General features: G+C 38.5%; 1 protein-coding gene and 1 long non-coding RNA gene across 8 annotated transcripts; one reads left to right on the top strand and one right to left on the bottom strand.

The window, feature by feature from the left end:
• Positions 1 to 18,249: 18,249 nt before the first annotated feature.
• Positions 18,250 to 38,082, bottom strand: LOC310893559. Its single transcript, XR_014579089.1, has 3 exons — positions 37,516 to 38,082; positions 36,258 to 36,395; positions 18,250 to 20,302 (listed from the first exon to the last, which is right to left on the bottom strand). It is a non-coding gene; the product is annotated as an uncharacterized lncRNA (long non-coding RNA).
• Positions 38,083 to 38,958: 876 nt separating this feature from the next.
• Positions 38,959 to 55,127, top strand: MC2R (melanocortin 2 receptor). Of its 7 annotated transcripts, XM_083822711.1 has the most exons (4): positions 38,959 to 41,847; positions 42,626 to 42,735; positions 47,005 to 47,095; positions 53,706 to 53,860. In XM_083822711.1, the coding sequence occupies exons 1-4, from the start codon at positions 41,670 to 41,672 to the stop codon at positions 53,810 to 53,812; spliced, it is 486 nt and encodes a 161-aa protein (XP_083678837.1). In that variant the 5' UTR covers positions 38,959 to 41,669; the 3' UTR covers positions 53,813 to 53,860. The 7 variants fall into 7 exon arrangements, 5 of the variants coding, with proteins under 5 accessions (XP_083678837.1, XP_083678835.1, XP_083678833.1 ...); XR_014579087.1 differs by lacking the exon at positions 53,706 to 53,860 and adding an exon at positions 49,072 to 49,330 and having other exon boundaries at positions 38,959 to 42,735; XM_083822709.1 differs by having other exon boundaries at positions 42,626 to 47,095; positions 53,706 to 55,127.
• The last annotated feature ends 16,962 nt before the right edge of the window (positions 55,128 to 72,089 follow it).

Here is a 72,089-nt window from a genome sequence, read left to right as displayed (position 1 = left end):
AGTTATAACAAACTCATATCTGCCTGTGTTAAACCTTTCCAAAAGAAGTCTAAAGCTCCTCTTAACCACCTGAGGATAAATGATGTGGATCAGAGATGACTCATTGTGAAAATAGGCTCAAGACCCAGGCTTTCTTCAGAGTGTAGACGTGCCCTTGTATTTATTTCAATGCACCTTTGTGACCATAGGTGTACCCTTTTTTCTTCATTTCTTCAGATAACTATTGATCCTCAGCAAGCATGCGCACTGCTCTCTTTCCAAGCAATTTACGCAGTTCTTCTGCCATTCACAAACACCCACTCATCCCTGTAGGATGCCAGTCTTTTTACCTTCTGCTGGTTTAAATTCAAAACCTCAGCTGATTAAACTGCATATGTTCCTCCTACTATAAGATTTACCAGCAGGATTCATTTTGTTTCCTTCTTTCTTTCATCAACTCTCTCATTTTTTCTGAGTTGAAAAATGCTAATAATATTTTATCAGCCAGGCAATACCTACCCATCTAGATAGCATTCTTTAGCACAGCAGCTACTGAAATAACCCATACTGTACTGGAAATAGTCTACCTGATATTTTTTTTCCAGACAGTATATTTTTCTGTGAGTTATGGGACTAAAAGTTACTCACAGATAGAATCATTAATATTTTTATGTTTATGGGCCATGAAGGTTACAAACAACAGGCCAAATCCCTACCTCTTCTACTTTGTTTCGCTTTGGCAATATTCTCAGTTTGATTAGTCATTTTTGCAACAGAAGGTCAGATCTTGAGATCCTTATTCTGTCCTTTTCAGGTGAATGCTAGCTGAACTCCACCAATAAAATAGAGACCAAAGGATTACATCTGATCCTGAGTGCAGTCTCCAGTTTGATGTGTTTCATCTTTAGCACTGACAGGTTTGCTCTTCAAGCAAAGATATTTGAGCTGATATTCTGAAAAAAAATTGTGGAGCCCGTGTCTTCTTTCCACAGAGCCCAGGCTTGGTGGTGTCCTATCATCTTCATATTACTCCTGAATCTGAGTTGGGTCCTTGAGTGAATATAAGCAGGTTATAGGGCTAGAAGTTTTCAAATATCAAATACAATCCCTTGATACTGTGTGTGATAACAATAAAATCCCTTTCATAAGTATAATGACTGTTTATTGTCTTTGTGTTCTTGTGATCCTTAACAGTACGATCGACCCAATGAGTCCAAACAGAAAAGGTGCATGCTTGGCTTTTTCTAGTGGATGCATTACCCATAGGCAGAAAAGATTCCATTTTTTGATCAGGCAAAATTCATTTATTATTCCTTGATCTTTTTTCAGTTTTAGCATTTGAGATTTTGAGGTCAGAAAACAGAGCCAAAACAGTCACACACACAAGAATTTTCATATTCTCCTCTATATACCAGAGATTAGATCCATGGTTTCCTCTACTCTCCTGCTTCTCCACATCTTCACCAGATGATGGTCTTGTAATACCTGCAGATTGCCCATACAGGCTGGGTTTGTGGCTCCCATAAATAAGGTAAACAGATAATTTTGTGGAAGGTAAAATGGACTAACAGCGTGACAGTGGTCTGTGCAAAGGTTTACAGAACTAAGGTTTGAAAGAAGGACCATTACTGATAGATAATATTGATGGGATATTTATAATTACTTGATAGTTATTTATCAAGTAAGCATAAATAAATAGAACCCACTTTTTTCTTTGGGGGGGGGGGGGGGGTAAATACCTGGTGGATAAAAATGCAGTCCTACTGAATTGTTTAATTTATTTATATAAAATATCTGAGAAAGTAGCTCTCTATTCTTAAAATCCATTGAATCTGAAAAACCTATTTTAGCTACTCAAAATGTTGAATTAATTCATCAAGCATAAATACCTGTTAGTTAAGTTCACCTTGCTTTAATTCTACCTCCAACAAAGGTTCTGTTAATGAGAATTTTCTATTTAGTAACGTGTTTCCCCACAGGATCTCTAATTAGACTGTACATATATTTTCTCCTACTGAGTAAACTGCAGTATATAGCTACTCTTGCCACACAGATACATCTAACAAACATGCCAAAAAACAATGTGTTTTTCAAAACAACAAATTCTACCCAGGCAGCAGCTAATTGGAATTTAGGAAAAGATTATCAGCTTGTGAAGACTAATTCATAAAAATGAATACAACAAGGATGATACAAAGCCATTTGGAGTTCAGAGGTAAACAGCTGAGAGAGACAGTACCCTTTGGGTACAATATGTAAATTTTAATCTTACATTCTGGTGGAAGGGGATGGGGAGCAGGATGTGGCCTTCGCTATCCATGAGGAAATGGTTGACGACCTGCTACGGAGCTTGGATGTTCGCAAGTCGATGGGGCCGGATGGGATGCACCCGAGGGTACTGAAAGAACTGGCGGAGGAGCTGGCCGAGCCGCTTTCCATCATTTATCAGCAGTCCTGGCTATTGGGGGAGGTCCCAGTCGACTGGCGGCTAGCCAATGTGACGCCCATCTATAAGAAGGGCCGCAGGGCAAATCCGGGGAACTATAGGCCTGTCAGTTTGACCTCAGTGCCAGGGAAGCTCGTGGAGCAGATTATCTTGAGGGTCATCACGCGGCACTTGCAGGGCAAGCAGGCGATCAGGCCCAGTCAGCATGGGTTTATGAAAGGCAGGTCCTGCTTGACGAACCTGATCTCCTTCTATGACAAAGTGACGCGCTTGGTGGATGAGGGGAAGGCTGTGGATGTGGTTTACCTTGACCTCAGTAAGGCTTTTGACACCGTTCCCCACAACATTCTCCTCAAGAAACTGGCTGCTCGGGGCTTGGACTGGCGTACGCTTCGCTGGGTTAGAAACTGGCTGGATGGCCGGGCCCAGAGAGTTGTGGTGAATGGAGTCAAATCTGGTTGGAGGCTGGTCACTAGTGGTATCCCCCAGGGCTCGATACTGGTGCCGGTCCTCTTTAATATCTTTATCAATGATCTGGATGAGGGCGTCCAGTGCACCCTCAGTAAGTTTGCAGATGACACCAGCCTAAGTGGGTGTGGCGATCTGCTCGAGGGCAGGAAGGCTCTGCAGGAGGATCTGGATAGGCTGGAGCGATGGGCTGAGGTCAACTGTATGAAGTTCAACAAGGCCAAGTGCCGGGTCCTGCACCTGGGGCGCAACAACCCCAAGCAGAGCTACAGGCTGGGAGATGAGTGGCTGGAAAGCTGCCTGGCCGAGAAGGACCTGGGAGTATTGGTTGATAGTCGGCTGAATATGAGCCAGCAGTGTGCCCAGGTGGCCAAGAAGGCCAACAGCATCCTGGCCTGTATAAGAAGCAGTGTGGCCAGCAGGTCTAGGGAAGTGATTGTGCCCCTGTACTCGGCTCTGGTGAGGCCGCACCTCGAGTACTGTGTTCAGTTTTGGGCCCCTCGCTACAGGAAGGACATGGACGTGCTCGAGCGAGTCCAGAGAAGGGCGACCAAGCTGGTGAGGGGTCTGGAGAACAAGTCTTACGAGGAGCGGCTGAGGGAGCTGGGATTGTTCAGCCTGGAGAAGAGGAGGCTCAGGGGCGACCTTATCGCTCTCTACAGTTACCTTAAAGGAGGCCGTAGAGAGGTGGGGGTTGGTCTGTTCTCCCACGTGCCTGGTGACAGGACGAGGGGGAATGGGCGAAAGTTGCGACAGGGGAGTTTTAGGTTGGATGTTAGGAAGTACTTCTTTACTGAAAGGGTTATTAAGCATTGGAACGGGCTGCCCAGGGAGGTGGTGGAGTCACCATCCCTGGAGGTCTTTAAAAGACGTTTAGATGTAGAGCTTAGCGATATGGTTTAGTGGAGTACTTAGTGTTAGGTCGGAGGTTGGACTCTATGATCTTGAGGTCTCTTCCAACCTAGAAATCTGTGATACTGTGTGATACTGTGATTCTTTTTGTGCCAAGAGATATGCAGACTTTTGCTAGATACATGGAATGTATTAAATGGGAAGAACTAGATTCCAGTTTTCAGCAGTTTCCATTATCACCTTCATGAAGGAAAGCATGGTTTGTGAACAACATAGATTTCTTTCTTCTTACTCTGTGCATCTTCCCTTGTTTGAGAAATATCCAAGGCCAAATTACCCAGCAGCACAGACTAGCTGTTGTGGCAACCATAGCCTGTGCCCAGCTGTCTGTGTCCAACAGTTTGTGGCCATATGTATGTATCCAACAGAATGACTATACAAGTTTCTGGTGGTTGTTTCTTTTCCTCTCCATTGCTGTTGACAGGTAGTATGTAAGAGTTATGGGTTTTACTGGAGACCAAAGTATGCCCTAAACAGAAGTAGAACAGTATTTATATAATACTTGTGTGCTATCCTTAAAAGAAGCAAGGAAAGTACTCTGGCCCTGCTCATGAAGTACTGTCTAAGGGATCTAATCAGTGAAGACTGAGGGAAGAAGTGCAGGCTATTACCCAGAAAAAGGTTTATCTCCAAGTCGTACTTCTCCAATAGTATGCTGAGTTTGGAAAGGTTCTTCCAAAACTTATTAAACCTGTAAAAGGTTATTCCTTTTTGCTGAATATATCATGAAGGTTTTTTCTAAATAACAGTAAGTGATTCTTTTTTCAAATTTGACAGCTAAGAAAAGCATATGATTTTAAAGCATTGAATCTCTTTTCTGCAACTCAGGGGGTTCTGGTACAGTGCGAACAGTTTTGAATACAAATGTGCAATAAACTGCCAATTATGAAAAGAATCCAATTAGCTTGTTCTTGAACACTGAATATTTGCTTTGCATACACATTCTTTATTATGCATTTGAAGAATAAGAAAAAGGTAATTGTGGAGATCACAGGAGGGAGGATTTTTTTCTTGCTTTCAAAAGCAAAGGAGATCCAAAAGCTTTGGGATATATTTGGTTCACAGTGATGGGGGTGGGGGAAAGAATGAAAAAGAGAAAGATAGCAGGAAAGCAATGCTATTATTAGAAATGTCTGAAAGGGCTGCTGGTTTTGATTTAGGTTTAGGATTAAGTTTATATTAGAATCCAAGTTATTTCTGCTCCTTGGTGGACCTGCAGAATTGGGAACAGAGCTAGGGTCCTTATTCAGATGTTGAAATTAATGTTTGTTTGTTCTTTGCTAGATGTGATCCTTGTTAGATGAAAATTACGATATTATGAAAAGCTAGTTTGAATATTCCCTTTTATTGATGCATGGTTTTGCACAAGAACATTATAAAACTTTTCCTCTTATAGTTTACCTGCAACATTTCTGTTCTCATCAGTTTCTTACCTAAGACCCACTTCTTTTTTAACACAGTGCATTGAATAACTTTCTATCAATGTTGCCTATTTCATTTCTTCTTTTATTTAGGTTTGTTTGAGAGGTCTTTCAGTAAAGCTGGACTTAATGTACATTCTGAAATCTACTGTAGGTATTTGGAGTAGCTTATGAGTAGTTTATGAAAAAGAGAGAGCAAAATTAAGCAGTCACATTACTTATTTGCATGCCTGGACCATTGATACTACTGTATCTGTCAATGCTCTTGCTTACTTTGTTGGGGAAATAGGAACCATTTACTTTATTTACCAGTGCTACTAAGCAAGCAACCACTAAAAACTCAATAGTGCTTGCACAAAAAAAAAAAAAAATAGAGAAAAACCACTGCTCTTAATGTCTTAATGTCTGACAACTTCAGTGGGAGAAAAGGGATATGTTGTTTATCCCAACTTTATATATACCTGTGTATTTTTTCTCTAAGCGAAGCCACAAATATTCTATCATCTCTGTTTTCAGTAAGACTTCTATGCCAAAACAACCTGTTTTTCTGCCTCCAGAGGGACTAGCTAAGCTCACTAAATTCTTTTAAGAGGTAATTAAGTTAGCATTAGGAGCATTAGGAGCTGCATGTAATACTGCGTTTACTCAGCTTCTATAAAATATTCATAGCAAGGAACTGACCGTTTTTGATTTAATGATATAGGGGCCAAACTTTCAAACTGAGCTCTAAAATTAGTGGCGGTAAATTTTAGTGCCTGCCTGCCTCTCTTTCCCAAACAGGAAAAAGCACACATGGTAGGAGAACTAAGCTGAATTCTGCTCTACACCTGGATAAATCCGTTTAACTCTGAATGATTCATTGTGATGCATGTCAATGTAGCTTTTGACCTGTGAAGCCGAGGAGTGAAAGGGAAGCATGCCCTGCTGTTAAAAGCAAGCTGTATCTGCCAGAGACAGACTCCCTTTCCTTGTTGCTTACCATCCTTGCGTGCAAATTAGGATGGTCATTTCTAACACAGTCCACACAGCCTGCAGAGCTGCAAGGCAGTTGAGATTCAAAACTACAATGATATAGTGTTTTAGAATGTGGCAAAAGGCAACAAGATCAAAACTCACAAACAAAAGCCACAGCGAATGAATTATACTCCTAAAAAATAAACTTAACTTGTTGCTTGACAGGTGAGTATGAAAATAAAACTGCCTCGTAGATCTGCCCAGTAACAGGACAGATAGGAATTCCATGCTGGTGTGTTCTCCAGATCCTGCTGGATTACTCAAAACTAGACCAGATATGCAGATTGAAGCATCTCTTGTATTATTTTGTAGGTGAATTAATAAATGCAGAGGGACAGGATTCCTCATTAGAGGTTAAGTTAGTGCCAGTGCAAATGGATGAACTGATAATAACAGCCATGAAAGCGATGAAAGAGTGATACAGGAATATCCATATCATTAGAGTGATACAGGAAATTAAAGGAAATGAGTGATATATGAAATTATATAGGAATAGGAAATGAACAGAAAAGAAAAAGATCTGATTGAAATCAAATATATTTTTCAAAATGTATTCTGTACATGCAATCTGTATGTAAAAATACAAAATTTATTTTTAATGTTGTAACATGATAGAATAAGATAACAAAGATAGATAAAGTTTTATAAATTCATTCATTTTTTAAGTACCTCATAGCAATGAAAAACAGAGGAAGGCAGCACAGTTATATACAGCAGTGTCAATATGATGTTAAGCATTATAAAGGAGATAAATAAGAGTCTTAAATGCAAATAAATATCCCCTTAAAAATAGTAAAGAGTTGTCAAATTCTTGCCTGAATTCTTCAAATTCTGCATGACAGTCAAAGCAGAAAGGTTTCTGGTTTACCAGAAACCATACTCTCATCTTTTTATTCTGCCTTCTACCTACTTGGTCACCGTGCTGATTTTTCTTTTTTCAACACACTTTATCATGGTTATTAAAGTCTGCCTTTAGCAGTTCTCTGCTGAATCTCAGTTCCCTCACCAGGGCCAGCGTTCAGTGTAGGCAGCACACAGGCAGCACCTAGAAGTATGGTCCCCAGCCACTAGGCAGTACAAGCACCAATCAAGTATTTCCTTGCATTATTTTTCTGACCATAAGTTCTTAAATTCCATTTCCATCAGTTGTCTGTTTATTTAGCAATATAAGCTCAGTTAAAGGATTTGGTCCATTGTTTTTCCTTGGAAATTAAACCATTAGAAATTTTACCTGTAAAGGCTTTCTGTCCTCTTTGGTATATCTTTTATAAGCAAGTTCCATAAGGCTAAAAACAAAACAGTATAATTGCTTAAGTACTTTTCACCCATACAAGTTTCATACAAAAGTTCTGTAGAGAGCTTCTACCCCTCTCCCTGCGTCTTTTATTTTACTGTTAAAACTGTGAAATCTGTTGTTGTCTGTTACAGGTGCACTTTCTAAAAAGGAGATCCTCTATAATCTCAATCATTTTTACCTAATGGCGTTTCACAATGTCAGGAGAATGTCTGACCCATTATTATAAAATCAGACATTCAAAAAATGTAATAATCAGTCAATTTCTTCCAGGGAAAAATAGGATTTCTGTGGATAACAGCAGGATTTCTGTGGAGTATAAAATAACAATGAATAAATAAATAAAATATTTAAATATTAAAAAAAAAAGCTTACAATTGTTTAGATTACAGAGGAGGCATACAAAGAAATGATACAGTCATACAGAATAAGCACTAGAAATAGAAAGGTAGATCAGAGCCTTCTTCAGAGATCAAAAAAAAAAAAGATACATAGGTAGGTATATGTTTTTATGTACTATGCAGTTTAAACAGTAGAGCATTAAACATATATATGCAAAATAAGAATGTGAAAATGCACAGAGTTCGTGTGTTTGATTCAAATTCCCACTGAAAGTGATTAAAAATCTCTGAGTTTGAGTCATCAGTCACATTTAAGACCTTGCCTCCCTTCTCCTCTTCTTATTTCACCTATGTCAAAAAGCAAGCAAAAATTGCTACCTTTTCAAAGCTAATGATAAAGCCTCTTGAGAGCAAGTTTTTATCTAATTGCCATTTGGAGAAGATTTGTGTTTCTTATGCTTAGATCTCTAGCATCAGCCTCTGTCATGGACAGAATACAGGACTGGTCTGATATAAGAGACAATTTTTTCCTAAAAATGCCTCTCTGGACCTGCTATCTACACATCTTTTGATGCAGCCCAGGATACAGTTGGCTTTCTGAGCTGCAAGTGCACACTGCTGATTCCTGTCCAGTTTTTCATTCACCAAAACCCCCAAGTTTTTCTCCACAGGGCTGCTGAGAAAATTCTTTTCTCAGCTTGCATTCGTGTTTGGGACTGCCCCAAGCCAAATGCAGGACCTTGCACTGGTCTTGTAGAACTTCATGAGATTCACATGGGCCCACCTCCTGAGCCTGTTCGTGTCCCTCTGGATGGCATCCTTTCTTTCCAGTGTGTCAACTGCACCACTCAGCTTGTGTCATCTGCAAACTTGCTGAGGGAATATATCATACAAGAACATAAAACGTCACTCCATAGACAGGACTGGATCATGGAGATGAAGAAGTGCTTACCCTCAGGCTGAGGAAGATTACAGCAGTAATGACAATGGGGTACTGCTTTAACAAGGCACCCAATAAAATATTCAGTTCTTATTCATTGTCTAGGCATTTTTACGGCCATCACCGTAAAGATAGACACCATCTCTGTCTCTAAGGAGTAGACAAAACTTTAAAAAAATGCATTCCTTCTGAACAGGAATGAATTCTACAGGACTGCAGAGCTCCTTTTGATGTCCGAGTAGCAACACTGGATTCATTTCTCACTAAAAGGAAAATGCTAGAAGAGGGAAAACCTCCCATGTCAAGGAAACTAGGAGATCTACTCCAAACCTATATCTCCAAAATGCTTTTCCTGCTTCTGTCACCAGGACATTCAGAATACTGCAGAGTAGCCCAAGACCTCCAGTTTCTGAGTTAACGCTAAATCCTTTTGAGATGTCTGTTTTATCATGCTCATGCTACTTCCCTTCAGCTGTTTTTAGGGGTGGGTTTCCAAATTGAAACCCTTAAAGCTTGCAGAAGATTAAACCTTTAAAGGTTTCCGTTTGTCCAGGATACAGTTGATACAGTTAATCACTACTGAAGAAAAAATTACCATATAAAAAAATTTCCCTGCTCAAATGAAAGATTGCACCAAAGATTCATAGTAGCCTTTCTTGTCCCACGTTCTTTGAAATGTGGGGGGAGGACAGAAGCATGTGAAAGCAGCCTTAGGACTAGCAGCTTCAAAACAAAGACTTTCAGCAAAGATGTATACTGAATACAATTGCTATTATCTATGTATATTTCACCTTTACACACTTCTAATCTTTTGGGTGTTTTTTAGGCAGAACTGAATTCCATTCCATACTGCAACTTAAATACCCCCCACGTAATGACATTCAATTCCTAGCAGTTTTCTTATTTGATTGCAATTAGCACAGACAAATGAATGTAAACAGGAGTGCTTTTAACAATAAAAGTAGGCTTTGCATAATACACCACCTGAGAAGCTAGTAATGTGCAATTACACACAGAGAAAAATGTAATTTATTTGGAATAAATATCTGAGGTGTAAGATTAATCCTGTCAAAAAAAAAAAAATTGTCAACTAAATTGCACCTTTTTATGTGCTGCTGCCTTGAGACTGATATTTTATATTAAAAAAAAAAAAAGTAACAAAAAAAAAAACAATGTTGCTCAAATGACAAGAACTGCAAAATCCAGAGGGCCACAATTTCAGTGCTCACAACTGAGACTGTTCTTGAAATCTTGACTCTTGAAATCTGGCACTTAAACCGTAAAGGCTTGGGAAGATTTGTGGACTTTAGACCTGGACCAGAAGATGTAAAAATACATGGTACTACAGAAAGTTTAAACGGGAGTGTCAGTGATTGCACTGCCTTTAAGTACTTACATAAAATAGAAGCAAAACAAAGTTACTTCTATATGCATAAACAAAGAGAGGCAAGAAACTCAGATGCAACTGAATCATCTACACCATTATTAATATTACTATAGTCTTTGGTAGACTTTGGACTGTGCAAATTAGTACTGTCCCAAATAGTTCTTAGGCATGATTTGGGTCAAAACTGCTTGCCAGGCATTGACCCTTGTTACAGGGTTAAAAATCTTAATTAATTATGTTAATTAGTGAAGGGGCATACTCTGTCAATCGATGTTAGAACCAGAGGACAGTTCTGCAACTACTTCATTTACTTGTGTACACACAGACTGACAGAGAAGACAGAAGAATGAAGCACTTCGGGAAGGGACTTAATTGACACCATGTGGTAAATCCTGAATGGGGATTCAAGCCACAACATATTCTGAGTTCAAATCAATCAGGGTCTAATCAGGGTCCTGTATCAGCCCCCAACACAGAGCACAAAACCTTCCAGCTTGCGTTAGTCAGGGCAGGAGGCAGCCTTGCCCGGCTGCCAGACCACACACAGCCACCCTCTCACTCCCGTTCCTCAAAAGGATAAGGCTCCCTCCACATCTCCTCCTCTGGCCTTGCTATCTGCAGGGCTGTTTCTCCCATTTTTTCCCCTTTTCATCTTTTTTTTCATCTTTTTGCTTAGGCTTTCCAGTGGCAGCGTAGGGTGCAACAGGTGTTAACATCAGTACAATCTATTAGTGCACAGTGGTTGATTTAAAAGGCTAATTTTCTTACCTTGTTTTCTCGTAGTACAACAAATCATTCCCAAGATGTATAATTATTATTAATAATGCCATTAGTATTAGGAATCTCCTGGGCTAGCTGCCACTGTTTGAGCAAACACTGAATAAACATTAGCGTGTCCTATCCAGAGTTTCCTACCAGCCCAGAGAGTTCAAATCTGTTAGCAGAAAATACAAAGCTTGAGTCAGTCCAGATTACCTTTAATCCATGCAAAAAATCTCACTGTGAAATACTGAGCATCTGTAACATTTTTAATGAGAGAAAATGGGATAACTTGGTCTGTCATTGAAATTAGATGGAAAAGTAAAATACATGTTTGCTTTCGATGCAATGAAAAAACATTTCACTTCAAGCTTCTTTACTGAAATATTCCAATACTGTACAGACATAAAAACTTCGGACTAAATAAGGTTTAATCTTTATTAAAGCTTTATCTTTATTTCAGTTTTTAAATGAAATAATCTCGTAGAAATAAAGCTATGAAAAAAATTATATTTAGCAAACGTTTTCAGAGAAATAGGAATAGCATTTGGTATTATCTGTAGATAAAAATGAATGCTGAGTTTAAAAGTAGCCTTTGAAGAAAGAAAAGAAAGAATGAGAATGATGATTTAGGCTTTTCTATTACACTGTTTTAAATTGATTTATGAAAAAATGGGCAAGAGAAATTAGTAAACCTTTTTTTCCTAAAAAAGAGATTTTCTTTTAAAAGTATGTCTTGAAACAGCAGGATATTACACAAACTGATCATCAGACTCACGCTTAACATTATAGCCTGGTAAATATGATTTTGCCATTGCTAATAAAGACCTACATGTCTCTTAGTGACTTGATGCTTGCAAGGTCTTAGGACTTGTTTGGGCTAGTTTTGGACCTGAGAAAGTTAAACTTGTTTAGATGTGATAGCGATTGTCTATCAGACAAGTAACCCTTGCCTGAATTTGTTTTAGTTTAGGTTTAATCTACAGCAATAAAAAACAGAGATTCTGTGTGATTGTAACTAAGATTATAGAAGACAAGGTGGTGGGGAAGGGTGCAGATAGATGGCAGGAGGTACCAGACAGCAAACACTAATCACAGTGGTCACACCACAGTCATTACAGGAGGGCAGCCTTGTGAATTAGCTGCAACTGGTTTTAGAGAAAAGGAGATCAGAAAACAGATTAACTGGGAAACAGTGAAAATAGACAGCATGTAGGTGCCAGTGTTAAGAAAAAATAATAATAAAAAAAAAATTAAAAAGTAGAGTTGAGACTGAGAAGAAAGAAAATCAATCCAGGAATATCATATTTATCCCTTAGACGTCAGGATGCTGCTAGCTCTTGGTAAAACATCCCTCCTGATCTTCCTGGGGAAGGCTGAAGCATCAGCCTTGGGACCCAGAGCAATGTTGGAAGGCAAGCATGACTTCAGCCAAATTGAAGGGTATGATGTTAGGAAATTTTGGAATAACATTTTATGGTGTATTACTAATGATACCTTTCTGGTTTAATTTGGATTTTAAGTATTAGAAACATTATAACTGTTTTAATGATAACTCTGCATTCTATCTTGATTACGCTGCTAGGATTGTAGTTACACTAACATAATATCTCAGCTCCACATAATAGTTTTATTCATTTTTTCCCCTGCCCTGTTTGGAAATGGGGAGATCATTGTGCTGATGTGATTTCTGTTCCTGTTCCTGCTACATGTTGGTGTGACTTTTTTGTACAAATTGTATGAATATATGAAGATTTTCAGTGTAACAGTATCAAGATGGACTTGATATTGAATATATAAGATTGCTGAAAACTACTTTTGGAAAGTTACACGGGCTGTGAAACTGACAGAGAAACATGAGAAATATATACACTAAAAAGATCTCAAAAAAGAGAGAATTTAGCTTCCACCATTTTCCAATGAAGTAGTAGGAGACATAACTGGAAAATTATGTCCAACCTCAATCACTTGGTGATTCTGTAATATGCATAAACATCGAAGTGATAATCAGATCATGTTCATTAAAAGAAACAATGATGGAAATTCTTTATCACTGTTAATTGTGTATTTCTAGAGACAAAGACCAGTGGATATGTGATTGACAGGGCAAACTGTTCTTATATAAAATACCTGAAATAATATAACACAACAGCCACAATTTACCTATTTTATAACAGAGCTGATGACTGAGCTTGGCCCACAGTATCTCAAAACCAGTAAACAATGACACATATTGACTCACTCTATCTAAAAACATTATATTTATATTGCTCTTCTACAAGACCTGCCAAATGGACTGAACTGTAGTTCAGAACTGCAAACATATACTGATGCTTCAGTAAATCAGTGAATCATTTAACTGGAAATGCCTCAGGGACTACAGGTAAACTGAGTTTGATTTAACATTATAACCAGTGAAAAAAGGGGGAAACAGCAAATTAAATGAAAAATAAATAAATAGATAAATAAATAAATAAGAATTGAAACCTGTGCTTACATTCAGCTTATTTCAGTTTGAAACCACGAAGGGAAAACAAACGAGTACAAGAAGCTTTCCTCTACCTCATCATATTACGCAAAGATCACATGTGGTCATAATCTTTGCACTTCTACGGCCAATTCAGAAATTTCTGAAGTTAGGTGGAGTCCCTGCAGCGGACAGAGCCAGTCTCTGCAGAATAATGAGGCTACAAAGGCACTAGCTACCCAGTCCCAGGCTTCTGTGTCGAGATCTTCCTCAGATTTCTCTGTACGGTCCTAGAATGTTGCTTTTGGACATACCTGAAAAATGTCTTATTTTCCTAGTAAATGCATATACTTCTCTGAAAATCTGTTTTTCATTAGAAAGCATGTTATGAATCTCTTAGTTGTCCTTTGTAAGACAATGCAGCAGGTAAAGGTTATTCTGAATTTTATCCAAGCTCAACTAAGAAAAATCATTATGATGTCACTCAACAGTGTTGAATAAGCAAGTAAAAAGGCTCTATATATTTTCATTTTATTTAAGTGAATACTTTTCAGGCATCACTTGAATCTCTGAAGTATTCTAGGACATACCGGAAAAGACTCTATACTCAATCAATTGCAAACACAAAAACATTGCCTGTGTTCTACCTTGTTCTACCTCTCATGATTTCTAACTTTTCAGTGGATTTCTGTCTTTTGGGTTCTGCACTCCTTTTGAGCTAACTTTGTGCTACACTGTTCCTGTTAAAAAGCTTGGGAAATTTTGCAATAATTTAAGAGGTTATTTTAAATTTCTGTAGAGTATCCCCAACCAGCAACAATGGAAGAGTCATTTTCATCCCAAGATTGGGGGCTATGACCAGGGGTTCTGCTCACAGCTTAGCCACAAATCTGTTGAGAAATACTGTGCTCCTTTGCAGTACTTTTCTTCCCCTACAGTCCCTCCAAGAGAAATGTCTTCCCTTATTTTGTGATACATGACATTGGACTTATCACAAAACTTTACACTTAGGAGACTTAAAACATATGTTCAGCTGGTGCAAATAAATTAAACTAAATCTGGGAAGTTTTGAGATTTTACATGAACTTAAAATTTAGTTGAAAATTAAACTTTAAGATGCCCACTACAGCTAAAGTCAGAAAGTGAGTCCATTGTGAGGCGAGTTCAGAATCAAAGACACCTAGGCCTGACATCAGTGTAGTTTGCAAGGATACCCTGCAGACACAAATATTCTCAGTGTGATAGCGACACATCAGTCAACTGAAATGGTAAGAAATCAAATAACAAACTACAGAGTTTTTCAGCTCCAACTGCTCAGCAGCTGCCTTAATGAAACCTCCAACTTGCAGTTCTCTTCAGAATGCAGAGAAATAACTAACTAACTAAATAATAAATAAATAATAAAAAATAAAAGGTAAAAAATAAAAAATAAAGAATAAAAAATAAAAGAGAGAGAGTATTTCACATAAATTTCCCAATTGAGTTGATATTACACTTGGGAAATAATATATATTAACATTATGTTACGAATATTGAATGTTTATAGCAACATGGTATATGCAGGAATGATATACAGGAAAATAATGCCTTTCAAGAATATTATTAAGGCTTTACCTAGGGACTCGGCACTTTTGAAAGATACTATAAAACTATAACTTCACATACAAGGACATGATCCCTGCCCCAAGCAACAGTTTACATTGAAAGAGAATTGATATGCAAAATGTGAGTGGAGGTAGAAAAAATCAGCATTAAACAAAAGATGAGCTAGTTGTGGGTGCTGTTATTCTAGTTCTTGAGAGGTCCTTACTGTCCCTTCTTTTTATCCTTAAACCATAAATATTGTTGGATAACTTTGTGCAGCAATGTGAAGTCCTGAGAAGAAAGCCTTAAAGAGAGGGTAGCATTAGTCTTCTGTATGGATTGCTATCTAATGAATCAAGATTAAGCTGGAAGAAGATGCTAAGATTTTTATCTGAAAGGCAATGGGTAGATAAGAAAGGAGTTTGGAGCCAAAATAGAAAGTTAGCATATTAAAGAAAGTAAATGCTCAGACAGAAACAGAGTAAAGAAAGTTCTTGAAAATTCACTTGACTTTGTTCTGCTGAAACAAAATGAAACAACTGTAGGATTCACAGTGGCTGTAGGACAGAAATAAGCTGGTTAAAATAATGCATAAGAAAATGTGCCTGGTGTCAGTGAAAGTTAGAGCCAGAAAGGTAATGAAAATAAAAAGGTCTTGAGACCTGGTAATGAGGGTTAGACTGTTTGGCTCACAGTACAGAAAGAAAATGATGAAGGCTAGTAATAGGGAACAAATGTGCAGCTAGCACTCGTTACATGGTAGAAGGCATAGAGGAACTGTCAGCCCTTGTTTAGATCCAGTAACAAGAACTACATTGTTGACAATGGCAAAGAATTAATGTAGAATGAAAAGTATAGTTTCAAACTAGAAATAGATTAGGAAAGATATGGTCAGCTCATGGACTTCATTGAATGGAATAGGAAAATTCATCCTACCAACGATGCATCCCATGCTTGCAGCATTCAAGTTATTGTTCACCTTAGTTCTTAATCCATTTGTAGTATTATAGCATTCATTCAAAGGTGTATTTTCAAAAGTTTTGTTCACTTCTTCATTTCTCTGAAAACTTAGATAGAAACTTTGTTTATCAGTAAAAGAAAATAACATAAATGTGTTTTGTGATCTAATGTATTAAATCAGATGGCAAACTGTTAATCTTTCTTCTTTCATTGCTTTTTTACACTTGAAATCTACTTTAGGTTTTTAGAATTAATAACTTTAATAATTCAACGCCATTCACATAATATGTCAATGAATTCAAATATATATTTTGTCATCAGCTGGGGTAGGGGTTAAATTAGAGACCTAGTCTAAGTAATTAAATTAGTTCTCTACATCAGGAAGAAATTCCTCCAAACAAATATTTATCCACCATTAAAAAAGTGGTTGCGAACCAGTTATTTTAACAAAGGGCATATTATCAACTGTGCAAGTCTTCATAATTAGGAGACTACAATGCTTCTTTTTTAGAAACAATTGCCAAATTCAACAAAAAAAAAAGGAAGAGTTTAAATATTTCTCAGCCAAAAAAATCTTTATGAAAAAGTTCGTGACTAAGATCATTCCAAAATATACATCTCAGGTAGCAAAGATAAGACGTTAGAGAAGGTAAACACTATGAAAAAGAAGCATGAAGATGTTCATTCACCCACAATGAAGCTTGAAGAATGAATCTCTGAAGGCAATATTTCTCATGTCACTGAAAAACAGAATAAGCGAGGTCATGTTTTTCTCCAGTCTGTGGTCTGTAGCTCAAGAAGAAAGTCTCCTGCAGGAAATAATTGCAGCTGAATCACCAGTTTACCAAGCTGTTACCATCTTGACAGTGTTAATAATAAATTCCAAAATTTCTTATTCTTTCAAAGCACAAATTTGTATACATTAGTTGTTCTGTAAATTCCTGTTTTATGGGCTAGTTGTCTACCCATACTCTATACCTTTTGAAATACATATTTTTTAATAAATTTTGTCTGGATATAAACAATTTTTTTTTACTACCACTATTCAGCAAATGTAACTTTACCTGTTTTAGCAGGGCAACCATTTTAGAGTACTTAATGCCATGAGTGATATTATAAAAAAATCCTTGGAATTTAAGAGTGTAGGAGTAAACTTTTCTCTATAATCCATTAACTTTTAGTGAGAATTTAGAAAACTCATTTAATAATGATATATTACTCTGGATGTGGGTGTGAGTACATATGACAACTTGGAATTGGGGGGATTCAGATGTGCAATTCTACATGAAGAAAAGGAAAAACTGCTATGACGAATCACAGCGCGTTATGTCAGAGTGCTTTGAAGGCTTGATAAGTTGTTTTGTTCCTTATAGGCTTCAGCTCACTAATGACTGTGTTCCATAGATTACAGAAAGAGTAGTTCTACTTGTAGGGTTAAGATTTTGTGTCAGTTAATACTGTGTTAGGCTTTTTTGGAAGACGTATTCCCTGAATTTTCTCTTGAACTGAAATTTTCTAATAAATACAGGAGTGAAGATATTTGATGTCATAATTTCTATGGTAGCTCTAAAACTCCTAAGAATTTTTCTACAGAAGGGAAGAAAGTGATCATTTTCATATTACTGAAATGTGGTTGAGGTTGCTGCTTATCTTAGCACATAATATGTGCCCCACTTTGGAACATGATTACCTCATGAATAATGTTCAGATACCTTGGGATGTGTCACCAGAACAAAAATGCTAGTTCATTTGTCCAGCTGATGTAGCTTAGATGGGGTAAAAATGCAGGATGTTTGATGCTGGTGAAATTAAAGTCCTATAATTTCAAATGAGAGCTATGTAATGACATATTACTTGAACAATTGATCTGAAAAACAGTAACAGGAAGGTTCACACCTGAGCCTTCACCACATTAGCCAATTGATGCACCCTTTCTTCTCATGACTATATTAAACAAAAGAGAGAAAAAAAAAAGTATTTCTGTAAATAAAGCAACAACATTTAAATCCTGTCAGCTTGTAATATTGCACAATACAACTTTGGGGAAGATAAAATTCCCAGTGGTATTGAACGTAGTAATACCATATTCAAATTAGCTAGACATAATTCTTACACGGATTAATAGGTAGGTAGGTAGATGAATAGATTTACTTTAGCTCAAGTTTGCTGTCATTTCAAAAGATAAAAGAGTCAAACTGACTTGAGCAAATACTTACAGCTATTTTGGAGTTACATAGGCTTTTTTTTCTTTTCTCTTTTTTAAGTAAAAGTGCTTTAATGATTGGCTTTCCCCTCATGTTTGAATTAATCAGTATACAATTGAGCCTATTCATGCAGATGAAGCTTGTGAAAGCTTCATAGTTACTAGGTGGATGAAAGTAGTATTTTCATGTTTTAATATTTATAAGTACTAAATGCACTACCAAGAAGACAAATTATAATACCCGATGAAAATACCTGATTTACATTCTATCGTATATTTCACAATACCTTCGTGCTGTCTATTTTGAAGATGTTATTGTTGTTGCGAGAGTATCTAAGAACTAAGTTCAAAACTTGGCACTCCATTAGACTGCGTATTGTGTATTTCTGTCACTCAGAGTTGCAATTTAGCACCTAATTTCTGCATTTATGTTATGTGACTGATAACAAAAAACAAGATAAGAAAAGGTAAATTTTCTTCACTGTAATCACAATTTGTAGACTTATATCTATTTTTCTAATGTTTTGTTATACCCTGAAAGGGAAATCTAGTAAAGCCAAGCCTTAAAATTTGTTCCTAAAGTGAGCAAGGAGCATTACCCTATGTTCATCCAATTTCTTAGCAGAACCAGAGCTAAGTGACTTTTAGTAATAAATAATCTATAAGAGCCCTGAGACATTGAAAAAGATTTGTCTTTCTCAATTTATGTCTCAGTTGACAAAAATCCCAGAATGTCCCACATTGAATATCCCTCCACATTGAATATCTCACCAGAATATCCCTCTTGCCCAGGGAAAATACAGAGCGCCACACAGGGAAACACTCCCAATGATCTTCCCATGTCAAAGGATTCTTCTGGCTGCTGATGTGGTTTTCAGTCCATGTTGCAAAAGTGCAAGCACTACTATTAATAGGAATGTATATAGAGTTGATAATGAATCGTTTTAAAAAAAAAAAATCTCTAATAACTACAGATAACATATTACGTAGCAAAGTCACAGCCTAAAAACACCATGCTTGTCATACTTTCTTTACAGAGGCATAATTTCTAAGCATGTAAATAGTGTCTCTTAAAACAGCATATAAGTATTTTGAGGGACGGCTTGACAATGAGGCAACGGGCTGAGTATTAAATGATTTTTGGTGCTATCAGGTTGGATAGTTGCATCTAAAAGAACAGGCCTGAGTGATGATTGCATTGCCTGAAAAACACAACTGAGATTCAAGCAAGATGAAGTGAATTGCCCATAACACTTCTACTAAAAGAAGCCAGCCAGGCATCTTGTAAAAAGATATCCGATGCTCCAGACTTACAAGAAGAACCACAACAACAAAGTTATCTTCTGCTGACCTTTCCTCCATAGAAGCATTAAAATTGCCACACTGCACAGGAAAGGAATCCAAAATTTCCTGGTTCTGATCTTCGTTCTCTCTCTAACATTGTCTCTTCATTCTCTCTCCTCATTTTCTCTCTGTTACCACTACAATACATCTACTTTTGTTGTTAGTATGTATATATATATATATATATATATATGGTATTAGAGGCAGCTTCTGAATTCATTCAGAGCCAAACCATTAATTTACAGTAACCCCTGAGCAGCCTTAGGACAAAAGAGGCTTACTACCATGCGATGTACTGAAATGTCTTTTTTTTTTTTTTATCTTCCTTGATTCTGTATCTCTACTTCTGCAGAAATCAGGCCTTAAACAGGTGTTTTCTTCAGAGTAAGAAAATGTAAATTGCCCATAAATTGCCATATTAATTAGCCTGGACAAATAAAGAAAGCGGAGTGGTGAAAGATGGTCCATCTTTAATCCTTTAATTTACAGCTAAATCCCTGATTTCCAGTTCAAGCAAAAAAATGCAAGAAACAGATGGCATAATCAGCAATAATATGGAGTATTAGTTGCAGCAAAGGAGCTAGGCAGTCTTAATCTTCATGGTCAGTGTTGTGTTCTGTGTTCTAGTTGTGTTCTCAGTGAATGAGTAGTATCTCCAAGCTACTGACGTGAAATTTGCTTTGCTTCCACATGCCATTATTTATGTATTGGCTGTATCATATACGTATAAAAATGTTTCTTTTCTCATGAGCAGAGAGAGAAGTAGGCACTGGTAAGGGGAACCTGGAGCAAAATATAGAGAAGAGAAAAAGAAGAGAGAAAAATAATTAGCAGAACGTTTGGAGCTAAACAGAGTGCTGGAATGATAAATTCATTGGAGAAGGGCTAGGCTTGATCATCTCAAGGTGAATGCACATTCACTCAATGTCAGCAGTCAACAGCAGAAGCTCTGGGAGAGCTTTGCGCCAAGGCAATACAAACTGAATAAAGGAATGGAAACTGTATCTGAGATTTAATCCGTGGCATAACAGTAAAAATGAGCTTGCTTCCCACGTCTGTTTCTGTTCTGTTATTTAGAAATATTGCTACAGTATTTCTAAATATATATAAATAAATAAATAAAATTTGAATGGAATGTGATTCACTTGGAAACTTCCGTATGCTTGTTGCAGATATTCATGAAATCAAAATATGCATCAACTAAAACATAGGAGTTAGTAAAATTGGCTATGTATTTATTTCAATTGTATCATATAATTAAAATAGCAAGATGCTGTTTGGAGAAAATCACTAACGTAAATCCCAGAAAGGCTAGAAATACTTTGCTTGGCTGATACTCCAAATATACTTACAGATGTACTTCACGACCCTGAAAACAAACAACTGCATTTGAACAGTTTCATTACATGACAGATAGATAACGGGATCTTTCCTTGAACAGATAAACTTTATAAAATTTATTCTTGAGGTGATCACAGTAAAAATTAAAAGCATCTTTAGAACTCATAAAATAACATCTCATGGAAATTGGCTTGCCTGAGACAAAATCCTGTGGGATCCAACAAATTCTTGTTTATTTGTTTTACAGAAAATGATGTCTTATCACATTTTCAGCAGTTTTCATTTAATTTTGTGAAGAGCCTCCCAGCCACAAGCTGTGAGGTAGTATACTCAGATAATTAGAGAAGCACTTTTACATCCATTTGATTTAAATGAAGTGACAGAAACTCTTTAAGATTGATGTGTTTGTCAACAAAAACAAATGAAGTGGGAAAGAGAGAGAGAGAGAGAGAGAGAGAGAGAATCTTGGCGGGGCTCAAGTGAAAACATGATTTGAGAGTACCTGTAGGATAATATTTCACTGTACATGTTAGGTTGCAAAGACTTGTTAAGTCTACATTTGCCCAGAGCAGAAGTGCCCAACACCCTCAAGAACAAGCTGGAGATACAGAATTAGCACTGCACAGTACTGCCATCACGGCAGGGATAACATTAGTAGGTCCTGCTGTTCACACAGAAATAACTTGGCCAGGCTGTAAAGCTTTGTTCTCCCATATTCCAGCATGCATTTCCATGTTTGTGTTCCAATGAGATTAATCAAATTATCACAATTCCATTATTTTTCTGAAAAAGAAAAAAAAAAAAAAAACAGATTTTTCAGCTTTTGCTTTTTCTCCATTGCTGTACTTGCACTTATTTTTGCCAGCAGCTGTACATCTGCAATTGTTATTGATGTTAATGCTGGACGTCTGCAACATAAATGAGAAAGAGTTTCTCAGAAGACCTAAGACGCCTTTGTGAAATACTAATCCACTATATTTTATACCTGTTTCATTTAAACTTGCTGGAAGGATAAATATTGCCCAGAGACATAGCCTGGTTTCTTCTCCTGCTAGTACAGCATTTCTAGCTATATCTTTGAAAAATATTCACAGAGAAGATTAATAGAATTTCCTGCCAGTCCTAGCTAAAGAAAGTATACCCCAAAATATATTGCATCCAAGATGCTGATTTCCATTTCTGTCACAGCAAAAGTACAGAATAGATCTGGATTTCCAGGGGATTTTTTCTTTTTTCTCTTTTTTTTTTATTTTTATTTTATTTTTATTTTTTTAATAATGACAGATTTCCTCTTCTGTGTGTGAAATTAGTTCAGCTGTAGATGTCATTTTAGTGGAAGTCCTGCAGAGAGTGTTAATGTGATGTTAAATCACAGAGAATCTTTGTATGGAAAGGATGTGTTCATTTTATGTTGCTGAGCAGAACAGAAGTTTTTGATGAACGTTTGATTCAATATTAATAAGAGCAGTCTGTGTCTTTGTCCCTTGAAGAGTAAGAAACTGGTCTTATTGTTGTACTGTGTGAAAAATTTTACTCATACCAATACCCTACACTCAAGATTTCTGATTGAGTAAGGCATTGTTCCTTTGAATAGGGCCAATCAGTTTTGCTGTTAAAGCTATATGAATGTACCTCAGGGGGAAACTACCCTCTGTAGACTCAATTTGTACCTGACATGTTCTCTCGTTCTGTGAGATAATTTAATTATTCCGTAGAAAGGATTCCTTTAATGGGTACAAGCAGCTGCTCTATTAAACATATAACAATTCTAGTGTAACTATAAATCAGAGACTTTAAAGCATAAGTAAGCACTGTGTTCTTAAACAATAATATTTGAAATAATAAATATATAGATCAAAGAGAGAGCATAGACACTAATGGAAAATAATTTTCCTTTTTAAAAAAATAATTCCATGCTTGCAATTTTTAACAAAATTAAAAGCTTTTTTTGTTTCACAACACCACTCCTGAATATTTTTAGTTAACATTTTCATATTTATTATTTAGTTAATTTATTAAATATAGCTCCGAAATTGTTTTCCTATGGAATAAAAACACTACATCTGCAGATGAACCTCCCTAATTTCTACGGAAAGTAGGGTCTTTCTTCTTTTTTTTGGGGGGGGGGAGGATGGGGAGAGGAAGGTGGGGGGGCAATATGCATACTGGGAAGGCTTTTCACTCCATTTTTTGTTCACATTTTAAATAAGCAACTTTGGCATCATTTTATTCCCACTTACAAAGAAATTAACTTCTTATTGTGTTCTTACATATATTTCCTGCACATAAAGATAATACCTTTTCCCACCATACAGATAACCTCTGTCATATCACCTTACCCTCTTAACATGAAATGTCATTTACTATGACATTTATAATATCAGCATTTCATTTCTCTGTCACTTCCAGTAAGTGCACGCAAACAGGGACAGCATCATAGCAGAGGGAGTCATAACAGGAACCTTGGTACTGAGATAAAGAATAAGTAACTTTAACTAGAAAAAATGCACGTTAGCTATTCTAATTAGCAACCAGCTAAAATTAACTAGAATAAAACGAATCCAGTGGAGTCCCTGGGGAGAGGTAGGACACAACAGCCCATCTGCCTCCTATTTCATCCCAAACCCCTGGCCCTTCCTCGTAGCCATATAGGGGGCCCACTCACCTCCTCGCACAGCACTGGCTCTGGTGCTGAGTGCGAGTTTTCTCAGTAGAGTCAGCCCCATAATGTGGCATAAATATATGCATTTTTAATCATCAAGTTTGTCTTCTGACAGCATGGTTAGCTGAAGCACTTTGGCACAGCAGAGGAGCGTCAGGACCAGTAGAAGGCATAAGGAGGCACTGAGGCCAGATGAGGGATTAATTAGCTCAGACTGCCAGGTATTATTTCACCGCTAAGTGCACTGCCTGCAGAACACACTCATACAGAGTTACCATCATTTCAGATGAATCATTCCCTGAAAATGAGCCACTGATAATCTGCTATGAACATGGAAAGTAAGTGCATTGTTAAGGGTACTGCTCTGGCTTCTGGCTGAGAAAACCTAAGCTTAATCCTTACATCTTCTCTCTCTGCCTCTGCTCTGTCTTAGGTCCTCCTGATGAGATCGATGACAGCAATGTTAAGGTTGGTATCAATGAAATATGAATGGAATGAGTGGCATATAGGCACCAAAATTAATAGCAGAAAAAAAGAAATACAAAACAACACTGTGAGGATGATACAGATCCTCGGGCCCAGAGCGTTAGTACCAGCAGCAAACTGAGGGCCTATCTTTTCTTGACAGCCCATATGGCTTCACTCTGACAAGACCCTGTTACAAACTACCCTTAGTGGAAGACCCTAAGGCCAGCAGCAGGAGGGTGGCAGCAAGTTTGCAGCATGTCACACACCCTTCTTTTCCCTGTGCAATAGGAAAAGCAGCTGTGAGCTTACACTTGAAACTCACATTCCAAACAAGGAAACTAAAGAGGAAATGGGTAGTAACATAGCTTCAGATTTTTGGAAACCAAGACAAGCAATATTCTGAAGCAAAAGACCACCCTATAATAGCTAATGATTTCTGCAGGGTATATATAATAAATAAATAAATAATAATAATAATAATAAATCTGTTCAAAAACTAGCTTGTCATCACCAATCAAAAGGAGCCCAAGGAACATAGTGAGGATTTAACAGCCAGTATCCCATCTTCCACAACTGATCCAGGCCAGAGTGCTTCAACACAAATGTCTTGGGCCATGCAAGTATGCAGGTGCAAGGGTGTGCAGGTTCAAAATTGTCATGGAGAGTTTATATATTCTGGCAATCCCCTTCTACAAGGTCTCACACCAAATCTTATTATATTAAAATCCCCAAAGATCCCAATTTCACAAAGAGGTAGGGAAGGTTCAGTGTGTTGAAAATGCTCTTGCTACACAGAGCCCTGCTATGGATTTACTGGTTGCCATGCCTAAGCTAGTCAATTTTAATTTCCAAAAGGATTGCTACAAGCAATATCTAACTCTGATATAATTGAGAAGACTCAGATGGCCTTAAAGGCTTTTGTGAAAAAAAGTTAGTAAATGAAATATGTCTTCAGTTTGGTTACGTATAAAACCCAGAAGTGTTACTCTATTTTTAGCAACACCCACCAATTCACTCACATTGTTGGAACTACATTGCTTCACTAGACTTTGCTCAAGCCATTTCTTCTGTTAATACTAGTACAACAGGCTCTTCATGTCACAAATGCCAACATAAGTTATCTCAGGAATAATAGCAGGGGGGTCCAATTCTCAGCTGTTGAGCCAGCAAGACTGGAAGTGTTAGACTAAGTCACGCATAGAATGCTGAGGGTCTGTGCGTGCAGCACATTGACACGGCCAGCACTGAAAGCAGAAGATGTGTGCTGTCCTTTCCAAGGGATGGTTGAAAGGCAACCCAGCCAAAGTGATTGCAACAGGAGACAGGAAGGGACCCTGTCTGTGTACTCACCATAGCTGGGCTTCAGCTCCATTAGGCAGACTTCAGTTGCAGAGTCAGACATTTCAGTTTCAGCATTTGCAACACCAGTATTCATATAAGTGTCTCCATTTTCACTACAGTCAGTGGCTAGCCTAGTGTATCCTAGCATGCTGTTCAGCAGTCCACTGGCAGCTATGTTTGTTACTGTGAGCTAAATACCTCTTTAGGTCCCATTGTGAGGACTTAAGAGCCTTAGGGCAGGACCTAGCTGCCTCAACATGGGTGCTTGTACCGTCAGGTATGCTTATCATCCATGTAGAACTGATGGATGTGACACAGGGCCTGCAGCATTCTGCTTTCTCCTGGACTCATAATGGGGGACTTGAAATAATGCTTTACACCACCACCTGGAGTAACACTAGGCACCTTTGTTTAGGTGATTGTTTCCCTTTTTCCCTTTCCCAAGCCTGAGATTGATCCTGATTCTTACCATACCTGCTCTATCTTATATTTCAAGGGCTATTCTGAAAAGAGATACCAGTGGAATGAATAGTTTGTAGAGTTAGGATACATGCTACTGGTTCATAACTATTGATTGCTCACTAGGAACATCTTCAAAACAGTAAGGCACAGCAGCCAGTGTCGAACATGTTTTCCCTCTCTCTTACAGCTACCTCTGCCTGGTAAGAGAATACTGAACAATGCCAAGTTGTCTTTCAGACTTGAAGCAGAGTAACAGGTCTCGAACTTCAAAAAACTGCCTAGTCAGTTGACAGCTTCTGCCTCCTTAAGCCAGGAACAGCTGGAGAATGACAACCAGCAAGACCTTGCAATAAAGCAGTGATATCAAAGCTCAGCTTTTTTCCTAGGGGAAGGAAAAAGGCATCTAGGGACTTGGGCTAGCAGTTAATTTATTCTATCCCTCTTTTTTTTTTTTTTTTTCCACCTGATGGGTCAAATGGATAACATTCTTATGTAAAACAAAAGCCAAAACAATGCATTATAAATCATACTGAAAGTTCTTGCTTAGTTAGTAATTTCTGGCCAGGCAGTTGACATTGCAATAATTCCACAAGCATTTAATCATCAATTTGGATGGAATTAACAATATATTTAGAAATGATTGTAAGGTTTTCAGGATCAAGACCCAATGCAATTAGATTCAGCACTGCCTTGTGTAACTTCTGCCTGACACAGCCTTCAGTGCAGTGATAATAACTTATAGCAGGCATCTTCAGCAACCAGTGGAGCAGGATTTAGCAGTTCAGCTAACCAGCAGTAAAGTTCACAGGAAATGACAGGGATTAATTGGCACAACAAAGCTAGATATTTTTCAGGTGGGATATATGAGAGCTGCTTCCACATATCAACAGCAGTTTGACAACCAGTGGTGCTTCCCAGGGAAAATTATTCCCCAATTCAGTCATAGCATATTTGGAAAAGGGAGATGGATATTTGCTGGATTCCCTTCTGTTTTTCTTCAGCTTCTTTAGTTCTTTCTGTTTTTATTTACTTATATTTTTCTTCATTTTTCTCTGGAACAAAGATCAGACCTCTGTGCCACTATAAAGTAATAGACAGAGCCTGAAATGTCTTTTTTTTTTTTCCTTATCTCTAATTCTGATGTTACCATAAATTGCCCCAATAGATCACTACATTGTTTAGGAGTTCATAAACCCTGATCTTAATATTTAATCTAGTTTTCATCCATTGCAGTTTAACATTAAACACTCACTTCTGCTGCTTAATTGAGTCACAATGGGAGATAATGGATTTCTGTCTTGGATATGACAACTGTGGACAAGCATCTCTTCTTTATGATTATGTTGCTAGTTAGAAAACCTTCATATTTTTTAACATTTTCTTATAAATTATGGCTTTTAAGTGTTTCAAGGGGCTTGATGCTTTCCTATGAATTTTGAATCATTAATTAGTTTACCTTGAAACGTAGATTAAAAAAATGAATAATGGACTTTTTCTGGTGCCAAAACTATACGAACCCTAGCAAATTTCCCAATAATGATTTTACATTTTATAAACAGTGAAAAAAAAAAAAGTGAAGGCTTTTATACAGGGCAGAATATAATGTACCCTGGCAAATTTAGCAATCATTACCATCTAAAGAAATATTTTAGCATCATACTGCATTAACAGGCAGAAGATGAAACAATATTCCTTTTCTCTTTACCCTGATATACACTTATGACACATACAAGTCCATTGACAAACTCTGAAATTAGTAGGCTCAAATTAATCCTTTGCAACATCAAGTAGCAGATAAATGATATGCCATCTGTCATTCTTTCAGAGGTTCTTTTTAGAGTATCATTGTTCAGGAATGAATCATAGAATGAATCATAGAATGGCTTGGGTTGCAAGGATCATCTAGTTTCAACGCCCCTGCCATAGGCAGCGATGCCACCAACTAGATGAGGTTGCCCAGAGCCTCATCTAACCTGGTCTTGAACACCTCCAGGGACGGGGCATCCACAGCTTCTCTGGGCAACCTGTTCCAGTGCCTCACCATTATCTGAGTATCGAATTTCCTTCTAACCTCTAATCTAAATTTCCCCTTTTTTAGTTTAAAACCATTCCCCCTTGTCCTATCATTATCTACCCGAGTAAAGAGTCTCTCTCCATCATCTTTATAAGACCCTTTTAATTACTGAAAGGCTGTGATAAGGTCACACTGGAGTCTTCTCTTCTCCAGGCTGAACAGCCCCAGCTCTCTCAGCCTTTCTTCATAGGAGAGGTGCTCCAGCCCTCTGATCATCTTTGTGGCTCTCCTTCAGACCTGCTCTAACAGCTCCACCTCCTTCTTGCACTGGAAGCCCCATACCTGGATGCAGGACTCCAGGTGGGGCCTCGAAAGGGCACAGTAGAGGGGAACAATCACCTCCCTCGCCCTGCTGGCCACTCCTCTGTTGATGCAGCCCAGGATGCAGTTGGCCTTCTGGGCTGCAAGCACACACTGCTGGCTCATGTCAAGCTTTTCATCCACCAGAACCCCCAAGTCCTTCTCCACAGGGCTGCTCTCAGTGAGTTCTTCTCCCAGTCTGTACTCAAGGCCAGGAATGCCCTGGCCCAGGTGCAGTACCCTGCATTTAGACTTGTAACCCCAGTATTCTCTGAATGAGGTATTGTTTAGTCCTAGAGATTTCTGACTTCCCACTAGGTGGACTGAGCAAAGCTATATGGGAGCCAACACCACTTCACAGAGGAAAAAAAAAAACCACACAGAGAAAAACAAACTCCAAAATAACCTGATAGTTTTTGCCACTCAAAATAAGCTGCCTGGACAGAATGATGTCCATAATTAATGACAGGCCAATTTTATATTATGTCTTCAGCTAAACAAAATATGTACAAACATCACCGTAATTTCAGAGGAGCACACCTCCCATTTTCCATATCCCAGAATAATTATATGAATAGGTTTGCAGGAGTAACATGGCTAGAAACAGTGTGTGGTATCCAGAGTTACAGAATTATTATATGGCAAAAGAACTAGTCCCATACAAAAAATAGAATCAGTGAAAGGGTGCATTTACAGGGTGCTGCAACAGTCTCTCCAAAGCAAAATAGTTCATTGTCCTGTGTTTGCACTTATTTTTTTCTATTTTTTTCTTTTATGAAAGGAAAAAGTAGAGTTATTATAAAAAAAAAAAATTGTTCTGTTAGAACCCTAACCTGTCAAAACACAATTTCAACAGAGAATTTTCAACTCATGTTATTTTCCATATCACTCTGACTTTAATTGCAACAAAGGAAATTTAATTTACATATGAGGAAACACCTTCATCTTGCACTGGGGAAAAGCAACACTGAAAGGAAAGTTGGCACATATCCAGAAGCAAAGGTTTCTTATGAACCTCCTTAGAAGAGCACCTGTGTAAAACAAAATAGGTGCAAGTATTTCTGCCCTAAAGTCAGGGAATAGCCTAGCTTACCCCTATTTTCTGTAGTTTTATTGAGCTAATCAAACCAACTGCCAATGCAACTCAGAAGCCTTAATTCTAGCCTTAATACAGCAGACTTCACAAAAGATGGCTATGAAAGGCCTATGGCTATAAGAACTGTAAGAGACATATAATCTGTCACTCTCTTACAATACAGAATGAATGTAGTGTTAGGGCAAATTACAGAGGACTTATGCAAATGAAAAAGTCAGCAATTATCTAATTATATTAATTTGCTAGAGGATTGGTGTTCTCCATATTTAACTATTGTGACATTGCTTCAAAGAGCTTTTTTTCTTCTTTTGAACTATTTATATATGTTTACAAAGGCACTTTTTATGTATCACATCTAGACTACCAGATCTGAGAAAGGTCAGGAAAAAAAGGTGATTTTCATTATATTCCATGTACCTCTCAGGTATTCTGAACTGATTTACCATAATTACACTTAAAGGAAAAAAAAAAAAAAAAGACATTCTATAAACAAAGAAACAGCCTATGATTTTGATTAAAGGCAATCAATTCACCATAAGCTAATGACAGGTTTCAGCAGGTGAGAGAAGCAAACAGAAGAAGCAGTAGCTTTCTGTTTGTACATTCCACTTTGATTTCATTTGTGCTCCACAGCTGTAACTTCCATACCCTGATTTCAGCAGGATCCTACCCTGTGTATAATTGAATGTTTATAATGTATAAAACTAGAAAAGAGCAAGTCATTCCCCATCACTTAGAAACACGGATTTGTGTTGTTTGTTTTTTTAATTAAGCCTGGATATCTTTCTAAAATACAAGCTTTAACCTATCAAGGATAAACAGATCTTGTTTCAGGAATCATGGTGAATATGTCTGCACAACCTCTTGCAGACAGACTCAAGTCAGTTCTGCCTGTTCTTCCATTCAGCCAGATGTAAATCAACTGCAGACTGAGGCTATCAGCTTAAATCCAGCATCCAGCTAATACATCACTAGCTAATGCATCACTAATACATCACTTCCAACTGAGAACCAGTTCTGAATGCAGACAGAAGGTGAGCTTGTTTCTGCCTACGATCTTATCTCACGTACCAGCTACAGCCTCATACAGGAGGTTGGACCATTGTGGCTTTCAGATTCTGAAGAGAAAATGGGATAGGAGAAGGTAAAAGTGACACGAAACAAAAACTTGGACTGAAAGCTAAAAGGGTGGCAACAAAAGGAAAAATTTCATTCAGTGTCGTGTCTCCTCTGTCCATGTTGCAGATACTGTAGCATTGCACACATTTCTTCCCCACCCCGCAACAACAGAAGGCAATCAAAGCTTGTCTCTTTAATCAACACATAAATCTGTTTAGATATTATGGTTTGATTAAACAAATACTGCAATTCCATGACACAATCCAGCAGGGAATCTGACATCTGTAACAAAAATCTGGTTGGCAAAGAACAAGAGTGTAGTGGAGGAGAAAGAAAACTGGTATTATCAGTAACTGCTCCCCATGCAGTAATTGTTCACATTTACTACAGCTCAGAGAAATTCCCCAGCTCACCAGATCTGCATAAGAACAACTAGTGTGTGAAATGTAAATCTCTTCCCTTTCTGAATCTTCCAGAGTTTACACATACAGTCTTCCATTAATGGTACTGTCACTCTGTGTCAAAGCAATTAATAGAGCAATCAAGCCCAAGAAACGCAGGAGGTAGTTTATGTCAGCAGAAATGTTTAAAAATCTCATTTCACACACCAAATGCTACATAAATGCATCTGAGTCTGTGAGAGGATAAAGTTATTGAACTTTACTATTTATTTCAGTTGCAATCCAGTCTTGCCACTGTGCACAAGTGCTACCAAAATGCTTGAGAAAAAATTTAGACACAAACTAAGTCAAAATAAATCATTTAATGTAATAAAATAGTACACAACTGTTCATCAAAGTATCAACTCAGAAGTAAAAATTATTACACATTTGCAGGCTAGTACCTTGGGGAACTGTGGTTTTTGCAAAAGCAGACATCAACAGAACATTAAAAAAAAATCCCTCAGAAATCCACCGTCAAAAGTCTTTTTGCAGACAGTTAAGAATAATAGTAAAAACTCGCCCAACTTCATAAATGGGCATTGAAAATATCTAGAATAATTTTAAAGTAAATATTAATATTATTTGACAGCCTGAACCTTAAATAGAGACTTAGGGAATGATCAGAATAGTAATAAGCTTTTTCTTAACAATAATTTAAGTGAAATTTGTAAAACTGACTATAGTGGTAGAAGTAGTCAACTGAAATGTATTTATTTCACGTAAAGAGCCCAGTGCTGCAAACACTGTTCATGTAAACTAAACTTTTTCCCATACTTGAGGGGGAGGAAAAAAAAATCAGAATTGCTATACCAATGGAATTGCCCTGAGAAACCCAGAAGATTCATCCCAGCATGTGGTCATTACAAACTGTACCTGTAAAGTATCTGTTTTTCTATATCCTATTAAAAAGCTCTCAGAAGGTTTGGAAAACAAATTTTTAAAATACTGTGCAACTGTAGGTGGTTCCTAGAGGTGACTGCTGCAGAGCAATACCTGCTAGATTTGCATGTTGCATAAGCAGTAGGTCTTGGAGAAATGCCCATTGCAAAAATGCCTGCAGAACACTCTGACTCTGGACTCTTCTCTGTGCTGAGTGGGATGAACACAGGTTCATATTCCCATTGAAATCAGTAGCTAAATACACTTATGAATATGGTGTTTATGGTTAACAGTGGTTGGAAGAATAGCTAGTAATTAATCTGGGTTGCAGTGGCCATGCATCCTGGCACCCTGCACAATACAGGCCATAGACCCGCTATGCATTAGTTGTCCCAAGTCCAATATTTGTGCTCAAACAAGAATTTTTGTTTTCAAATCCACTGTCCATATTTTTATCTTTAAAATAAATAAATAAATAAATAGGGTCTGAATATGTCCATCTTCAACTTTCAACATTTGTACCTTGGTGAGACGTTTAAAACCCTCTATTTTGAAGCTCCTAGTTGGATTTTCCTATAGGCTGTGTTCAGATCACTCCTTAACTGTCTGTCTTGTAGTCAGAGTGAATGAACTAGCATCTGGTGTTACATTGTGCTAATAGGCTCAACTCTTTGTAGGTAAGGTAAAGTTAAAAAATATTTTGCACATAACTTTACAAGTTGCATATTTCAACATATACTTGACACATAAAACGGATTAGAAAGCAATGCCCATGTGTAGCATTGTGGATTGAATTTCAAAAATATTTGCAAAGCATTGGTGTATTCAGGCTTCTTGAGCAAGCTCTCCACCAGTGCTGGTGGGTATCTAATCCAAGGACAGTATGTGTTCTGCTTTTGAACAAGAACCTAACTGTTCCTGGAGGACAGTCTGCAGGTGTGACATGACTTATCTCCCTGTTTTTCAGTATAGTACTTGTAATGCCTTAGAGTTTGCATGCCCTTTACAATGCTGCTATTAAAAAGTAAGTTTATAAATAGAAAAGAAAATGGCATAATGTATAGAAATCCTTTTTTTTTTCTTAAGACCCTTCATTCTGTTAACATAATGAATGGCTATTTCACTTCTTTTTTTCTAGCTATTTCTTTCTGAGCTTCCTGTATTTCCCCATTTAACACAGAAGCCTCTTAGTGGGAAAATATAATAGTTCCCTTGAATCCAGTTGTTAGCAAGTACCACTATTACACACAGATGTTTTTTTTTGTAGCTGTGCATAAGCATTTTCAGGAGCATGGATATCTCAAAGATAGTAAAATGCAGTCACTCTTCTTTTTACTATATCATTATCCTAAAAGGTGATAATTAAAGTGATTTCAAAGTTCAGATTTAAATAACATTTTTATTAATTATGGACTGCTTATAATTGCCATATTTTGAAATATCTCATTAGCCTTATATTACATAAGCAAATTATTATGACTGCATTATCATTAATAACTAAATAGAAGTAATTTTCATAGTCTATACACTGAATATATCAAACTGTAGAAATCTTTTTTTTTCTTTTACTTTCTGAACTATTCCATCTTTTCAGGCTTAAGGTAATTACGCCCCTTCTTTCAGAATAAAAAGCCAGCTATTTTGAGCTCTGTTTAGAGCAAAAATAGCTGGTAAGTGACCCTGAACTATATAACAGAATAAGATGAAAAGTTAAAGCACACAAAGCTTGCTGAATAAAAACATTTTCTGATTAAAATGGGGAAGGAGGTAGCCTTCTTTAATTGTAATACATAACATTAGAGATGAAGAATTACAGTCAATGTGCAAGAATTCTGTATTAGCTCTCCAGATCAATGTGATCAATACAGATGTTTTCACTCTTTCATTTATGATTAGGAGTATATCAAACTGTTTCTAATTTAGCTTTTGCTTATAATACCAGTAGGAAAAATCTTTTCTCGGCTGATTTCTAAAAGATGTGTTCAATTCAACAACTTTAAGATCACAGACAAAACTGTGCCAATGTTTCCCTACCATAATTGGTGTCTGTGGCATACCCATCTCATAGACACATCCTTGTTCCTACTGCCTACAAATCGTATCGCAATGAACAAACCAAGGAGAAAGCCCAAAGAGCTCTTATGTTTCTTTAGGGTGATTCAGTTGCACTGCCCATTGCTGGAAAAGAGAGGGAGGACGAGAATGGTCTGGTGTCCCTTTTGGATCAGGAACTGCCCCAAAATGTGGATGCGTGTCTTGTCTGTTAGGGAATGGGTATGAGAGAATCTCTCTTGGAGCAAGGTGTCTCCAAAACCATGCTTCTTGATTCATGGAAAATTCAGGTAGTTTGGGGTACAAAAAAGAAATTAAATAAATTCCATTTCCAGAGCAGTTATTTCTGGGAGAACTGTGAGGTATCTGCATGTAAGGAGTTTGACTGGAGCAGGCTTCAGCAAAAGTTTTTCAGGGCAGTTTTTCTTTCTCACCCTGCCTTACAATCTGCCTAGAACCCCAACAAGCAAGTTAACAGAAGTTGTACAGACTGCTGTGGCCCTATGCAATGGCAGCCTTGATCAAGAATCATTCCTTGAGACATCCTCACCAACTGCAGCGATCATTCCTTTTACAGGATCCTCATCATCCTCTGTAGTTTATAGATAAATAAATACCTGTAAAAATTATGATTTTTTTTCATTTGCTACCCATAAATTGTTTTAGTATTGATGACTCATTACATGTAACTGAGGGAGATTAAAAACCAAGAATCACCGCGTTTCCAATCTTTGGTTTCTTTGTTGCTTTTTAGTTACATTTGGAATGGAGTTCCAAGGGCTGACGAGACACCATAAACAACAATATTCATTAAACCTCAACAATCTTGCATTTAAATGGAAGCAGCCCCTTGAGCAACAAAAAACACCAATGCCACCAAATCACATCAAAGTATCTGCTAGTTACAAGACCACTGCATACGAAGGTGAGACCCTTGACAAAAAATACACAGCAAGGAGGTCATTTGGCAAGAAAGAGACAAATCCAAAAGCAATCAGCTTTTTGCAAGAACGAGTGGGAGAATTAGAGATGAAAGGAAGGAAGGAAGGAAGGAAGGAAGGAAAAGAAAGAGTGCACAGAGATACAAAGATCCCGCATTCCATAACTGGGTGTGACAGAAATTCAAAGACTACTCGAGTGGTAGGTGTGGAAGAGGCCAGAATATATTGCCCACATTACTGAGTGTCTAAAAGAGATCTATGCATCAGTATACAAACAAGGATATTTATATTAGAAACTATTTATAGACTCTATATTTGTTTAAGCTTCAGTTTTCTTTATTCCTGGATGTTTAAAAAGTACAAAATTCCTGGAGGTTCAAACAGCTATAAATATGAAACCCTTGCAAATGTTATGCTGAAGTTACAGAAGGTATTCAGAAATACAGAAGGTATTCCAAAACTCAGCAGAAATCCCAAATAAGAGGAAAGGCCTAACCTATGAGCTCTCAGAAAAATAATAATAATAATAATAAATAATATATATATACACATTTTATATAGATAGATAAATAGATAAAAATAAAAAGGAACCCCAATGCATTGTAACCTGTTAAAAATAATAATAATCTCATTGTCGAGCAGAGGAAGAGAATTTACCCAAGCTGAGACATCATCCAAAAGGAAAAAAAATGGCTATATTTTTCAATGTTATTATCCTTGTCTTCCTTCCCCACCAACATCCAGCTTGTCCTTCACAAGTGAAAAGAAGATCCATATTCTACACAATAAAAGCAGTTTGTCTTTCTCACAGGAATAACTCCCACAGGTGATAAACCTGCAGAACTCATGGTAAAAGAAAGCACTGAAGACTAGAAGATTATATGAACACCAAGGAAGACCAGACAACTCCATTAAAAAAAAGAAAAAAAAAAAAAGGTCCTCTACTGAAGCTTACAAAATACCCAGAAGCGAAATCCTGTGAACTGAAACAATTGGAGTATTGCTCTTGGGGCATCCCCCAGCGTTTACTGCTACGAACAAAATATTTCACCAGCTGGACCTTTGGTTTGACCCGAGCTCACTGTGCCTATGTCCTTACATGCCCTCAAGGAGCTTGGTGCCACCTCTGAGGTGATTGGTCTCTGCCAGCCGATAGCCACCGCCAGAAAAACCTGTGGTTGGTACTGAAAACTCCTATTTCATCATTATCCTCCCGTCCCCTTCCCGCTGTGCTCCCTGTTGTAGTCTTTGACGGGGAAGCAGCCCAATAAGCTCCAGAAGCTGGTGTGGTCTCATGCAAGCCCTTTTTAAATGAGCAACAGCAGGTTGCAGCAAAGCAGCCTTAAGGCTCAGGTGCCTGTGCAAGCCCAGTTTCCAGCACAATCCTGTGCAGCCTTTGCTGTTCATAGCAGCTGTGCTAATATTGATAGTCTAAAACTAGCCCTGAGGGGGATCTATTTCACTGTTAATGGGCCCTAAAAAGGGCTAAAAAGCTGCTGTGTGATTCACCCTTTTGCACAACTCAAAAAAAAAAATGAGTTAAGACCATTTTTTTTTTACCTCAAAGGCACTCTGCAGATAAACACATTGAAGATGACGGTGTGCAGGCACTGCAGCAGTAGATGCCAAGCTGATGTCTGCTTCTTCATTTGCTTTACATTGTCTTCTTCTATCACCTTCTTATCTTGAAGCTTTGTGCTACAAACCCATTCATTACTGGATTTGTTTTGATATGTGAACACATTACAGAAATTAAACTATCTATACGAAATAGTAAAAGTCAAGCTTCCACAAGATCCACTGCTTCCACCTCCTGCCAAGACAACCACCCTCTGGCTTTGGACATAAATTGAGTTTTTTTTTTTAAAGGCGGGGGGGAGGGGGTGGGGGGAGAGTAACTCCCTTCTTCTTTCTTTTATTGCTTACTGAGTCCAAATGACACTTGCAAAGATTAGTATGGATGCAAAAAAAAAAAAAAAAAATCAATTTACTGATGCAAAGACTTTCAAGTTTTTGCTCCAAGACTTAATTCTTATGCATGGCTGAGAATGACAAATAAATACAAATAAATATAAGAATCTTTTCAATTATACATAACAGATAACCACACATTGCTTATGGGAAATGTGCTTAGTTGGAATAATAGACAGGTAGGTAAGGTACGAACTAGATTGAGAGCAAAGTGTGAGTCGTTGTTGATTTTCTGTCACACTAAACTAATAAAGTATTCAATAAAAGCATACTATAGATTAATTAATAGTCAAAGGAAAAAAATAAAAATGCCTCAAGAAATGCTCTTTTCCTTCAGTTTCTATCCTGAACTTAAACCAAAATCTCAATATTAATGTCTTAAAAGAGAAAAAGCAATAGACAAATATGTTATGATAGTTATCTCTGTTGGGTTTTTTTGTTTGTTTTTTTTTGGGTTTTTTTGCACATCAAATATGGTAAGTCATAGAATCATAGAATATCCCGAGTTGGAAGGGACCCATAAGGATCATCAAGTCCAACTCCTGCAGTATGTTACTTCAGATAGCAATCTTTCCACACTAAACTGAATAAGAAAGGTATGTAAAACAGCACCTAAAAAATTGCCTGTCTTTAACATTTCAGGGAATCTTCCCCTACTTACACAGGCACTGTATTAGAGGCATTTTAACACTGAGATGTTCATACTGCAAATTTCAGTCTTCCTCTCTCCAGTACAGTACCTCCCATTCAGCTTAACTCTATTGTCAAAGCTTCCAGCATAAAGATAAATCAGCATTTTAAATAACAAATGGTAATATAGGTGGTCAGGTTAATTCCAGCTACAAACCAGGTATTGTAGGGTTGCTGTTTCAGCCTGACATGAAGTCTTCACATACACCATTACCAGCACTCTTCACAAAAGGAAAAGGAAGTAGGAAAAATGAAAGAAGAACTTCAACTGGCATTATCAAAGGATTACACTCTTCCCCCTTCCCGCCTCCTTCTCAGTACCAGCAAAAGACAGGCTGCTGCTCTTGCCCCAACATGGTCCCACTGAGGGCCCTGGGGCTCCGGTTTTTCTGAGAAAGAAGAAAAGTGAAACAGCTGAAACAACATCTCAATCTCTGATTCATCAGGTAGAGTTTTCAATAAACTGACTAATGATTTTACTGTGTAAAGTCTTTTAGTAATACTTATCCCTGTCATTACACATATTCATCTGCATGTTTTCATTTCCTAGCTTAGAGACACTCAGTAGAATATTCCCTTACATGAAACATATTTTTGTTAACCTTAGTGTGATGCATGTTTTACAATTAAGCAATAAAATACAGCTTTTCATCAGACAACAAAAGATGTTTTCAATAATGGAAAATTGTATGGAAACCATTTATCAAATGCCTCCTCTAGGTTTTCTTTGGCTACAATTTCCTCCAGAAGTTCCATAAAGGGAGAAAGCAGGGAAAGCAAACAGTAATTAGGAGAGAAAAAAGGTAGGGTGAGCCTAGACAGCCAATCACACTTAGAACATATACTCTTTTTGATGACTTTTATTGGCACTTTTGCAATATTATTTTATTGATTTCTTCAAGAAATAATCTTGCAATATGACTAAATTCTCCTGGCATACTATTGATTGAATGTACTGAACATCCACAGAAAATACTTCATTCATCTTGCATACCAGTATTTGAGGAGTGGTGTCTGACCATTCCACTATCTGTGTGAAAACTGTCTTTCAATGCAGAAGCAATGCCAGCTTTACATTTTAAAGCTGTTCTAATCTTTCACATGAAATATTATACATAAGCAATATTATACATAAAACACTTACTACAATATAACACAAATATAAAAAATTCAAGTATTTAAAAAATTGGTATATGTTAACAGTAAAATAGACCACGCATCTGTAATTAACCCCTATGTGTGCTGAGTCTAATGCAGTCCATAATTATGTCATTGTCAGTTTTAACAAAATGTTATACAAAATTCCTTTTAGAAACATTGAAATGGACAAAAAAAAAAGAAAAACAAAAAGAAAAGTTATATTGCATGAATTTGCATTAATACACACAGGAGGCATTTGAAATGAAAATCCCTTTTTAGACACTTAGATCCACAGTGCACTCTTGTGACATTTGAGCTGACAAAATTAGCTGCCACTCTAAATGCAGGCTGACCCCAGGAGTGGACTGCTCTTTACCTCAGAGGGAGGTAAGAGGATCAGGAAACTAGGTCTCATTTTCAGTCTGAAGGAGAGCACGATCACATATCCACCCTTACCTCCTCTCACCTTCTTTTATTACTCTTTCCACCATGGAGATGGTGTTGTTCCCTCACCTTCAGGCTCCTGGTTCCCAACTTTGCCCTCTCCCATGCCTCATCAAGCAAGGGCACACAAGCTAGGAGGTCTCCTCCTTCTTTTACTCTCACTCCAGTACACTAAGTACAGCTACTTAGTGCAAGAAAATAACACCACCATATTTGATATTGCTGCATGTATTTATGATTAATGACAAATCAAGCTTCCCGGAGTGTTCAGCTGTGAGGTGCTGTGAACCAAGCAAGAGGTGATGGCTGGAGGCAGAAGTACACCAGTACTGCACCTCAGGCTTCTTTTTCTAACCCAAATTCATCCAAAAAATCCCTGCTGGCATTTTAATACCACCTGTTATAAATAAACAAAATAAAACATGCTAACATCTGAAAAAAATTGGCTGAAATCTTTCCTGTTGAAGATTTGTTTGACCATATGGCACTGCCTCAGGGATAAATTCACTACCAGCGTGCCTCCAGAAATTCCCTAATACTTAATGTTTTAAATGTAAAAATGTAAAAAAATATTTGCCAAGTCACGGAAAAAAAGAACAAGTAACATCTTTTTGCAAATATTAGATTATCAACAATAAAAATGCAAATATTCACATATCCTTGATTTACAAGCCAATGACAATTAAGCTGTCTTCTGCTTAAGAAAAATCTGTTTTCCTGCTAATGTCTTCTCTAGCAATCTGTCCTCAAAAAGATTATTTTTTTTTTTCTGATGATGGAGTAACTTAATAGTTTCCTTTCCTCCAAAGCTCCAAGTGATAAGACATTTTGCATGGCATGCTGAGAATGTTGTAGAATGCCGTAGTTGATCTGTTGCCTTTCTACTGGATGGAAAAATTGTGTAGACTGTGGAAATAGCATTTGTGCATTTCTTTGCACATCTGAGGTCCCAGTTTTCATGTACTCCTCTTCCGGTCAGCATCACTGATGATGTCTTCTCCTTGAAAGCTCAGTTTATTGACAGAGCTATTAATTGCTACAATTTCTGTATCTCTTTGTCTCTTCACATGTGAAAACATTCTGTTTCCTTGTGTGCTCTCCAGAATTGAAACACAGTGGGATGAAAACAAACACATTATGAGTATTAAATTGGCTATAGTTTTGTAAGTGCGGAACTGATGAAATCATTGTGAGATGATTTTCAGGTGATGATGTCTTTAATTACTTTGCATTGTCAGCCTTCAAACTAGAACTATCTGATTTCATAGCTCAATAGATAGAAATAATATATTTTATGGAGCGTGATAACACAGATTCATTTTTTATTACCTGAAATTCTAGCTGTTTTTATTGTAATTCATCATAGTACATTTGTTTTACATAATAATATTTTATAGGAAAAAACATTGAAAAACTAAAACTCTTAGCCCCTCTTCTGATATGTTCTTTACTTTTTACACACTTTCCCAACACAAAACAAAACAGAATTAACATTAGAAAAATTGATCTTCCTAAAATCATAGGGTATTGTGTTAAGGTAGATGTTTTTTTAAGGAGTATTTCAATTTATTTCTCAACTCTGAGCCTCTGTGGATCTTATCCCCTCTCTAAATGCTCACAGTACCCTCCAGAATCAATCTCTGAATACAAACCTTACTATTATCATTAGTGCTTGTAGAAACATTCACTGTAAATTTAACCATAACATCATACATTTCTGCTGAGCAGCAGAGAGCCTATACAGACAGGTTAAAAGTACAGTAAATCCAGATTAATCTCTTTACTGCTGCAGCTTTGTACTCGATGTGCCTCCCGGAGGCTGAAAATATTATTAGCTGCAGCTGGAACCAAAGGCACAATGTTGTCTCTCGCACACCCATGACCCCAGCTCTGTTGGGCTGGTAGGAATACCATTCTCATTACATCTGAACACAGATATATGAAATATTAGTAGAGGCATACTACAGTGTTAGCATAATGTAATCTGAAGAAGACTTCTCTGAGAGCCTTCTGCTCTTCTAAAAAGCTTTACAATAATAACACAATCATAGGTTGTAGCATGTTCCCAATTCTTTTTAATAACCTGGTAAAACTCCAGAATACAATTAAATCAATGTAGAGCTGTCTTTGTTGACAGCAAGTACCTTCTGACTTTCTAGACTTAAAGTAAAAATTGAATTTCTGTATTGTACATGGCCATGAACATAATTATTATGAATTCTGACTCTTCACTTTCAAAGTGGACACGATCCAAACTAACTTGTTGCATAGGGCTGAGTGAAGAGGCTCTGTGCCTCCAGTGTGTATCTTTTCTCTGCAGCTGAAATAAAATGTAAGCACAAATTTACAGACTTTTTTTTTATTAGTTGTTTACTACACTTTATGTTGTCAACATTTTTGTGCATACAATACACTGCTAGATTGCATATTGAACTTTTAGTCTAGGAAAGAAATTCACAGCACAAGAAGAAGTGAAGACTTTCCACAGCTAACTTCCAAGGCACTAACAAGTGTCTTCAGGTGCAAATAGTGCAAAGAACCTGAATGTGGGCCACCTGACATGATACAGAATGAATGTTTTTGAAGCTGGTTCTCAGGAGCAAACAGCACAGGTGTGTTTGGAGGAAGCTATTCAAATGATAGGCAGAGCAGGGGAAAAGAAATCAAAGAAAATATTCTGTACTCCTGTTACACAGTTGTGTTGACTGTGTCTTATTCTTCCATGCCATGCATACTTTCACTAATAATTTTCTTCATGTATCACAATTGCACTCAATAGGTCTAAATGTTCTAAAGAAATGGAATATAAAAAGCAAAGATGAAAACTGTGTGCCATTGAGGGTGGAAAATGGGAGTGAGGTTTTTCTTTCTTCCTCCTTGGAAAAATGGAAGATGCTGGAGTACGGTGATGTATTCTATTTGTTAAAGTTTTTGGTTTGGTTTGGTTTGTTTTTCTTCATGTTCTCTCCCCTTGGATGTGATGCTAAAGTTTTTCACCTCCAATTTTTATGTGCTAGGGACCCACATGACTCTCACTGAAGCTGTCAGACTGCCAATTACAGACAGGTTGAATTTTCACCAGTCCTGCACAGAGGTGAATGAAAACCTCTGTTCCTAAGAATGAATTTACCTTTTCTATAAGCTTTGAGCTTTTTGTTCACTTCCCTGGCAGCAATCAAATTTTCTTTGTTTATACTGTTAAGAATATGATTCTGCTTTTGGGCATTGCTATCTCCAATCTCTATTTAATAGATCCAAATGTGAAGTCTTTCCCTAAGGAAAAAATGGAATAGTAACTTACTTATGTTAATCTCCCCACAACCAGTTTGTTTCAGTAGCAGGGACTGCCACCTCTTTAGGAAATATTGTTAAAGCTCAGTACTTTTTTTTTACCTTTATGACCTCAGTTACAGTTCTCTGTCACGATCTCTTAATTTTGTCCAGTCTGGTACAGCTGGATGTGGGTGCTTTCAACCAACACTTTCTCTACCTTGTTAACTTGTCATCTGTGCTACCAGTCATGTCTTTGGTAGAGGTCTTAGACTGAAAAGCAAACACAGTGACAATCTTCTTGATTTTTTTTTTTTTGTATAAAAATTCTCTGAGAAAGTGGATGATTTATTTTTAAATGACCCTAATTCAAGGTTATGCCAATGAGATAACTGTCTTTCGCTTTGATTTAGATGTTCCAGGCTTTCCTTTACGCAAATACTATGTTGGCTTCATTTCCTTTATAAGTAATCTTGCTCCCAGCATTACCAGCACACTGGCTCTCAAGTTGTTTCACAAGCAGGTAAGTGGGAGCTTACTAAATCTACTAAATCTATCTAAAACTCAGGAAGCCTGCTTGGATAAAGTAATGAAAGATGCGATATTATTCATTTAATGAAGTTCCATATTTGTAATGATCCCTAACATCATTCATTTTGCAATATTATTCTCTAACATAAAATTTCAGAAGTGGTTTTCTTTTTTTTTTTTTCTCTTTTGTGAAGCTTGAGTAAGATTTTCCTCTTTACAACTTGAGGTTAAGCTATACAGTAGGAAAGCTTCCATTGACATGTTTCTTATCTTTTGGATACTGCTTTTCCCCAATTCAACTCATTTTTTTCACTGCATCAACCAGAAGTCACACATCTCTTTCTAACTGGTCATCAATGAGTCTTCTTGGATCTGGACTGGAAATAACACAAGGAGTGCTACTCCTGCCAGTTACTGCTTTCCAACATTCACTCTGCTGCAGCAAGACCAAATTCTGTTTTCACTTAGTCTCGTGCAGATATTGAGCAATTCCAACAATCTACCTGATATTATTACAGATTTTCAGCACTATAACTGACAGAAGACTGAACTTCAGTGCACTCTGACTGCCAAAACTCTTAGATACTTAACCCTGTGTTAGTCTGCAGCACGCAGCTGAGGAAGGCAGAGCATAGCATAAGGAGCTTTGAAGGAAAACCTGGGCAGAGTAAATGCCTATATTTAACACACATTATTGCATATACCTGAGTTAACAGTTATTCTTCTGCTATCCTTGTTAATTTTTTTTTTAGACTATAAGCAGAAGCCAAATGACACCACACATACACACTTATATACACTTAGTTCTGTGATACCTGTGCAGAAATGGAAATACTTGTTTACCACAGCACCATTCCCATGGAGCTCCAGATCCTAATGCATGGAAAAGACAAGCAAGAATGACCTAATCAGGGACATATTTCTGAACTTCTCACACCTTTCCAGAAGTGGTTTCAGATAACAGCACTCCTTTTTCAATGAGACTTTGGCTACTTCTGCCCATAGGAGAAGTTGCATCAACAGTGGATGCCAACACACAATCAGACTGAAGCTTCATGTGGCCACTGCTCCAAAACAATCAGATTTTTGTGGGCTTGCAGAACTGGGAGTTGACTCTCCCCATATTTGTTTTCTTATCCAGTACTTCTCCCTCCCAAAGAGACGAGCATGAAGACAGCTCTTAAAAGCAGCATCTCAAAGAGATATTTTCTGCACCCTGCACCCATCATACAGGTTTCCCAGAGAAAGTAATCACCTGTTGAATTCATTTTTAATAACTGTCTTTTCATTATTTTTACTTTTTAGCATAAAGAGATGTAAGTATATTAGTTCTGTGGCAAGATAAAAAGCGCAACAGTATTTTTAAGTAGCTCCCAGGAAAGAAGCTCTTGTTTCTTTCATGCATTTTCTCTCAATAAGACATACATGGGTTTACAAGATAGTGTGCTTAAACAGGAGTGAATGCAGTGTAAATTCACACTCTTGTATTCTGTCATTTAAAAATACAAAAGATTTTTCTAGTAGTTCCATCTATTTTAATCATTGTTTTATTTGCAACTACTGGAGCATTCACAGACAGAGAAAAAAGATGGATGGCTCCTAAAAAACACCTTGGAGAGCAGCTCTCCGTAGAGCAGAAACACAGAACTTCTCTTTCAAGAAATGGTTAATGCTTCATTGTACAGGAGATTTCCTTCACACTTGTTGATAACAACATCTCTGTGATGACACTATTACTGACAAACTTAATGATTTACTGGAAAGAGTAAGAACAGAGCAGTGGCCTCAGAAATGTCACTTGAAGGCCTCTTGATTGATCTTTACAATGATCCCAGAGAACTATTTGTCCTGCATTCAAATTCACTATTATTTTTCATTCCTTGTAGAAAGTTACAGTTATACATAGGCTTAAAATTCATTTATTCAAGAAGTAAATAAGAAAGAATAGTGTAATAAAAGCAGTCGGTAAAGTCTGAAGCACAGTAACTAATGCTTCAGAGAGAAACATGAATCAGCCTACTACAATCTTAATAAAGAAACATATTCGGTTGGTGTAGATCATTGTAACTTGTCACCATGTCACTCCAGTGGATTGAGACTGATGTACTAGAGTGAAGGATGTGATCCAATGGTACAAGTACATCATTTCCAAAGCAATTACCTGCACCAGAAGCATCAAGGTTTTTTTGTTTTTGTTTTTTCCATAGGTAGATTATGTTGCTACAAATTATGATAGACGTATTTTTTTCTTTCTTTTAAAGAAAACAAAAAAAAAATAAAACAAATTTTAAATTAACAATTTTAAAAAGGATTCATGGAGAGTAGGACTCCGTGTGTTTCCAAAAAATAAACTCTCATGATCACGTCTACTGTCCAGCTGCACAGATGGAGAAACCTTCACTGAATTTCATTCACTTCTCTTCTAGCTGTGTATTAAATGACTTGTACATGTTCCTCTCCCAGCACAGCATGTTGTGTGTCCTGATGGGAAGGCCCCTCCAAAGTGCAAGTACTGGACAAGGAAACAAAACAACAGTCACTAATGTATTCAAGCATTTACAACCTTGATTTTGTACAAGTTTTATTTTTTCTCTCATTTGTTTACTCATTCTCAATAAATGGCCCATACACTTGATAGGAGGAAGGTTATTTCATCTAATGACTTTGTGGGCATTCTGCATTTATGCCTCATGGCAAAGAAAATATTTTTATATAACCACCAACATTTTATATATATTTTTTTAATTCTAGATATTTGAGATAACAGCATTGCTTACAGTCTCAGCAATTGTATGTGAAAAATTACAGTGCCTAAAGGAGTTAATCAATTAGGAAACATTTCCTGACTTTTCAGTTTTAATCTACTTTTCCCACTGTCATTTTAATGGTCTTTCTCATTTCCCTCATAAATATATTAAATAATTCCTTTTTTCTCTCTGCTACTGCAAATATTTTAAACATATTGAGATCTCAGTCCATCTTTTTTTAAGCATTTTTATTTTTCTTGTTTACAGCATTTTTGCTGAAATACCCAGGGCTTGCATAATGTTTTGAATGAGGCTGCATGCATTGTATTGAGAGAAATAGTCCTGGCCAATACAGTGTTTGAATAGCCTAGATGCATTTGTTGTTGTTGACAGCAAAGTTGTGGCATATCGTATATACCTAAAAGATTAAATATGAATGGGGAAATCTGTGTTGCCTGAAGTGACATTTCTCTTTATTCAGAAAAAAAAAACATATAGCTGTATTATTTTAAAGCTGATCATATGGGGAAAAGGAAAAGATGTATCAGTAAGAATTAAACATGTCTTTTAGATTTACTTCATCTGTATTCTTTGCAAGGCCTTCAGTCTGTCCAGTTTCCGATCCAGTCAGAAAATTCCTTTGTACAGTTTTGAAAGTCAGGAAAATACAAATTATATAGAATTCTGTTCAGCATATACGTACATATCTGACATTTAAAATTCCAACGAGAGTGATTTGCAGCCTAATTTCACTCTAGAAATTCTGCTTATAAGCAAGCCACAGTTATAACTGTATAAGAAACATTTTGCTAGTAATTAGTCCAGTTAGCATACATGTGACTTTAGGTACAACATTTTTTCTGTATTTAGTTTGTATGTGTGTACATTTCCTTTTTATTGTATCATTGTTGTCTCTTATGTTTATCAGTGTGAAGTTGTTTCTATGAAAGTACTTGACATTGAAATCATATGGAACATACTCCTTATTCTGATGCAGTAAATCTCCAAGACACATAACAAACATTTATCTAGGTCTGATGCCAGTTCATGAAAATGAAGTTAGGCTGCATATAGTGTCCTGGGAACACATGAGAAAGCAAGACTAGCTGTAATCAGCCATTAATATCTATTTTGTTGAACACTAGAGGGAGATCAAAGCAAAAGAATAAATGATCTAACAGCCTGTGGTTGTTGATTGGACTTGTTCATAAAATTTCAGCTGATGATAAGATGAAACACCAGGTATCATCTTATCTTAATTTTTCACTGTAGTTTTCTTGTGTCCTTATTTAATATTGTTTTACCTAGAATGTAATTTGAAAAAAAAAAAAAAAAAAAAAGAGCCTTAGAAGAAAAAAGACTGTGCTTATATCAATATCTCAATTAATACACTTTGTATAAAATAAATTTTTCATATGAGACATATACTTCAATAAGAAGATTGATATTTTAGCAGCTGCAAGATGAAACATAAGCACACAGTCTGTTTGTCTTACTGCTCTCTGAACACACAGGACTTTGTTCTTGTATGTGCCTGCAGCAGCAAGCAGGGGAAAATTATTTTTCTACCTTCGTCAGAGAGAGTTCTTCCTGTCAGACCTAAAGGTAAGCAACTAAGTCTGCTCACATTCAGAACAGGATGGAAATTGATGCTGTCACTCTTTCGCAATCATAACTTCTGTTTTGTCCAGTGTTTGCTGAACAAATCTTGTAACATAAAATGTCTTTTAAAATGCAGATATTTATTAGTTTTGTGTAAAAGAAAGTTATCAAACACACACTTTTCTACTCTCCCCGTTACTGCTGGGAAATACCAAGACTTTCCATAGGATTCCCAAAGGAAGGGCCCGTAGGGCGTTGAATAATTTCCTTAAAGGAAGGATCTGGTTTATCAGGCCCTAGCAGAGGAGAAACTCTGGCATCTGAGCTTCAAAACCGAGTAACTATTCATGCTGCAGCCTGCGCAAAACCTGTTATGCTGCTAGGGATGCCTGAGCTAGATGCAGACAGCAAGGGACTGGTTATGTTTATGTTTATGTTGGGACTGGTAACTGCAAAAAAGAGTTCAGAGTGGGTTAGGTCACCTGAGTATTGTCACTGAGCACCACACTCCTCCTACTGCTCCACCTCCTACACATGGTAATACACATGTATACACACCAAGAAATGCTATTGTTATTTAGAGAAGAAAAGGTTTGTCTAGGCTCGAGGGAGATGACAGAAGTGACAGGCAGGAGCAGAGAAATGGGGAGGTGGGAAGGGAGAGGTGGAACTCAGCCTTTCATCACAGCAAGCTGCTATGGTGGCTCAGGGCTTGCTGTGAAACCATAACCACTCAACGTCACCAGTCATCTCTTCTCCATACAGAAAAAAAAGGATGCTCCGTGTTTTGCTTCACAGCTCAGTTCAAAAAGAACAATATTTATCCATTATTAATAACAAAACTGTGAAGCCACCCACAAGCTTCTTGTTTACAGTGCTCCTTACGTGTGACATCTGGGAGAGAAAAGTTTGTCTCTGCTGCTGCACCGTAGCACCAACGCATCACATATTCTCTGTAGGTTCGGAAGCTCATGTAGGCCAGGCACTCACAGGAAGAACTGTGCTGCCATTAAAGTTAATCAGCAGTTTCTCAGATGTTTCCTGCACACCTTGGGCCTGTCCAATAAATACTAAAACCCAGGCCATGTGAGGAAACTATTTCTTTCAAGAGTTTAAAAATAATAGAAATTGTAGCTGAGAATGTTTACATATGATCTACTGCTGTTTCATCAAGCAGACATAGGGTTGATTTTTGTGGGGTTTTTTGTGTTTTTTTGTTTGTTTGTTTGTTTTTGTTTTTTCTTTTATGCAGGCTATGCTGAGATACTTTAATCATGGTCACCTAGAAGTCGATAAAATACTTTAAATGCTTTGAAGCAGCCAGCAACCCTTTCTTCAGCTATGGCCAGAAAAGCTATTAGACCATTTAATCATAGAATCATTAAGGTTGGAAAAGACCTCCAAGATCATCTGGCCCAAATAGAGCAGAGCCTTTAGGAATCATCAAGCATCGTAGCATAATTTCTCTGGCACAGTTAACTTTAAACATTTGTAAAGAACGATGCAATGTTCCTTGTTGCAAAAGGAATGACAGAGTCGGACTCTGTGTGCTGTTCTCTTTCACTTACTTCCTGTTCAGGGCTAAGCACACCTGGCAGACAAAAGGAAATACCCATTAGAAAGTGTAAGGAACAGCTTGTCCTCGTGGCTTGCCTTCTGATATTAGGCACAGTCCCCTTCATCACCATGAAAGCCATTGCTTACCTAATGAATGAAACAAAGCAAACAAACAAACAAACAAGTTGTTCTTTCATTTGCTTTAAATACTACATCTCCACATCAATGTTTTTAAGTGGCACGTTACCATCTTTAATGCATTGTACATATGAAAAAGCTGGAAACAAGCAAAAAGGTAGATATCCATAGATTTTTTTCAAAAGTATTTTGATATAAATTTGTAATGGCTTGAATTGAAGTCACTGAAAACGTATATGGCTCCCATCCATGGACAAGCACATGACTTCAGCTGTCATTTTCAGAAAAAGAAAGCAACACCAGGCAGCGTAACCAGCCACACACTCCTTGTCCAACCACTTCCACAAGGGATTCATGTTCCACTATGACCAAGTTCTAGAAGGAGAACCATGCTGAACAGATTTCCAGGTGCCCTGATGCCCAAGGTACTTTTACTTAAGCCAATGAGAGTTTAAACACCAGACAGCTTTCAGTATGAAATGCTTGAGATAAAGACATCAGTAGACAGTTGTTAACACCTTATTTTTATTTTTTTTTCATTGAGAAAAGACCATATTATTTTACCAGGCAGCGTAACCAGCCACACACTCCTTGTCCAACCACTTCCACAAGGGATTCATGTTCCACTATGACCAAGTTCTAGAAGGAGAACCATGCTGAACAGATTTCCAGGTGCCCTGATGCCCAAGGTACTTTTACTTAAGCCAATGAGAGTTTAAACACCAGACAGCTTTCAGTATGAAATGCTTGAGATAAAGACATCAGTAGACAGTTGTTAACACCTTATTTTTATTTTTTTTTCATTGAGAAAAGACCATATTATTTTAAGTGAGAAAAAAAAAAAAAACAGGTATCTCTGTAAATACTGAATGAATTGTGAGGTATACTTTATGTACTGTGTCTGAAACACACCACACTTGTTCTTCTACATTCCTAATAAACGACTTAAGAAAAAAAAAAAAAAAGTCAACACAGAAACATGGGGAATTAATACATTTCATGGTTCTAGAAACAAATCATTGCATCTACATAATTGGCCAGTTATCTAAGCTGCATTGTGGAGTTCAAAAGCTGGAGAATACTCAATACCCTTTCAATTTTCAGTTGCCACCATCTGTTTAGAGAGCAAATACAGATGGGGTCTCTCCAATAAGGAGAGCTATGGTTTTCTAGTAACGAATAGAGAGCAAAGAAACCTGTGAAATGATATAGTATTTAAAGTATGCAATATCTTCTCATTATGGTTCACAGCTGAAATTATGCTTATTGTTATTACTGCTGACCAGACCAGTTTACTTAACATGTTGAGATTGAAGTAAATGCTTTGAAGGAAGTGCTTTATTTATTTATTCAATGAATAACTGTTTATACAATGAAAACAAAATCAAAATCAACTGCAGACCTGGTTACTCCCAGACCTTTCAGGTGCTAAGTCACTGTATTTCTACTGCACGGAAAATTGAATTTTTGTTATCGATAGGCACTGGGCAAACAGGAAAGAATTATGCATTGTGCCCAAGGCTAATCCTGTACAGTGCTGAGACTGCCCAACATCCACTGAGGCTTTCTCAGCATTGTCATAAGTTGAAGTACTGGTGCTGGCTCCTAGCTGTGCAATATATACAGTGCAAGCATGCTTTGCAAATGTCAGAGTGTTGTAAAGAGCTAAGCCATAATCACAGTGAATGAATATAATTGACAGGTAATCCAAACTATTTGTTTCCTATGTTTCTACAATACTGTCAGTATATTTTCCAGTCCTGGCTTCTAGTCCTTCAGTTCCCTGCTTCATGTTGCTTTAGGTAACTACAAACTAAATAAAAATTGCTGGTAATATTATAGATGTATAAATCTTAGTAACTTCACTATTGTTGCCAGCTCACTGACCATTAGCCTAGCTCAGAAGACAGCTACTTTCTAGACAAAAAATGTTTCTGACTATCCAATATGACTGAGCTGTTGAATTCTCCCTCCAGGACCCAATTTAAGCATGTGAAGAAAAGGCCTGAGGTTTTTGTTGGTTTTGTGATACTTATCATTCAATTTGCAAATGTGTTTCAAACTTAAAGGGCCTTTTTTATATTTATCGCTTTTTATTCTTTAATGCTTTTGCTACAGTCAGGGAAAATTATTATTAGATTGTGAATGACCTCAAGAAAGGGAAAATCCACATAGTTCAGCCACTGATGGGGGAAAAAGATTATCGTATAAGTATAGCACTCTTTTATTCTTAAATTGCTGTGTCCTATTTTTAACAATTCTGACATATAAGCACTAGCTGTGAAAGGTTGATTCTGCAGATACCTGCAAAAGATAAACCTGAGCTCTACCAGAGACTGATGATGGTGAATGAAATGAATCCTCTCTCTGGACAATACAATGATGTGGCAAACTGACAAGGCATTGACAGTGGAGAGGAAGTCTGTTGCATCCAAGCAGTCTCTGGTAGTGCAACCAACACAGGAAGGTGAACTATTTTCACCTGATGACCATTCATAGTTTGGTGTGAAATGACCTTGGCTCTAATTTCAGCTGCCTGTAGAAATACACATCCAAGCACCAAGATATTCCTGCGTCTTCCTTTTTTGTCAGCTTTTAGGACACGCTGAAGTTACCAATCATGTTTACAACAGCTTTACATCCTGTATGTACTCTGTCTATCCCATGCTGCTCAGAAGTGTTAAACTACTTCACACACTGTCTGGTAGATTTGTAGCGGCAAATGAATCCCATAAATATGCGACTTACTACAGAGGTATGATCAAAATATGCATTGTGTAGATCAAGCACTGGATTTACTATTCATGTACAACACTGTATATACATTGATATTTCTGTCTGGGAAGTCTCAGACAGAAACAGTGTGACTATTTACTGCACTGAAACATCAGACAAGGAGATAATTGGTAACATCCTTCATGGAGTCCTAATAAAATAGTCTGCAATAGCCACGTATGCATGCTGGCATGAGAATCTCTAAAAGAGGAATGTCTTTTCCTGGCCTTCTGTTAATTGCCTGAAAACAACATTCAGTTGTTTGTAATGTAATCATTCAGTTTGGTGTAACTGCCCACAAGCCTTTACAAGATCTCTTCTCTAACCAACTGCTACGCTCAACATCGAGTTATTGTAAAATTAACAATTTTTCTATTTGTAAAAAGCAGCAAATATAATATATCATGCCATTCATAATGTCTTAAGGTTTCAGTGAAGGAGCCATAATGATTATCAGGCAGGTAATTTCAGCAATATGATGTACCAGTAAAGTAGCATTACTGAAAAAGTGTTCCGTGAGAATATGGGCGTAACAAAAGCATTTTTGCCAACTGACTTTCCTGTTCAAATCCCATTGAAATGAAACTGTGTTTGAAGTGTCCATGTTGACTTTCTATTAAGAGTGAAAACTAAGTTGTTAAACAAATTTCTAGATTAGAAAACATAAAACTTAACTAGGACAGTAGCTGTAGGTGAGAATAGGAAAATCACACCAATACAAAGACATTGCTGCGTCTCTTGCACATGATGACAGATATTGACCTAATTGTCTGTGGAAATGTCCACATGTGCTTCAGTAAAACGCACTTAATGTATTCCACTACAGAGCTATTGTTTTCAAATAAGTATGGGCATTCACTTGAATGCTTTCTTTTAAGAGAGCTAATAGTTTCCTTCAATTGAGTTCGTATTTTCTGGTTGTCCAGGTCTCAGCACTCTTCACCACATGTGAAGCGGCCTTGCTGGCAATCTCAGCAGATGATATTAGCAAACCCAGGTCACAAGCCTGTTTTCCCTTAAAATGTGGCTAAACACAGTCATCTGTATTAGAGCTGATCACATTCAAGCAGCAGTTCAGCTGTGCCATTTACAGATAGGCACCAACACTTAAAGAGAACGTTGCATACAAAGTAGTTAAAACTTTTGACTTCATCCTTTGAAAGAGTAATAAAGGGCATCATGGCATTTAGCAACCCTGACTGTGAACAGATGTCCAAATGCATTTCAAGACTTATAGTTATGAAAGTGCCAAATACTTAAAGGAGGGAGAATATACCAGGTCTTAAAAAGGGAGACACTCCGAATGTCCAAACTGTATCTGTGTTTCACAAATGGCTTCATAAATAAAAATTACAAGAAAAGTTTTTTTGTCTATGGGTAATATCTGAGCCAAATTAATATCGTATGCATTTACAACTTAATGAATAGCTTAAAAAGCCTCATCTTTTGGAAAGATTCCCATAGGCTTTCACATAAGTTAGATCAGGATCACTACAGAGAAAAAAAAAAAGTCATCTCAATAAAACATTTGGTCTTTTAGATAGTTGTAAATACAGCCAAGAAAAGATTTTGCTTTAAATACGTTCAAATCCAAGGAATATTTCAATTTGCAGGAAAAGGCAGCTTCTCACTGCTATCTAACATGCTTCTGAAAAAAAATCAATATTTACAAATGTTCACATCTAAATTAAGGGCATTTTGTTTCACTATCAGCAGTGTGGTGGTAAATATGTTAATGCTCTGGACAACAGCTTATCTTGGCATTAGTCTCATTCGTATCTAATAATACTGCAAATCTTGTGAGAAATGCCAGACTTTCTCAAAACAAACAGCTGGCCAGTAAAGACTGCCAAATTCTTGAAGTCTGTGAAATCAGTTTCAGTAAACATGGGATGTTTGTTAGTAAAGAAAACTACACTATACTATATTTTTTAAAACTTATTTGAAGCTAACAGAGAATTTACACTTTGTTTTCCCCCAAGGCACTGCAAAGCTTGGAGCCACTCATTTTATCCAAATCAACTTTGCCTCGCTCAGATGATGATATATGTTCATTCCACTGCAATAGCTGACATTTCAAATGCTTTTTTTCGACATGGCAATTTTCTTCTTGATATTTATGCTTCTATGTGTTTTATTGTAGGAGAAATAAAAAAAATATTTCAGTTAACTCTTCAAATTGCTCCAGTTGAAGGAGAAAGCCTTCATCAAAAGAAGGATGGTCTGACTGACAGGTCAGCTTCAGAGTAAAGCCAAGCCTGAGAAACAACAATCCAGAATCTTTCCACAAACAGAAGAAATGAGCACTGAAAGACCTTCCAATCTAATCAAACACCTAGGGCAGACAAGTATTCCTTCCCTTGAAAATATAAGTGATTTTTCCTTAAATGTCACTGACTGTACCCAGGTCGTGGTGCCAGAGGAAGTTTTTTTTACTGTTGCTGCTGCTGGCATATTGGAAAATCTGCTTGTCCTTATTGCTGTCATTAGAAATAAGAATTTGCACTTGCCCATGTACTTCTTCATTTGTAGTTTAGCCATTTCAGACATGTTAGGTAGCTTGTACAAAACTCTGGAGAACATCTTTATTATCTTGTGCAAAATGGGGTACCTGACTCGTCGTGGGGACTTTGAGAAAAAGCTGGATGATGCCATGGATTCCATGTTCATTCTGTCTTTACTGGGGTCAATTTTCAGCTTGTTAGCTATTGCAGCAGACAGATATATCACTATTTTCTATGCTTTGCGATACCATAATATCATGACACTACGAAGGGCTTTGATCATCTTGGCAATCATTTGGACATTCTGTGCTGGCAGTAGCATTGCCATTGCCCTCTTCTCCTATGAAGCAGCTACAGTTATTCCCTTCACTATCCTATTTCCTTTAATGATGTTTTTTATACTGTGCCTCTATGTACATATGTTCCTCCTTGCTCGATCTCATGCTAAAAAGATCGCCTCATTGCCCACCAGTGCAGTCCATCAGAGAACTAACATGAAAGGAGCCATTACACTGACTATTTTCCTTGGAGTCTTCCTTTGCTGTTGGGCCCCCTTTGTTCTTCACATCCTCTTAGCAAGGTTTTGCCCACATAACCCTTACTGTGCCTGCTACATGTCCATATTCCATGTGAATGGGACCCTCATAATGTGCAATGCAATCATTGACCCTATGATTTTTGCATTCCGAAGCCCAGAATTACGGAGTACATTTAGGAAGATGTTCTGCTGTGCCAGGTATAACTGGAACTGGTAGACACTAAACAACAACAACAAAAATACAGAAGCACACTCACTGGGGCACTGTGCAATGCAAATTCACAGTTAAAAATACTAAAAGTGATGCCCAAAGTAATATTATGCTTGGAGAATGCTGCCAGTGATTTCAAGAGGTCTACTGAAGAATACCTATGAGTTAAGTATGCACATAAGTCTTTGCCAACCAAACACCCAGAAATATTACTGATTAATTCTGCTCATAATTTTCATGCAACAGTCTAAAAATAACTGTAACAATTATCTTTTGTCATTTCAGAAAAATTCAAATATAAATCTTCTGCAAGTATTGTGTAACCCAAGAGATTAATTTATGCCAACTCATTTTGTATCAGTAATTTCAATTTAAGGTGTATACTACTCTAAAATTCTGTTGTTTAAATCACAAATAAATGAATACTTGTTTCTGAACTTCATGTTTATATAAAAGTCTACGATAAAGCAGAAAATATGGACATGTGTATAGACTTTGTTGGCAAAGTGAACTCATTACTTTGTTCGTTAACATCTATTCTCCTTAAAATCATGCAATTAGTATGCTCTAAGTGTCAAAAAAAAAAAAATTTGGAGTGTGAGTCCACATGAACTTATTTTGGTTTAAAAGTTATTCTTAGTGACTGAAGAGTTTTTTCCAACATAAAATCGTTCTGGTAGGAAAGAATTTTGAAAAGGTTTTGAATTTTAAAACACCAAGGCCAGGTCTGGACTAGCAAAGAGAATTGCTGGCCATGCCAGCTCCCCACTAGAAGTCCCTAGGCCAGCTTCCTTTAATAAAATAATAGGTTTCACAGACAGTAAAAGAACTTTGATAAAGCCATAGTTTTCTAAACATGCCACAACAAGGAATTCAAAGAGTAAATACCAGACAGACAATTCAAAGACCTCCAAGGAAGTCAGCCACCTGGATGAGGAACCAGCTAGCCAATCTGGAAGGATGATACAAAACAGTTTGTAATTTGCAAAATCCTAGTGAGAAAATTTTGAGTTGTCCTTGCCAAAACAATACTAAACTTGAAAAACTGTAAGGCAGAATAGCTTTCACAGCAAAATATCCTAAAGCAGTCCAGAGCATATGGTAAGGAATTAACCTCAGATTAATTCCATAGAGTTATTCAGCTGTGCCAGAAACAGAATATTTAGTAAGAGACAGCCATGAAACTGAGGAAGCCAAAGCATGGCTTGAACAGGAAGGAGAGGAAAAGAGAAAATCTATTAGAATTCATAGATAAATAGAAGAATTTACTCTTCTGATACACTAATAAAAACAGGAATTTCAAGATATATGGAATATGGACCAAAGTACAAGTATTCAGGGAGACTTAAGATCACAGATAAAGATGTAAGAAAGGAACCAATATACCTGAAAGCCTCTCCAGAACTAAGCAAAGAAAATATCTTAAATGAGATAAGGTATACTAAAATGAAAAATAAATAAATAAATAAAATAAACCTATATATTTATTACAGAAAATCATTTGTCAATAAAATGCAAGTTCAGAAAGAAGTTCAAATATAGTCAAATTTTATTCTAATAATAAATTATTTTCTTTCCATCAAAAGCAGAACAAATGTATATCTGCACAGCAAGAAATGACTGTTAGAACTGAAAATAATAAAAATAAATAAAATAGCATACAATTAAAAAAAAGAAAATTCAAAAGGCACATAAGAATTTTCTCTCTCAGTTTGCACTAATTCTGTTGAAATGGAGTATTCATTTGAAAATATTTCATTTCTGGGGAAGCAGAATCAGAAAAAGCATAAAATAGTCCTGAATAAAAAAAAAAGTTCCTTAGGTAGATTTTCCTTTTTAAGTCTATCAGTCCTTGTTGCATGTCAGCATATGGGTAAATCTCCATATGTTACTTCCTAATTGGCTGTAAATTTGGCTTGCATTTTATCAGTTGAGCAGTCTCTAAGAAAATAGTTTCTCTGTTTCACATCTTGGTATCTCTATATACTTCCCTGTGTTGGTCTTTGAACAGATTCTTTAAGCCATGATTTGTGAAGCCTTCATTGTCTTGTACTGAAGATGCTCTTGAAACTCTGATAATATTAATGTATAACAGTGAACACTTCTTAGGTTATGTGATTTTTCCTTCATCTGCCCAGTGTTAATTTACAAGTATTTGGGAACCAGAACTGTACCTTAACTTTGGGAGAAATAAGTACATCTTGGATCCCACCTAAGCCTAGAAGGAACAACTCTGGTGCATGGAAGATCTTGTCTCTTCAAATAAGTAGTACTACAACCGATGTTTCATACAGAAGTGCCCAGAGAACTTCTCATGCCTGTGGCAACAAAACTTTTCCCGGTCACTTACTGCAAAACCAGAAGCTCCTCCTCTGTTTCTGTTGTTTTGTTTTGAACTGAACTTTATGTTCAGGAACAAAGTGAACAAATCTGATAAAGGCACCCAGGGGAATTAATTCCACTGAAGCAGTTGGTACGCCAGTGAGGGACAGACTTGCATAGCAGTTTAATTTTGTTCACAAAAGAGCAAGACAAATATAGTTTAACAACTGTAAGAAAAATCATGCTTTCTTGAATTATGATCCTGGGCAAGACTTTCAGAAAAATAGGCATCTTGAACTCTTGTTAGCAGAATATTATTTCATTTTTTCAAAAATATTTAAGTACTTGAAAAAGAAGTTTGCATTGAAGTGCAGAGCACCATCAGAGGCTAACAATACTTATTTATAATATTTGTTTATAATAAGAGTTACGAGGCCAATGTTAGCCTTCTCTTTTTTAAAATCCCAAGCATGAAACTTCACAATCAGTCAGCTAAGATTACAGGTGAGGGGAAAACAAACAAACAAACAAACAAAAAACTTAAAGTATCTATTTATTGCAAGACCTAATATTGCTTGTAATAGTACTGAATTGTGATTATGTTCATAACCTTCCTAACTTAGTTGGTCTTTTGGATTCGTTTTAGCCTTGTGGGCTTGGAAATAACTATTTCAGTATTACACATCTACATTTCAAACTAATGCTTTCTTAAAAAGTCTTTTTGAGTCAGTTTGAACTAAACTCTTCAAACAATACACCTATTCAAACAGTTTATTCCCCAAGGAGGCATATTTCATTCTGTCAAGGTAATTACAGCAGATAGCCATCTATGAAGACATTATATGTTCATCATTCAATAGCACTTTGATACAGCTTTTTTTGAAGTGTCACTTTTACAGAAGACGCAATGCCATTGTGAACTTCTGATTCAAAGAGGATGTCTTACTATATAATTCTGGAAAAATCAGCAGGACTATTTAAAAAAAAAAAAAACTTTTCATATCCGCTTGAAAGTAGCTTTTTTATGCTTGCAAATCCCCTCAAATTACTGCTATAACACTAAGATTACATTTTTGAACTGTCACCCATAGTCTAATGACTATTAGCTTTCAAGTAATTCTGCCTAAACCAGCTGGAGTACGTGTCTAGTGAGTAATAACAATTATCTATTTCTTTCCATAGCTATTTATATATGAAGACCATGAGATGGGTTTGTCACACAACTTTGCATTGCTTCAGCAGCACCTTCACACTATCATTTATTACAACTTAAGCCCTTCAAACGTTCTGCCCAAACCTCATATGAACCATCTCAATAAAAATAATAAAAATAATAATAAAAAAGCTACTCAGAAACCATTTGCTAATAGGAGGAGTTACTCTACTGTCAACTTTACATCCACTGACACCCTGATTGAGGTTGGAGCAGATGGAGAACCTGGCCTGGGCAGAGACCTGTATTGACAATTTGGCTGTAATGTCAGATGTGTGTTTTACGCAGATAAACAAACAAGTCTTTTATCAGTGTTGGTGTACAGAAGGGTTTCCAGAACAAAAACACAGGGCCCCTGACCCACATGCCCAGGCCTGGGACCTCGCATCAGCCCCAGGGCCATCAGCTGCTGCCCCAGCAATGCTGCAGCAGGGCCAGGCTCCAGCTCCCCACAGCCCTGCCCTGCTTCGTGGTGGCCCCTGCCTAGCAAGGCCCAGCCGCAGGCCCATGGCCAGGCCTGTCCTCGGCCCTGCCCAGTGCCCAGGGCTAGGTCTACCCCAGTGCCCCCTTTTGCCCCAGTGCCCCCAGCTGCCCTGCTCTTGATGGGACAGTGGTACTGAGACTGGCTGCCAGAACCTGGCCTGAGGGACCTGGGAGAGCCCCAAGCCCTCATTGGACCCTGACTAAGCTCTTAGTTGCAAAAAAAAACACAGTTAGTAAGTCATTTGTACATTTACAGATCTTGCCTGCCCTGACCTCATCCACCCTAACACCACACGCAGTTTGGCAAGATCCAGCACACCCAAGGCATGAGCCACTCCCACAGAGGAGCCTCTGCAGCATGCTGTGAGAGCATTCAGCTCCACAGGGAGCCTTGGTGCCAGGGTAATGCTGAGTAGTTCAATACAATCTCTAAATACAGAAAGAAATATCTCCTCAGCTCCTTTGAAATCCTATTGCACCAGTTATTCTAGTTAATTGTCCCTTCCTGACAACTTAAATTTGGAATCACTTTTTGGTGGCATTAGAAGTCTAGGATAGATGTCTTCCAAATTAGCTTCACAGTTCCCGACACTGCTACAGCTATTCACTTTCAAATTAATTGATATTACCCACTGTACTAAGTATGCATTCAAGTTTTCACTTGAATTTTAAAGAATGATTTACAGACTCTGCTTCACTGGTGTACTGTTTCAGACTAACAGTCTACAGCCTTACATATTCATTTACCTGAGAAATGAAACCACAGCCAAGCAATTCGGGTAATCACATCATCTGGTCCAACAGCTAAATCTGTCTCAACTGCCAGTCTGTTCAAACAGGAATAAAGAAAGAGATAATAAAAAGCTCTTCATCCTGACACAGAGCAGTTCATGTCAAAGAGCAAGCCAAGAAGAACTGATGGAGACCTCAGGTCTCTCATCTGTGCTTAGCTTCCTCTCAGATTACAGCAGAGCCTTCGAAAGAGGGGGAAATTTGGTTGAAAAGAAGCTACTGCTCCTGGATGATAAGGCAGATGAAAGAAACACAGCCTTGCAAGTGAGAGCTGGCTGGTTAATAAGGGGTTGAAATTGGCAGCGCTTCCTATTAGAGGAGTTGGCACCAGGGTTTGTTAGAAGTCTGGGAATAGGCCCAAGAAATAGAGTCATTGAGAAATACTCCTTTTTTTAAAAATAATGGAGTTAAATGAACTGTATCAGTTGTTCAGTATTTTTCTGTACATAGGGGTCTTTACTGAAGGCTTTTTCTGGGGGACTCAGGAGTATATGGAGAATGAGAAAGCTCATTGGGCAGAGAAGACCTTGGTCCCTGGCCTCCCATGCTGTGATTGTTGCCAGCAAAGTCAGGGCCAGGCTAGGAGGGGACAGGGCAGTTCAGATACTGGTAGGGAGAAAGAATGACTAGGATTGGGTGGGACAGCATGGAACAGAGAAAGAAATGGGTGGAGAGGACATGCTCATCTTGCAATGCCTGGGAAAAACCCTAGGCACCAGTACGTGCTGGGGGCTACCCAGATGGAAAGCAGCTCTGAAGAAAAGGACCTGGGGCTTTGCTTGACACCAAGCTGAATACAGGCTCTCCGTGTAACCTTATCTCAAAGAAAACTAATTCTATTCTGGGCTCCATTAGGCAAAGTATTGCCAGCAGATCAAGGGAAATGATCCTTCCCCTCCATTCAGCACTGGTGTACTATGTCCATTTCCGGGCTCCCCTGTACATGAGAGACATGGACATACTGGAGAGAGTCCAACAAAGGGCCATGAAGACAATTCAATTCCTGGAGCATCTCTCCCATGAGGAAAGGCTGAGAGAGCTGTGATTGTTTAGCCTGGAGAAGAGGAAGCTCAGGGCATTCTCAACAACATATAAATATGTGAAGTGACAGTGCAAAGTGGATAGAGCCCAGCTCTTTTCAGTGGTGCCCAGTAAAGAGGCAATGGGCACAAACTGAAACACAGGAGGCTGTGCAGAGAGGTTTTGAAGTTTCCCTCCTTGGAGGTGTTGAAAAGCTGCCTGGACATAGTCCTGGCAACCACCTCAGTGACAACCCACCATAGGGCACAGCAGTCAAGACAGTGGTGCCCTGGGGAAAGCCTGTGAAAGAATGGGCAAAATGCTGCACAGCCATGAGGGATGAGGAAAAAGAATGAGAAACAGCCCTGCAGACAGCAAGGTCAGAAAAGAACGAGGCAGAGGAGGTGCTTCTGTGAGGAGGACCTCACACCAGAGCAGCTGGGTGTGCCCTGGAAGAAGCTGCAGCCTCCCACACAGGAGCAGGTTTAACCTGAATGACTGGAGTCCATGGAGAGGATTCATGGTGAAGCAGGGGAAAAGCAGCAGAGAGGAACTGTTATGGACTGACTGCATCCTCTTTTCTCCATTACTACTGCACTGCTTGAGGCAGGGGGAGGAGGCAGAGGAGTTGGGAATGAAGGAGTGAAGCTGAGGCTGGGATGAAGGAGTGGAGGGTTGTTTTAGTTTTGTCTTTGTTTCTAACCATCCTACTATGTTTTAATTGTCAATAAAAATTGAATCAATTCTCCCCAAGTCAAGTCTGGTTTGCATATGGTGGTAATTGGTAAGTGATCTCCCTGTCTTTTTGTCAACCCATGAACTTTTTTCATCTTATTTCCCCCACACACCACATCCTGTTGAGGAGGGGGACAGAGAGAGTGGCTGCATGGGTGTCTGTCAGCAGGCCAAGGTCAACTCACCACAAACAATTAATCCTACAAATGAGGATTAATGTTCTAGTCTAGAAATCAGATGCAGTAGGACTACAAGAGAAGGGGGAAAAACACAGGTGAATAAAATGGCCTGTGGTAAACTAGTTCAGTGAACTTGCACCAGCTTTCTTAGAAATCTCAACCTGAAGCATCCTTAGAGCTCTTACACTGACATGAAAATGCTAATTAGGCTAACTGACAAATAAATCACAGATGATGATGTTATTCTGTGTTCTGTGTATAAGCTTTCATTTGATCATCCACTTACCTGAAAACATTGGGATAAACTCAAAAAATCTCTCATTCCAGTTTATGAGAGTAAATTTTGCAGGTACACATGGTTTTGTGTGCTGAGCACCATCTGCCAGCTTTCTGCCATCAGATGGTGAAAACTGGAGGAAAACTCCTCTGACTGTTTGAAGGCGATTTGAATTAAACAGAAGGGTGGTAGTAAAATGTCCTTAGAGGTTACCACTTTATAGTGCCAAATATCTTGAACACTCAAGAATAACTCTTTATACCGAAAATAGCAGTATCTTTTTATAACAAAATAATTCATGACAGTTGCTTACAAGTGTTCAAAATGATCTACACTTTTATTGCTGGTTTAACTGTTGTTTAAACTCAAAATTTGTAATATTTCTGGAACCAACCTCAGTCTTGGCATGTCAAAGACAAGATCTTCAAGCAGTACTCACAAAAGATATAGAAAAGAGGCAGAACTGACATATCTTGTGAAGCAGTTATTTCTGCTTGGTATATTAATGCCAGAACTGCAGTACCACATGGCAAGTAGAGCACTTGCCTCGGAAATCCCAGTGAAGAGGTGGCTAATAGTGAAAAATTATCTTGAGGATCATCCACTGCTACTGCTGCCAAGGAGGAAGGACCTCAGTGGTGGCAACAATTAGATGGAGTGCCTGGTGCCTGGAAGGAATTGGCAAGGCTGGAACTGATTTACCTAGATCTCTTGGCTCTTCCCAATGTCATGCCACAAAGGAGTTGAAGGTATCTTCACAGATATACAGACAGCTTTCTTTATATTGCTTTCTTCATCAAGTTTTTTTCAACTCAGCCACAGAAAATTTCTGTGTCAGTCCTGCATCCATTTGACTTAGTGACCAAAGACTTAGAGAGCATTTCCTGTGTTATCAATTGGGATAGTTCCCTGTTAGTCTTCAAGAGGCATTTGGATAATCCACTTAATAACATGCTTTAACTTTTGGTTAGCCCAGAAGTGGTCAGGCAGTTGGATTTGATGATTTTTCTAGGTCCCTTCCAACTTTTTTCAGGAGCTCTGTGACTCTAGGCTGCTGATGTACTTCACTTCAGAAAAAAAAAAAAAAAAAACAGCAAAGGAGGTCCCCAGGAAGGCTAAACTACAAGTCCCTCAGGTAAAAGAGAGACCAAAATCCATCTTTATGTACTTTTAGAGGGGTGGTTTAAACATTAGGCTATTACATGAAGATCATAGTCTTACAACCAAGACAATGACAGCATTTTACAAGAATGATATCTATTACACAGTACCTTCAAAAAGGAAGGGGTTGATCACTTGCTCCTGCAAGGGAAATTCAGTATGTGGTTCCATACCTCACAAGCTGATTTGAGTCCTCCCTTATCGCTGTGGTCAATACTTCTACCCCATTTTGAGACACCTGCTCAAACCTATACCTAAGCAGTGCTCTGGATTCCGGTCCAGAAAAGAGTATAAAAAAACTACATAGCCCCAGTACCCACCTGCAATCTCACCTGCAAAACAAATTTCTGAAAAGTGTGAGCAATCATGATTCCCCCTTATTACAAGAAAGATCTGGTTCTGAACCAGTTAGAAAGTAGCTTAGTTTTGTAAAGAGGCTCTGTCCATTACACTAAGTCTGTAACAGAGAATTTATCCCCTGGAAAAGTCAGATAAACTTAACTTTACTGAATGATCTCATAATGCCTGCAGTTAGCATCCTAAATGCACAGAGTTTCAGTCCTGAAAGAAAGTGATAGGAAATGAGGGAAAAACAAAAGATCTTCTGATTTAAGTAAGTCTGCTCTACCAGCCCTTCTGGCTATCCTGATGACAAAGCCTCCCCAATAAGGAATATGCTTTACCAACTGTCAATGTTGTGAAACAAATGCCTAGAATAAGAGTCAGAAATGGCATCTGGTGGTTCAGAAGTGCATCTGTTCTGTTAATGATACTTTCAAATCAGTATTTTTGTGTCGCAGATGAAGCTGTATGGAAATGAAAGTGTTGTTTTTAAATCACTTTAATTCTTCTCACACTGATTTCCAGCTGAGACACACTTTATTTATTTATTTATTTTGTCCATTGGCAAATCTCTTCAATAAATATCTGTGCAGCTCTGCTTAATAAGTTCTGGAGATATACAATTGAGCTGTTCTGTGCACCTGAGCAGTTACCAACTTTTCCTCAGCAGACTGTAAGACAGAGTGTCCTGCCTATGATCTCATGTGCCCAAAGCAGGTTCTAAAAGTGGGTAAAAGAAGCCATGCTCACCAAAATGCACAAGCCCCTGCAGCAAAGCATGGCAGCTACTGATCAGTAGGCAGCTAGAGTTGAGTGAGTGACAAAGTGACAAAGAGCACCTGCAAAGAGCAAGTGAGTGACAAAGAGCAATAGCATAAGAGTTGCCTGCAAATGTAACCTTAGAGAAAGTAAAGGCAAAGAAACCAGCTGATGCATTTTAATAGTGCATTCTAGCAACAGTAGAAATGGTATTATGATTATCAAGAAAAAAAATGTCAAGCACCACTGTGCCAAGGCCCCATGGGTTGTGAAAGGGCTCCTTTGCACAGTATTTGCATAGTATTCAAGTAATAAGAAATGAGAATGGAGTAAAGATAAAATATTAGGAATTAAATTTAAAACAGCATATAATTCAGTAGTGGTAAAAGAGGATAATAATTCCAACATTTCTGCTTAAAGCCTAGCAATCTATGAATTATGAAATGCACACTTATTTTTGAGATGTTTAGCTTTTGAAGGACATTCTAATATATATTGCAGCTTGCATTTTCTGTAATCCTTTTTATCCCTCAACATTAGAGACATTTTGCTGCCCTTTAAAAATCATTATTTCAAGAATCATAGTGTACGCTTTCAATACCTGCTCTTTGCTGCTAAATCTTCACTCCTTTACTTGTGGCCCACTCAGCACTTTTTTTCAACCAGCTGCAAGATGAAGCCTTAGTATTACTCTTTTAGACTAGTTACCTCAGAGTATTTTCTTATATGACATTACTTGAGTTTATTGCAATAGTAGGAGATACAGGGAAAGTCCCATGATTCAGTAACACAGAAACACACTGAGGAGCATGGAGGCCATATTTTGACCATGTGAAGGAAATGTTCTCATAACAGGAGTAAAAGCTCCCTCATGCTTTCCTCCATAACAGCCAAGGTGGGCCAGACTAATAGTAATATCTGCAAGGATATACCAGGAATAGCTGCAGAACAGTTCATCCTATCCTCACCATTGTAGCTGAAGGACCCCAAGAACTAGAAACTCAGTGCTATCAACATATGCACCCACCAGCTCTCTACAACTGAAAATTTGTTCTATAAGTGAATTAAAAGACAAGATCCTGATTAGTTGGACAGGAAAGACTGTATCAGGTTATCTGCCAGAATGCAACCAGCCTCCATTTCAAGAAGGGGGGAGAGAAAACAGGAGGCCAGCCACCAGCCAGTATTGCAGGGAGTGAAGAAAACACCTGTGAGTCAAAACGCAGACACAGTTCATCCCTGCAGGAAAGAAGCTAAAGGTAGAAAAATCACCCTACAACAAACGCAGCAGTGAGTTAATTGGTTTTAGTACTTTGTGGTGTAAACTGACCTCTGTGTGGGTGTTTATGGGATTTTGGTCCTTGTTTAAACCACAGGAGCCTTCAAATAAGATTGTTCTTTTTCTTAACTCTGGCTTTGACTCTTTTGTTTTTATCAGAGATATAACAAGAGTAGTGGATTTACTGTGTGGAATTTAACAGCCTGTACACTAGCTTCCCTAAGGAAATACTAGCATCCCTTCAGTGGACAACTGCTGTAGCAAAACACAAGAACAACTCATCTAATGGCTGTCTACCACTAGCTAGGCCACAATGGTCTACACTAGGCAGAGAGCTCTCTCTAGAAAGTCTGTAACCACCCAGACTGACTGCCCGCTCAAAAATGCAGCAGTTCAGGTCTCTGGATGCAGGGAGTGTCTGAGCCTGTTGCTGCCATCTGAGGGAGGCAGAGGTACTGTGTGTGTGAGGTGCGAGCAGGTGGATGGCCTGGTCCGCCTGGTGGCAGAGCTCAAGGAGGAGGTGGAGAGGTTGAGGGCTATCAGGGAGTGTGAGCGGGAGATAGACTGGTGGAGCAACTCCATGTAGGGCCTGAAGGAGAGGTACCGGGGTGAGACACCCCAAATGGGTATGGACCCCCTGCCCTATTGCTGTCGGGCAGAGGGAGGGGACCTAGGAGTTGAGGAGGAATGGAGACAGGTCCCTGCTCGACCTTGCAGGCAACGCCCCCCCTACCGCCCCCACCTTCCCAGGTGCCCTCACACAACAGATTTGAGGCCCTGGAGCTTGAGAGACCGGTGGGTGAGGATGAGGTAGAAAGTCTACCCAGGAGGATGCCTAGGGCAAGGAAGTCGACTCCACGCCTCAAGACTGCCTCCACCAAGAAAGACAGAAGGGTAATTGTTGTAGGCGACTCCCTTCTCTGGGGAACAGAGGGCCCTATTTGTCGGCCTGACCCTACCCGTAGGGAAGTCTGCTGCCTCCCTGGGGCCAGGGTCAGGGATGTTGCCAGAAAGCTTCCCAACCTGGTTCGCCTCTCTGACTACTACCCCCTTTTAATAGTCCAGGCTGGCAGTGATAATATTGAAGAGAGAAGCCTGAAGGCTATCAAACGGGACTTTAGGGGACTGGGATGGTTAGTGGATGGAGCGGGAGTACAGGTGGTGTTTTTGTCCATCCCTACAGTGGCAGGGAGGGGTACCGAGAGGACACGGAAAGCCCACCTGATTAACACGTGGCTCAGAGGCTGGTGCCAACACAGAAATTTTGTGTTTTTTGACCATGGGGCGCTTTACTCGGCACCCAGCCTGATGGCTGAAGACAGGTCCCACCTATCTCTAAGGGGAAAACGGATCCTAGCCCAGGAGCTGGCAGGGCTCATTGAGAGGGCTTTAAACTAGGTGAGAAGGGGGATGGGGCTGAAATAAGGCTTGTTAGAGGTGTGCCAGGGGGAACAATGGCAAGGCCGGGGGAGAAGGCAATGGCCCAACTGAAGTGCATCTACACTAATGCACGCAGCATGGGTAACAAACAAGAGGAGCTGGAAGCCATCGTGCAGCAGGCAGGCTATGACTTGGTTGCCATCAAGGAAACGTGGTGGGACCACTCTCATGACTGGAGTGCTGCAATGTCTGGCTATAGGCTCTTCAGAAGGGACAGGCAGCACAGAAGAGGTGCTGGTGTGGCTCTCTATATTAGAGAGTGTTTCGATGTTGTGGAACTTGAGGCGGGGAATTATAAGGTTGAGTCCCTATAGGTTAGGATCAGCGGGAAGGCCAACAAGATCCTGGTGGGGGTCTGTTATAGATCGCCAAACCAGGATGAGGAGACCAATGAGGAGTTCTAGAGGCAGCTGGCAGAAGTTGCAAAATCATAAGCACTTGTTCTCGTGGGGGACTTCAACTTCCCAGACATGCCCTGGAAGCACAACACAGGCCCAGAGAAAGCAGTCTAGGAGGTTTCTGGAGAGCGTGGAAGATAGCTTCCTGATGCAGCTGGTTAGAGAGCCTACCAGGGGAGGTGCCCCGCTAGGCCTTCTGTTCACAAACCAAGAAGGACTGGTGGGAGATGTGGTGGTCGGGAGCTGTCTTGGGCAGAGTGACCACGAAATGGTAGAGTTCTCTATTCTTGGCAAAGTCAGGAAGGGAACCAGTAAAACCACTGTCTTGGACTTCCGGAGGGCTGACTTTGAGCTGTTCAGGACACTGGTTGGCAGAGTCCCTTGGGAGGTGGTTCTGAAGGGCAGAGGAGCCCAGGAAGGCTGGACGCTCTTCAAGAAGGAAATCTTAATGGCTCAGGAGCGGTCTGTCCCCACGTGCCCAAAGACAAGCCGGCGCAGAAGAAGACCAGCCTGGCTGAAGAGAGATGTGGCTTGAGCTTAGGAGAAAAAAGAGGGTTTATAATCTTTGGAAAAGAGGGCAGGCCACTCAGGAGGACTATAAGGATGTTGCGAGGCTGTGCAGGGACAAAATTAGAAAGGCCAAAGCTCATCTGGAGCTCAATCTGGCTACTGCCTTTAAAGATAACAAAAAATGTTTTTATAAATACATCAACACAAAAAGGAGGACTAAGGAGAATCTCCATCGTTTACTGGATGCAGGGGGAAACTTAGTTACAAGAGACGAGGAAAAGCCTGAGGTGCTTAATGCCTTCTTTGCCTCAGTCTTTAGCGGCAAAACCAGTTGTTCTCTGGATACCCAGTACCCTGAGCTGGTGAAAGGGGATGGGGAGCAGAATGTGGCCCTCACAATCCACGAGGAAATGGTTGGCAACCCGCTACAGCACTTGGATGTATGTAAATCGATGGGGCCGGATGGAATCCACCTGAGGGTACTGAGAGAACTGGCAGAGGAGCTGGCCAAGCCGCTTTCCATCATTCATCAGCAGTCCTGGCTATCATGGGAGGTCCCAGTCGACTGGCGGCTAGCCAATATGACACCCATCTACAAGAAGGGCCAGAGGGTAGACCCGGGGAACTATAGGCCTGTTAGTTTGACCACAGTGCCAGGGAAGCTCATGGAGCAGATTATCTTGAGTGTCATCACGCGGCATTTACAGGGCAACCAGGCAATCAGACCCAGTCAGCGTGGGTTTATGAAAGGCAGGTCCTGCTTGATGAACCTGATCTCCTTCTATGACAAAGTGACACGCTTAGTGGATGAGGGAAAGGCTGTGGATGTGGTCTACCTTGATTTCAGTAAGTCTTTTGACACTGTTTCCCACAACATTCTCCTCAAGAAACTGGCTGCTCATGGCTTGGACTGGCGTACGCTTCGTTGGGTTAAAAACTGGCTGGATGGCCGGGCCCAAAGAGTTGTGGTGAATGGAGTCAAATCCAGTTGGAGGCCGGTCACTAGTGGCATCCCCCAGGGTTCAGTACTGGGGCCAGTATCTTTAATATCTTTATCGATGATCTGGATGAGGGGATTGAGAGTACCCTCAGTAAGTTTGCAGATGACACCAAGTTAGGTGTATGTGTCGATCTGCTCGAGGGTAGGAAGGCTCTGCAGCAGGATCTGGATAGGCTGGACCAATGGGCTGAGGCCAGCTGTATGAAGTTCAACAAGGCCAAGTGCCGGGTCCCGCACCTGGGGCGCAACAACCCCAAGCAGAGCTACAGGCTGGGAGATGAGTGGCTGGAAAGCTGCCTGGCAGAGAAGGACCTGGGAGTATTGGTTGATAGTCAGCTGAATATGAGCCAGCAGTGTGCTCAGGTGGCCAAGAAGGCCAACAGCATCCTGGCCTGTATAAGAAGCAGTGTGGCCAGCAGGTCTAGGGAAGTGATTGTCCCCCTATACTCAGCTCTGGTGAGACCGCACCTCGAGTACTGTGTTCAGTTTTGGGCCCCTCACTACAAGAAGGACATGGAGGTGCTCGAGAGAGTCCAGAGAAGGGCAACAAAACTGGTGAGGGGTCTGGAGAACAAGTCTTACGAGGAGCGGCTGAGGGAGCTGGGATCGTTCAGCCTGGAGAAGAGGAGGCTCAGGGGCGACCTTATCGCTCTCTACAGGTACCTTAAAGGAGGCTGTAGAGAGGTAGGGGTTGGTCTATTCTCCCACGTGCCTGGTGACAGGACGAGGGGGAATGGGCTAAAGTTGCACCAGGGGAGGTTTAGGTTGGATATTAGGAAAAACTTCTTTACCAAAAGGGTTGTTAGGCATTGGAATGGGCTGCCCAGGGAAGTGGTTGAGTCACCATCCCTGGAGGTCTTTAAAAGACGTTTAGATGTTGAGCTTAGTAATACGGTTTAGTGGAGAACTTGCTAGTGTTAGGTCAGAGGTTGGACTAGGTGATCTTGGAGGTCTCTTCCAACCTAGACAATTCTGTGATTCTGTGATTCTGTGATTCTGTGATAATGTCGAGAGTAAAGAACACATACTTCAAATAAACTTTCAAATATATGTTTCCATGGCAGCAAATTAGCTATAATATATGAAAGGACTGTATCCACACTTCAGCCATCGTGTCCTCCCCTTTCCCTGGCCACATCTTGCTGTCTGCATTCTAAATGTCTGTGTACATGTCCAAGATTCAGATGTTTGTCCCCAGCTGACTTAAAGTAAGTTCATGAATTATCTTTCACATGTTCTACAGACCATTTGACAAGTACTGCATTACCAGAACCAGTTTCATATGCCTGAAATAGAATTTTGCTCACTCCTGAGGCTGAGTAGGGCAACACCTGAGAAAAACAGTCTAAGAAAAAGGGATTCATCCACACACCAGAAACTTTTCTTAAAGCAAACATCAAGGAGAAGAAATGAATGTAGAGCCTGTATTAAGACGTGAAGAAAAGGGAAATTTATAATCCATCAGGATAAGAGGAAGAACTGACAAGGACCACGTCTCTTCTCCTGATGCACAACTTGGTTAAGCCTATCCTTAGCTTTCCAACCCATGACCTTTGGATCTGTATACAGACGCTTGTTATTCAGTGCCCTTTTTGTTCTAGGAAAAATGGCTTTCCCAACTATAGTTCCCAGCTGGTTGCACAAGTTTCCTATAAAAGAATTGAACTATTACAGCAGTATGGCATTATGTCCCTTATGACAGGTCAAAAGTTGCTGTGCCAAAGGGGGTGAATGAGAAGAGGCAGAAGGATACAATCCCAAGCAGAACCTGCTCTGAACAGAGGCTCTCAAAGGAACCTGTTACAGAGAGCAATTCTCATGCCTTCATTCAAAGAGAGTGAGCTGTCTCTGCCCTGAAAACAAGTGAAAGGAAATCTTGGGTGACGTCAGCGTAGAATCATATGCATATCATAGCATATCAGTAGTCATCACACAGATTTTTCTCCATGAGACTGACAGAGTTTTTAAACCTAACGTTCTTTGTTATCAACAGTCTGTACATATTTGTGATGCATGATGAAATTCTACAGATCTGTTTGTACATGAGGGAAAAATAGGAATATAAACAATAGGCACCCTAAAATTTTGATCAGGTGGTTCAAGTGTTTGACAGCCTGTTAGCATTTCACTCATTAACATACAGCACTTGTCAGATGTGTAAAGAAAAGAATATACAAATAGATAATAATGTTATATCCTTATTTTGCTCTTTAGCCACTTCAGAAGCAAAGTTAGCCACTCAGTGCAAAAGTCTCTGAGATGGAAGCTGTCTGACAAGAAAAAAATATATATTTTGTGGGGAAGGACAAACAGAAACAGTCCAAATTAATGAGGCCAATATGATCAAAGCACAAAGAAATGACTATCCTGACTAACAGGTATACATGAAGGGGTGGTGGTTTCCAATCAGGATGGGAATTTCACATTCTTGTTTTTAGTATACAATAGAGGAAAAACAAAACCAGAATTACTGTTGCCACCTACAGCATAGATGAGGTCTAAAACCTTAATGATAGAGGGAAACCTCTAAAAATCTGAAGAAGTACTGATTCAAATGGAGGGGAAAATGTGGAATTGTAGAGTCAGATGCTTCTTACCACTAACTGTAACTATAGCTTTTTTTACAGGGACTCAGTGAATGTAACGAACAATATTACTAAAGAAGATGGCTTTCATGTTAGTGCCAGAGAACTGCAGTCTAAGGAAAGGGCCAAAATTTCTCAAAATGGAAGTATAAAGCTATGTCTTTTATTTCCCACCTCATTTTGGTAGATTTTTTTATCTGTCAGACTGTAAGTGACTTGACACTTCTATTCATCTCTTGAACAGACAGGACAGTTTCACAGTCAGTTACTGTAGTCACTGATTTTGGCAGCATTGGCTTCTCTGGATGGAAAAAGCACCGGTTTTGCAGTTGAAGGTAAGCACAGTATAATTTTATGCATTCAGCCATGTCAGGAGTTGTTGACTTAAAGCCAAGGGAATGATTACTGAAAGAAACCTCTAGAATATCTTGCAGACAATTTGCTATTTTGCCTGACCTCTGAAAGTTCCACTGATCAAAAACTTGTACATCTTACAGAGAAAAAAAAAATAAGCAATTACATTAATTAACCAAGGAACAATAATAGAATCTCTATTAAAGGGAGGAACGTATTCTAAATTCTTCTTAAACACACATCCCAGAATGGCTTCTTAACAGATGCATAACATCTAGGGGAGATCTCACCTAGGGAAGCAGCCTTCTTTATCTTTCACAGAAAGATTTATTAAATCTACCTAAATCAAAGGCCACAGCAAAACAGTAAGTTTTTCACTTCCTTTTTGCCATGTCAACTGAAGAAAAACCTATTTCTCTACCTAA

This window comes from Anser anser, assembly GCF_964211835.1.
Source record: "Anser anser genome assembly, chromosome: 2".
Lineage (NCBI taxonomy): Eukaryota > Metazoa > Chordata > Aves > Anseriformes > Anatidae > Anser > Anser anser.
The sequence above is the reverse complement of the archived record's forward strand: the minus strand, read 5'-3'. Positions and strand labels throughout refer to the sequence as shown.

Coding starts and splice junctions, on each gene's coding strand:
- MC2R (XM_083822709.1), top strand. CDS start 53,862: ATGAGCACTGAAAGACCTTCCAATCTAATCAAACACCTAGGGCAGACA.